At 44.1% G+C, this 72,089-nt stretch overlaps 2 protein-coding genes across 2 annotated transcripts; both read left to right on the top strand.

Moving 5' to 3' along the window:
- The first annotated feature begins 23,511 nt into the window (after window positions 1–23,511).
- Window positions 23,512–58,340, top strand: LOC147603259 (Chaperone DnaJ-domain superfamily protein). Its single transcript, XM_086796679.1, has 6 exons — window positions 23,512–23,609; window positions 32,585–32,677; window positions 57,455–57,485; window positions 57,579–57,605; window positions 57,744–57,864; window positions 57,985–58,340. Exons 1-6 carry the CDS (start codon window positions 23,550–23,552, stop codon window positions 58,037–58,039), a joined length of 387 nt encoding a protein of 128 aa, XP_086652805.1. The 5' UTR covers window positions 23,512–23,549; the 3' UTR covers window positions 58,040–58,340.
- Window positions 28,536–29,661, top strand: LOC147603260 (uncharacterized). The gene has a single exon (XM_086796880.1). The coding sequence runs from the start codon at window positions 28,558–28,560 to the stop codon at window positions 29,458–29,460; it is 903 nt and encodes a 300-aa protein (XP_086653006.1). The 5' UTR covers window positions 28,536–28,557; the 3' UTR covers window positions 29,461–29,661.
- Window positions 58,341–72,089: the final 13,749 nt, after the last annotated feature.

Here is a 72,089-nt window from a genome sequence, read left to right on the forward strand (position 1 = left end):
TCTGGGCCTTCCCCATACCATCGTACCCAAACATGCTCCGATGGGGACCAAACTTTGCAAGCATGGGGGGGGGACCCACCCCCACATGCTTGCAAAGTTTGGTCCCCATCGGAGCATGTTTGGATTGGAAATTAGCGCCCAGTCCGGATTTTTGAAGTCTCTTGGTGCTTACGAGGCCATGGAAAATCCGGGCCTTCCCCATACCATCGTACCCAAACATGCTCCGATGGGGACCAAACTTTGCAAGCATGGGGGGGGGACCCACCCCCACATGCTTGCAAAGTTTGGTCCCCATAAGAGCATGTTTGGATTGGAAATTAGCGCCCACTCCGGATTTTTGAAGTCTCTTGGTGCTTAAGAGGCCATGGAGAATCGGGGCTTTCCCCATACCATGGTACCCAAACATGCTCCGATGGGGACCAAACTTTGCAAGCATGGGGGGGGACCCACCCCCACATGCTTGCAAAGTTTGGTCCCCATCGGAGCATGTTTGGATTGGAAATTAGCGCCCAGTCTGGATTTTTGAAGTCTCTTGGTGCTTAAGAGGCCATGGAGAATCCGGGCCTTCCCCATACCATCGTACCCAAACATGCTCCAATGGGGACCAAACTTTGCAAGCATGGGGGGGGACCCACCCCCACATGCTTACAAAGTTTGGTCCCCATCAGAGCATTTTTGGATTGGAAATTAGCGCCCAGTCCGGATTTTTGAAGTCTCTTGGTGCTTAAGAGGCCATGGAGAATCCGGGCCTTCCCCATACCATCATACCCAAACATGCTCCGATGGGGAACAAACTTTGCAAGCTTGGGGGGGGACCCACCCCCACATGCTTGCAAAGTTTGGTCCCCATCGGAGCATGTTTGGATTGGTAATTAGCGCCCAGTCCGGATTTTTGAAGTCTCTTGGTGCTTAAGAGGCCATGGAGAATCCGGGCCTTCCTCATACCATCGTTCCCAAACATGCTCCGATGGGGACCAAACTTTGCAAGCATGGGGGGGGACCCACCCCCACATGCTTGCAAAGTTTGGTCCCCATCGGAGCATGTTTGGATTGGTAATTAGCGCCTAGTCTGGATTTTTGAAGTCTCTTGGTGCTTAAGAGGCCATGGAAAATCCGGGCTTTCCCCGTACCATGGTACCCAAACATGCTCCGATGGGGACCAAACTTTGCAAGCATGGGGGGGGGACCCACCCCCACATGTTTGCAAAGTTTGGTCCCCATCGGAGCATTTTTGGATTGGTAATTAGCGCCCAGTCCGGATTTTTGAAGTCTCTTGGTGCTTAAGAGGCCATGGAGAATCCGGGCCTTCCCCATACCATCGTACCCAAACATGCTCCGATGGGGACCAAACTTTGCAAGCATATGGGGGTGGGACCTCCCCACATTCTTGCAAATATTGGTCCCCATCGGAGCATGTTTGGATTGGTAATTAGCGCCCAGTGCGGGTTTTTGAAGTCTCTTGGTGCTTAAGAGGCCATGGAAAATTCGGGCCTTCCCCATACCATCGTACCCAAACATGCTCCGATGGGGACCAAACTTTGCAAGCATGTGGGGGTGGGTCCCCCCCCTATTCTTGCAAAGTTTGGTCCCCATCGGAGCATGTTTGGGTACGATGGTATGGGGAAGGCCCGGATTCTCCATGGCCTCTTAAGCACCAAGAGACTTCAAAAACCCGGACTGGGCGCTAATTATACCAATCCAAAAATGCTCCGATGGGGACCAAACTTTGCAAGCATGTGGGGGTGGGTCCCCCCCCATGCTTGTGAAGTTTGGTCCCCATCGGAGCATGTTTGGGTACGATGGTATGGGGAAGGCCCGGATTCTCCATGGCTTCTTAAGCACCAAGAGACTTCAAAAATCCGGACTGGGCGCTAATTTCCAATCCAAACATGCTCCGATGGGGACCAAACTTTGCAAGCATGTGGGGGTGGGTCCCCCCCCCATGCTTGCAAAGTTTGGTCCCCATCGGAGCATGTTTGGGTATGATGGTATGGGGAAGGCCCGGATTCTCCATGGCCTCTTAAGCACCAAGAGACTTCAAAAATCCGGACTAGGCGCTAATTACCAATCCAAACATGCTCCGATGGGGACCAAACTTTGCAAGCATGTGGGGGTGGGCCCCCCCCATGCTTGCAAAGTCTGGTCCCCATCGGAGCATGTTTGGGTACCATGGTATGGGGAAAGCCCGGATTTTCCATGGCCTCTTAAGCACCAAGAGACTTCAAAAATCCGGACTGGGCGCTAATTACCAATCCAAACATGCTCCGATGGGGACCAAACTTTGCAAGCATGTGAGGGTGGGTCCCCTCCCATGCTTGCAAAGTTTGGTCCCCATCGGAGCATGTTTGGGTACGATGGTATGGGGAAGGCCCGGATTCTCCATGGCCTCTTAAGCACCAAGAGACTTCAAAAATCCGGACTGGGCACTAATTACCAATCCAAACATGCTCCGATGGGGACCAAACTTTGCAAGCATGTGGGGGTGGGTCCCCCCCCCATGCTTGCAAAGTTTGGTCCCCATCGGAGCATGTTTGGGTATGATGGTATGGGGAAGGCCCGGATTCTCCATGGCCTCTTAAGCACCAAGAGACTTCAAAAATCCGAACTGGGCGCTAATTACCAATCCAAACATGCTCCGATGGGGACCAAACTTTGCAAGCATGTGGGGGTGGGTCCCCCCCCCATGCTTGCAAAGTTTGGTCCCCATCGGAGCATGTTTGGGTACGATGGTATGGGGAAGGCCCGGATTCTCCATGGCCTCTTAAGCACCAAGAGACTTCAAAAATCCGGACTGGGCGCTAATTTCCAATCCAAACATGCTCCGATGGGGACCAGACTTTGCATGCATGTGGGGGTGGGTCCCCCCCCATGCTTGCAAAGTTTGGTCCCCGTCGGAGCATGTTTGGGTACCATGGTATGGGGAAAGCCCGGATTCTCCATGGCCTCTTTAGCACCAAGAGACTTCAAAAATCCGGACTGGGCACTAATTACCAATCCAAACATGCTCCGATGGGGACCAAACTTTGCAAGCATGTGGGGGTGGGTCCCCCCCCCATGATGCTTGCAAAGTTTGGTCCCCATCGGAGCATGTTTGGGTACGATGGTATGGGGAAGGCCCGGATTTTCCATGGCCTCTTAAGCACCAAGAGACTTCAAAAATCTGGACTGGGCGCTAATTTCCAATCCAAACATACTCCGATGGGGACCAAACTTTGCAAGCATGTGGGGGTGGGTCCCCCCCCATGCTTGCAAAGTTTGGTCCCCATCGGAGCATGTTTGGGTACGATGGTATGGGAAAGGCCCGGATTCTCCATGGCCTCTTAAGCACCAAGAGACTTCAAAAATCCGGACTTGAGTTCAAATGAAAGGATTTTTTAATTCAAATTTTTAAGGTAAATTTATAGAAATGCATTTACATAAGGGATTTTTAAAATCGATTTTGAAAAAAAAAACCCATAAGTCCATAAAGAAAAAGGGGTCATTTTATTCAAGAAAACTTTACAGGTAAGGGGTTTTTTAAATACCCCTTGAACGCACATGATACATATGGTTTCTCAGTAGTGCATCCCCCAAGAGAGAAGGAAACAACAACTAAGATTGCACATATCTACAAGTTATTCAATGCTCCGATCAAGGGAAATAAAAGGCTAACATTGCATTAGTTCTCTGCAAATGAGTTACCAAGTGCAAAAGTAATACAAAAGAGATAAATATTTCATTTGTTTTGGCTTCAAGGAATTCTACCAAATGGAAGTGGATAAGGTATTTGTGAATTTCAATTGCCAATCTTTCATCTAGAGAGTTTAGTTGATGCTGGAAAGCAAACCAAATAAAATTACACTTTCTCTATGTTGGATATCAATGCTCCACTCTCGTATTATATTACCAAGGTAGCATCAGCTAGCTCATGTTTATATGTCCCTCATTTTATGAGTAGCCATACTTGATCAGCCCAAGTGCACTCAGCATCCTCGGATTTACATGGGAAGGCAACCTAGAAGGCTAGATAGTTGAGAGATGACTTGGGGAACATTGCCAAATAGGTTGCATGCTACACTGGACCATTATCTTGTTAATGGTCCACACATGGAGTTACTGTAGGTAAACTTTACTCTTGGACACCTTGTCCTAACATTACAGGGCCTGGCCCAAGATCAACCAGGATGGTCATGGGAGGTGGGGAAACTATGTGACAGCTTCTAATTCATCTTAGTCTACATCGTGGATGGTCACATCGACTATGACTGCTCACGACCTACACGATCAAAAGCGGGCGAGGCAAATGGACACACGAGACTCCTTGTCCAAGAGAGATGGTGGGCAAGGGAGGCCTAGACTCCCTCTTCTCCCAAGTTCTCATCGAAAAGGGCAGGGCAGCCCTCTGTAGTAGGACATGGGGCCTAGGGGCATAGCAGATTTGTAAACAACTTATACGGAACAAGAAGACAATTATCGTGTATGGAATACTCTTAAACTTGAGACAAGTCTCGGGGGGCTCACCTGAAAATATGTAAGTATACCACGCGAGTTCAAATGAAGGGGTTTTTTAATTCAAAATTTTAAGGTAAATTTACAGAAATACATTTACAGAAGGGATTTTTAAAATCGATTTTAAAAAAAACCGTAAGTCCATAAAGAAAAAGGGGTCATTTTATTCAAGAAAACTTTACAAGTAAGGGGTTTTTTAAATACTCCTTGAACACACATGATACATTGGGTTTCTCATCAACTTAGTGCATCCCCTAAGAGACAAGGAAACAATAACTAAGATTGCACATATCTACAAGTTATTCAATGCTCTAATCAAGGCAAATAAAAGGCTTACATTGCATTAGTTCTCTACAAATGAGTTACCAAGTGCTTTTCACGAGGTAATGTGTGTCACCACCAATATTCATGAAGTAATGCAAAAGAGATAAATATTTCATTTGTTTGGCTTCAAGGAATTCTACCAAATGGAAGTGGATAAGGTATTTGTAAATTTCAATTACCAATCTTTTCATCTAGAGAGTTTAGTTAATGATGGAAAGCAAACCAAATAAAATTACACTTTCTCTATATTGGATATCGATGCTTCACTCTTTTATTATATTACCAAGGTAGCATTAGCTACCTCATGTTTATACGGCCCTCATTATGAGTAACCATAGTTGAGCAGCCCAAGTGCACTCAGCATCCCCAGATTTACATGGCAGATTTACATGGGAAGGCAACCTAGGAGGCCAGATAGTTGAGAGATGACTTGGGGAACATTGCCAAATAGGTTGCATGCTACACTGGACCATTATCTTGTTAATGGTCCACACATGGAGTAGGTAAACTTTACTCTTGGACACCTTGTCCCCCTGACATTACAAGGCCTGGCCGCCCAAGATGAGTCAGAATGGTCGTGGGAGGTGGGGAAACTATGTGACAGCTTCTAATTCATCTTCATGTGCAAAGTCTACATCATGGGTGATCACATCAACTATGACTGCTCACGACCTACATGATCATCGCCATCCGCCCTCCTATGCACGATGCCAATATACTCGGCCAATGCCCTTCTCCACACAGTTCATCAATCATCACTGTGAGTTTACTGCCTAGCTTCTACTAGCATATAGCCTCCATCTTAGAACTTCTAGATAAGCTAGTGAAGCTCCCTTCACAAGAGATCATGAGTGGGGCTTTGCCATCTATTGTATCACTTTAATAATACCATATTCTTGTCTATCTCTGTTATTGTGAAATTTGTATTTTATAGTTTTATGATGTGAATAATTCTACTTCTTGTTAGTATTCTCCTTTATACACCACATATTGTGTCCTCTATAGTGAGCATACATAGTGACCTGTGAAGAATGGCCCTACCCTTGGAGTCTTCATACATAGTGAACTGTGAAAGAATGGCTTGCCACATTAAAGCCTTCACAACTAATAGGTCTATACCACCCTAAAAAACAAGTACTTATATGCTTCCTCGGGTTAATCCCAGCGGTAGTACCCTTGCTTCCCAAAAGGGAGGTACATGATTCGAATCTACCCACTACAATAGTGGAAAGTGATGGCATACTATTCAAGTACCCTCCCTTACATTAGAAGAAAAAAAAGAAAAACATACATGAACATACGTGAGTTCCTCGCTTATTTGGATTCTTGATGTTTTCCACTAAATGGGTAGGAGGACTTGCACTTGGCTTTGGCACACCCATTGGCACCCACCAATGAAAGGGTTCCTATTGGTAATTACTCAAGTAGTTCAACCCTACGTTTTATAGTAACTAGAAAAATCGACAAGGAAAACATAACCAAAACAATGAGAAATGACCATAATTAAAAATTAAATGGACTAAGTTAAGATTATAAGCTTCCCTTCATTTTGTTAGTCCATTCATTGGCTCATCAACTCAGTAAATTTGAGGCCTTCTTGGAGAATGTGCAAGAGCTTTTTAATAGGCCTCCCTATGCATGAGTGTATGGGGAACCTAGTGCATTACTTTTATCTAACTAAACTTAGATCCATTCGTGAACTTGGTGAACTCCCAACAACTCCCAATTCTTATAAAAAAGAAGAGCGCAATTGAGTTCCAAGCAATACCTTTTTTTGAACCTTAGTAGCAAGTGTTTATCAGTGCAAGTGTTTGAGCACAAAACCAGTGCAGGTGTTTGAGCACAAAACCAATGTCGATGTTTATTAGTGCAGAGCCTTTAAGTGTGTTTGTCAGTAGAGTAGATAGAGAGCCAAAATAAGGCCAACTCTTTTGATTTTGGTTAGTGGCCGTATGAGCACTGCAAGCAAATCGTTGTGAGTAGTCCAATCATGTGACTCTCGAGTTATGTATTGCAGGATTGCACTGGTCAGATCATTGAGCAGTTTGATTGTGTAATCTTGGATATTGAGCAGAGTTGAGTCTGATGATCGTAGGCCAATCTAGATCAGATGATTACAGATCACAAAGGAACGATTGTAAAACACACAGTGCAGGCAGTTGATTTACAAAATCCTAAAATTATTTGCAAGTGAGTGATTGCATTAATTGGGATACATGCCAAATGCCCTATCTTGTTGATGCCCAAATAGTGCAAATGGTGAATGCCTTTTGTGTGGGCTTATTCCTATGGCCGGCTTATTATTAGAGGCCTAGATTGAGAAAATGAGTCTTGATGGGGATTTCTTTTGCTAGATTTTTAGAGCATCTAGTGAGCTTTTAAGGAAGGCCTCATGTTTTCCTTCCAAATATTTTAGTAGGATACCTCAATTCAAGAAACATTATTTAACACCATGGCAACTTCGAAGCAAATATATTTTTGCATATTGAAAAAACATGGCAATGGCAAATGGATATCTAGATCTACATAAACAAAAACCTAAATAACAAAGCTTATGTTATCCAAAAAATTATTAATACCATGGTACATTTGAAGCAAATATATTATTTTCATATTGAAAAAACATGGCAATGGTAAGTAGATAGATGTACATAATCAAAAACATAATAACAAGGCTTATGGTATCCAAACAATTATTCAACTACTACTATAAGTGTCACAATATTAGCTCTACATTATCCAAAAAACTATGCAATAATAAGTGTTAAAAATTTATCCAAGCATATGCATGTGTCATAAGAGTAGGTCTTCTCTTTTCCACTGAGCACAAAATCAGAGATAGGCCCCTGGACAACACGATAAAGTCATGACCCAAGAGCCAATATATCACGGATAGGTCTCTGGATGGAGAGAGCTTGTCTCACATTATGATTGGGTATCTTTGGCTAGTTTATAAACATGTTTTCATTCTGATGAAGCCCCAACACTCACATAAATAGGTAGTAAATGTGTCTACATGCCACATAATACTTTTTCCCTTGTACACATTTTTGAAAATCTGAGCATATACACCAAGGTTGAGACTGTATATTCACTTCATAAGACTTCCTATCTGATCCATTTGCTTCTATCTCAAATATCTCATACTCATACTGATTATTAGCAACCTTTTCAATCAGTACTACTCAGTCCATTGTTAATGCAAAATCTATTCTCTTTTCTGCTCCTTTTGAAATGCCTATTTGCCATTTCATTTGAACTCCACTTCTCCCACTGCGTCCGTTCCCATCTTGTTGAGTTCACTCACAAGAGTCTTGGATGTAACACTAGAAATACCTTCCCCCCTGCCTTCTCCTATGATGTTTGATGTTTCCATCCCGAGATGTTTTGACATTTCACAAGCTATGCCATTTGTAGTGGCCAACCTAAATCCAGCATGCACCAATGTATTTGCCTCATCCTGAGTCAATTTTGCTCCCTTCGTAATGGGCTAAATAGAAGTCGAAATTGGTCTGGGTGAGATATTTCTATTTGGGTGTGCCAAGAGTGTACTAAATCATCAAGCAAAACCACATGAATTGTGGCCTCTTACCTCTTGATCATCCTGGGTGATTTCTCTCTTAAAAGAAACATGGACATGGCACACCTGTAGTAGAGAACAATTGTGGATAATTTTATTTCACTTTGTCCTCCTTGTTCTTCTTCAATGATCCACCCAAGGCAATTGTCCTTACTATTTAAAGGTTTCCTTCTAATTGCCCCATTTGTGTTTGTTAATGTGAATGGACTGCTCCATAACACACCTTCCATCCAACATACATTGGAGTTATGCTGCAGGTGTGTCATGTTAAAGTGTTGTATCTTGCTCTATGAAAAAGATTCTCCTTGGTCGGGCCCATGGTTGTCTATTTTTATTTTCATAATTATACTCGAGACGATGGGAACTATTATACTCCACATTAACCAGTCACATCACTCTACGAACTAGAGTATAATTCCAAGTGATACTATTTATCCTCAATTTTTTTATAACATTAATGGATTACATGCAGCTTATGAAAATGAGAGATGAAGGGACATAAGAGTTAGGTGTAAGTTTTTGGATGTGGTCCATCGGTCAAGAGGGAGAGGTATTACTAAATCACACTCAGTGGAGTAAATTGGTAAATCAGAACTCATTGCACGGGCACCAATCATAAGGATTCATGTTCCTTTCACTCTTGGATATATGAACATATAGTAATTGTATATGTAGCATTATGAGGACTCATGCACCTTCCTTTCTTAGGCATGAGATCTATATGTTCCAAAAGTTTAGATTGGACAAACAAAGAGAGTATAATGGTAGCTCTCCCATTTTCCAAAAGTTTGGATTGGCAAACAAAGAGAGTGTAATGGTAGCTCTCCCTCCATAGACTCCATGAATAATTGAAAGAGATTTGATTCTAGAGATAAGAAGTGCACCTATCAAGCCTTAGTATAACAACTCGGCTTGCATGATGGCCCAATTGGCCTTCAATGTATGTGTTTAGTTGCTTGAGACACTAAACCAATTGATGATTGTCTTGTAGAGGTGACTCCCTAAGCTTGTTTTGCCTTGTGTATCCAAGGAGGAAGTTTCATGAGGCCTTAATGGCCAAACTAGCACAAGTACTTAGAGATGAAGAATATGAAAAACAAAATATGCTTGCTTTAAAAGGTATGTATAGCAATATCTCGGCAATATTAGCTTCCGATTATGTATGTGAATAACTCTAAGAGGTTGGATAAGATTCTATATGATTGGCTTGCAGAGATTCATCAATATACAAAACCGCTACTATTGTGCTAATCCGAATAATGGCCCCAGTTTCTTTCGAGTCTTGTTTTTGACATTGATTGGATTAATAACAAGGTGGTAAAGAAGGACAACTTGCAATGGATAACGACTTCAACAATAAGTCCTACAAGGTATATATGTCTTATACTTTCACATAGGTTCTTATCCTGGTTTTCACCTTTGTTTGTTGTAGTGCAGGTTAAAAAACTTTGAGTTGCATCATGTAGGAAAAAGGAGATCTTACAAATCTTATCAGGGCCTAAAGAAGTGGGAGGTAGTTGGGGAATGCCAACAGATAATATGCCTTTCCGCACTCACATGAAGAAGGAGACATATTGGTACCATGCTTGTACGATGGATTTAGAGATTATCCGAGATCTAGACATTGGTGGCTCATTGGTGGTGAGGCATTGCTAAAGGGTGCTGAGGCATATTTCAAGGACATGAGGATGCGTCATTTTCACAAATCCTTTGCATACTTAGAGGCTACAATGAGAATGGTGAGCCTATGGACGAGGCTATGGACAAACAGGAAAAATTTGAAGAAACCACTTGTTGCCATTTGGTGTACAGGTAAAGCTTAAGTGTAAGATAGATGCATTATGTCACTTTTACTCTTACAATTGGTTTATGAGATGATTGTGTGTCTTTTGGGGTTTCAAAAGTTTCTCTCACATCTCATTGAGAGTGGGCAACTCATACATCACCCAAATGAGACAAATGAATGATTGTCATGCAAGAGTCCATCTTGCATGATCTTTGTACATGGAAGGATGAGGGCTTGTTAGATTGGGAGCGTGTGTGCCCATGGTGGATTGAGTACCCATCTTGGAGACCCTCAGAGCTAGAGAGACTACGAATTGATATTGGAGCCGCCTCCCTCTCATTTATTATATCTAGGGTCCTTGTCGGTGAAGGCAATGATAGAAAGGAACAAAAAGCTTATAACAAATGTTTTAAAGGTGGAAAGAAATATTAGGCCGCCACACAAAGTCCAAATGAATGTGGCACAATAGCTTATTATGCCATACTTGGTTAGGGAAAATAATGTCAAACAAATAGAGGTCACAAATTTCCTTGAGGAATTTGTGCCGCTAATTAAAATTAAAGGTATCCATAGCTATGTTTAAATTTATTGAGTTATACATGTTTGAGATTGATTTTTTAAGGATCCATTGAGGCCTACAAAGAAGAGTCAATTAAGGGTGGAAAAGCCTCTCCTTAATGGCCCAAATCAAATATTGCTAAAGACCAAAATCCCTCAAGCAATCTAAAACTTATAAAAATAAGCCACCTCAAACACACATGCATGAATAACCTTTAAAAACCCCTCTTTTCATCAAATATTTCAATTTTTGCAAAATAAAATAGAGTTACGATCTAAAAACTTACTTGAGTACCAAAATATTTCAAAACATACAAGACTTTAAAAACATTATGCATACAAATATAGTATTTTTAATTATAACTTCATGTCTACATTAAAAGAATAAAAAATGATATTATTTAAAGTACTTTCAAAGATAAACGTAAAGACCACTAGAAAAAACCTTAGATCTGCATGTCATTGATGTGGTTAATATGGATGCTCGTGACATTGTGGATGTTGATGAGGATTATTACTATGGTCGCAAGGATGGGCTTCTGAGTTTTTCCTTCGACCCAGGTGACCCGCGCGGTATTGTGATAGAGGATGTAAACAAGGATCTACTTGGATATGTAATTGATCCAAGTGGTTACACATTTAGTTTATGGGAGCATTATGCACTACAACACATCGAGAGCATAGCATCATTTATGGAAGGAAAATATTGGGGGTTTTCAAGATGCTCAACAGCGATCTATCGCTGCTCTGTAGCACTTTTTCGCTGCTAGGTAGTGCTTTTTCGTTGCTCAGCAACGCAATATCGCTACCCAGCAACGTTTTTTCATCATGGAGCAGCGAAACAGCACTGTTTAGCAGCGTCTATGGCAGCAAAAAAATGCTGATATACTGTAAAAATATCATGATTTTTTGCCGCTTCTTTTTTCGCAGCATAGTTTTATCTTTTGAATACAATAAACTTGTACTCTGAGTTTTTTTTTTAAAACAGGTTTTTGCCTTGTCTGTCACGTTTACCTCTCCTACCCTATCCTCGTCAAGCTTAAGCAGGGTATGTCTACTATTTTCCTTCATTTCCTATGCAAACAAGCTTTCCATTAAAGCTTTCTTGTGAGTATTTCCCTTCTCTTTCTTCTCTTTTAAGTTTTTCTTTTCTTCTGTTTTCCTTCTCATTGAAGCTTGACCCTAACCCTAGCTTCTACATAGAAACCCTAATAAAGAGATTTGATGGAGCATTCTCCATCAGAGCTCTCTATTATGTTTTCTATTTAGAAGGTAGGATTAGGGTTAAGCTATAATGAGAAAGGAAAAAGAAAGATTCAATAAGTTAGGGCAAAATCTTTCATTAAGATTTCTATTAAGATTAGGGTTTTGTATATGCTTTCTATTAGGGTTAAGATTAGGGTTACTAATACTTTTTTTCTTTATTTGGTTTGATTTTATAGATTATCCACATATACAAGCCCCATAAGGCAAGAGATCTCTCTCTTTTATATTTACTCTCTTATGCTTTTTCATGTTATAGGGTTTGTAAGTTTTAGGATTTGTTATTTTTTCTCCCCTACATGGATAGCATAGCTCCTCTCTAGAGGTGGCCATATGCCTTAGCCTCATGTATGAGGCTAGTGCATAAAGCTTATCCATAAGCCTCATACATAAGGGTAGTGCATAAACCTCATACATAAGACTTATGCATTACCAAATGTATAAGCCTCATGCATGAGGCTTATACATAAGGTTATGCATGACACTTTTGCATAAAGCCTCATGTATAAAGCTTATGCATTAGCTGATAAGCCTCTATGTATAGCCTTATACATAAGCTTATGCATGAGGCTTATGTATTAGCCATATTCCTAAGCATCATGTATAAAGCCATATGCATAAGCCATGTATAAAGCCATATGCACAAGTCTTATGTATAAAGCTTATGCATATGGCTAATGCATAAGCCGGATACATAAGCTTCATGCATGAAGTTTTATGCATAAGCCTCACGCATAAGCTGCATACATGAGGCTTATGTATAAGGTCATGCATAAGCTGCATACATGAGGCTTATGTATTGAGCTTATCCATATGGCTAATACATAAGCCTCATGTATGCGGCAGCTTATGCATAGCTTTATGTAGCCTCGTGCAAGCTATGAATTCTATGCATGAGCCTTATGCATTAGGCGAGTGCTACCTAGGCATGCACATAGCTACCGAAATGCACCGGAAGCTCCCATTACATGCCGAGTGCTACCTATGCATGTCGGTAGCTTCCTATGCATGTCGGGTGCTACCGATGCATGCCAGGTACTACCTACGCATACCGGTAGTCGGTAGCAACCAACGCATGTCGGTAGCTTCCAACGCATGTCGGTTAGCTTTCAACGCATGTCGGTAGCTTCCTATGCATGCCGGTAGCAACCAACGCATGCCGGTAGCTTCCTATGGAGTTCCTATGCATAAGAGTTTTAAGTATTTATGTTTTTTTGGATAGACGACAAATAACTTGAGGCATGATATTACACGTGAAGGAGGAGTTGATATCCCGACAATATTTGTAAGTATATATTAGCCTCACATTGTATCTTATCTTTTAGTTAAAGAAGGTTATCTTAAATAACAACTTTCTAAAATGTTCACTTGTTTGTAAAACTGTAGCTTAAAGCAGTGGACCACCTCCTACGATGCAAGAGGAATATGATTTTGCATTACAACGGGGTTTGCAAGCTCTATTTGATAGGGTGCAAGATGAAGGATGGATTGTTATTACTGGAGGAGATACTTGGCAAGCATGGCAAGTAAGTACACTCCTAAACCCTAAACCTCTTTGTTTTTGCAAAACTGATTCTCACTTGTGTTAGTTTTATTGTGTTTTAGGATCATATAACTTGAAACGGTGATGCAAACGTAGCTATCGATAGCAATGGAAATGTGAGAAGCGAAGGGGCTAGAGCCACGAGGAATAAAACTTCAATTACATAGCATGAGATCTAGATAGCCCCTAGCTCCATAGGTTTTTATTACGCTTTATCTTGTATATGAGTTTTTTGGAAACATAAACTTATGTAATCTGCTAAGTATTATGTCTTTTCTTTTTGGTATTTGTAAGTTTTACATTACACTTGTCCATGATGATGTGAAGTTATGTTAGTTTTACTATGTCTACATCAGAAAAAAAAGAGCTGGGGCAAACTAGGGAGTCCTGTGTGCAGACTCCCCAATTGCCCCAGCTTTTTTTTATTCTGCAGTACATTCGTTGTTGCTGAGAGCAGTGAAATAGCGCTGCTAGTTTCGCTGCTGAGCAGCGAACCCGTTGTTGCAGCGAAAATAGCAGATATAGGTCCGACGTCTCTACACCTTTCTAGTTATAAAAGCGCTGCTATTTTTGCTACTAAACCCTCATTTTGTTGTAGTGATGCACATAGAGAGTATCCAGTTGAACCAAGAGGATACATGGATTGCTACATTTTTGTGATGCTAATTGATCCAAGTGGTTACACATTTAGTTTATGGGAGTATTATGCACATTTGAACCAAAAGGATACATGGATTGCTACATTTTGTGATGGTGATGCCCAATTTCCATTTGATCTCGACGAAGACTACAATTTTTATGATGGTGATTCTCAATTTCTATTTGATCATGGAGGCTATATGATCCATGCAAGGTTCCTTGGTAAATTTGGGAGCCAAAAAAACTATGAGGATTTTGAGAAAATCGTTTTAAAGTTTCCTAAGTAGTATGTCCATACATGGGACATATGTTTGAGATCAAGTGAGAGAACTATATGTAGTTTTCAGCCATGTAATATTCCCATGCTCTCATGGACAAGTTTCTCTCTGATATGGGCATGCAATTTGGATACCATTCATGGAGATTTGAGCTCTGTCGGAGATGCATTACTCTATGGGCTGATTTGAGGCTTCATAATCTTGTGCAAGAAGTCCTACACTCAAGAAGATCTTCGTGGATCCATCGTATAGGTTCCATGTGGCAAGGCGGGTGCCACATGGCATGCACACCTACCACGTGGTACCTCCCCTCTTCCCATTAATTTTTCTTAATATTAAAAATATATTTTTATTTTTTAAATTTATTTAATATATTACTTTATTTTAAAGATAACATTATACATGAGAAATATACATAAAAAGAAAAAAGTATGAAATTTTAAAGAATAAAACATTTAATATTTATAAATATTTAAAAACTAAAATAATTAATTTTAAAAGAGTACATTTTTTAATTTACTTATAAAAATAGTATTTTATAAATTTCATGTTAATTTACTTGAAAAAACAATTTTTTAAAATTTAATATTTTTTTAAAATTTAATATTTTTTAAAAATTTAATATTTTTTAAAAATTTAATATTTTTTTAAAATTTAATATTTTTTTAAAATTTAATATTTTTTAAAATTTAATATTTTTTAAAATTTAATATTTTTTTAAAATTTAATATTTTATGAAAATATTATTTATGTAGGAAAAACCTTTGAATAAAATTTGAAAAAACACCTTATGGAAGAAAACATGTACATTTTTTATTATGGGTTTCCATAGGCCTACAAACTATGATGTTATCCTAAGTAGGCCATTTACGAGACATTTGATGGTCCATGACTGGGGAACTGATAACATTTATGGATATCCATAAGCCTACAAACTATGATGTTATCCTAAGTAGGCCATTTACGAGACAGTTGTTGATGGTCCATGACTGGGGAACTGATAACATTTATGGATATCCATAAGCCTACAAACTATGATGTTATCCTAGGTCATGAGACAGCTAATGATCTATGACTAGGGAACCAATAATAGATATGTGAGAAAGAATGAGCAAATGATAAAAGTGAACTTGGATAATCATAATGCTCACCCAGTCCTACATTTCTAGAATCTAAACACATCTTAGTCAAGGTCCACTAAAATAAGTGTCTATTTAATGTGTAAGGGGGGCAAGAGCTCGGATCATCTCGAACATCAAATCTTTGTTGAAAATGAAATTCTTATAAATGAAGGCATAATGTGAATCTTAAAGCAGACATTAAGAGCAAAGAAAGAAACATGGTTGGCACTATGGTTGTCTTTGTGGTTGATTTTGCATAGAACTACACATTCACATCTTTTCAAGAGATACAATCCGAGTATTACTTCTCGAAGCAGGTAATGGTTATATTTTATATTATTTGTTTCATATTTGAGATATATTACCTCTTCATCACTTATTATCTTGAGAGTCTTGTGATACTCACAATAGTTTCCCCCAAGTATTCCTTGAAAATGTCCCTAAGCTTCTCATGTACTTACATAGGTGGTCTTCCCTTCAAAACTGGGAAAGTATCACAACCAAGGAACATGTACTCACAATTCCTCCTTTAGGGCAAGCAACTAGCATCCATAGCTCACCTCCTAAGCACAATATTGTTGCACAACGATTAATGTTGTCAAGGAGAAGCATGATATACATAGGGAGTTTGGCTGATGGTCCACTGTTAGTAGCAGATTCATGGGAAACATACTCCTTCTATAGCATCGAAGATTCTGGCTCGTTGGAGCAAAGAAGGGAACCTTGAACTGGAGGTCTAAAAAGCTCTGCACGTAGATGCCCAAGCCTTCACCTAGTCTTGCCTTTGCCACTGATCATTAAAGGCTGCGCCACTGTAGAACACGAGGTCAAAATGGAGGCAAGGTCTATGTGAGAAGATGCTACAAGAGAGACACTGTGAGTCAACATCAACTCCAATTGGATAACCCAAGTGACGTGTAATGCATCCCCTTCATATGACCTGCCCATTCCATCCCAAACCAAGCAAATCGCTCTCGGGTAGTAAAGCTTCTTAGAAATAAGGATGATTGGCCAGTGGGTGAGTAAAAGTGTACTCATCACTGAGCAGTTGTTTCCTTTGACTGTAGTACACAAGGATGATTGGCCAATTGAAGACTATACTTCTTTAGGAATAAACCACACAGGTGTGATTCTGAGAATCACGATGGTTAAACTTTTATGAAATTGTAGAAGAATGGTTTCTTCAATTGGAAATATGATGAGAAAACACTGTGTGGCCATGTGGATACACATTTGAGTGAGTTTTAGCCTCCATGATTTTGCAGGTGTTAGAAATCACGAGGCCGGGATTGTTGAAGAATAATGGTGATGAAAAACTTGTGTTTACACCGGATGATGATTGATATACATTGAGAACAAGGGGAAACACATGTTAGAGATGGTTCTAATGGAATTTGAGATAGCCAAGTTAACATGACAAAAATCGCAAGCGTGATTCTTGGAAGAATTGATTGCAAAAATATTAAATACTAGGTATCAAATAAAATAAAAAATTTCTCAAGACACAAGATTGGGTCCAATTTTTCCCCACACAAGAGTAAGCCCATGCTTCCTCTTGGTATACTTAAATATATTTCTTGAGATAACTTGTGGGGCTCAAAATAGTGTCCTTCGGCTTCTTCAAAAATAGCTTGCTTTATTGGGCATGGAAGCTAAACTACTTCAAAAATAGATGTGAACCTAAAACGATATAAATGTGTACATATCTTGTAAAATCAAATATGCACAAGGGAGCTTTCATATGTATGGCGCCCAAAATGAATTAATGACGCTTTTTGTCACAAAATCAAATAAAACACTCAAAAATAATTATCTCAAAATATTACAGACCAGCACCAGCTTGCTTCCATTATCCAATGCAATGATATGCACTTACATCAACTATGCCAATCAATTAATAAATTGATTAAAAATACAAATAACCATATGAAACTCATAACATCAAGACGATGCACCCAATACTCCCACACATGTACGGATTCACCCATGTACATGTAAAGTAAGTCACGATCACCCAGATTTAGAAAGGCATTCCAATCTAAACCCATCTAGGAGAATTCATAAAAATGGAAAATGTGGGAATATATATTTCTTGAATTAACTCGAATTCATAATAGAAAAAGGTTTCATTAATTAACTTTGGTTCATAAATAATGGGAAATGTGGGAATATATATTCGATGAATCAACTCCTGATAACATTGTTTTGTTTCGGACACTCTTTTGAACAAGTGGTGTAACACGGATTGCTCACATAGGGGTTTCAAAGTGTTGGCAGTTGCTGGAAATGGGGTGTTCTAGACTAGACAATCGACTTTCTTATGTGGTCCACGATAGTAAAAGCACTGGAGTGATGGTCTTATCACGTCCTTAACAATTTTTACCCTTTTTGGGTCTCTTTTTGGGCCAAGGGAACCAGACTTTGTAATGTGAGCTCTTAGATTTGCAGGGTTTGAGGGTTTTATGTCTTGAGTTAATTCATTTGTGCCATATTTCGTTGAGTTGAATGTGCGACCCCATTCCACTAAGGTTGATGTACAAGTTGTGTTTGTGATTTATTTGGTTCAACTACACGTGTTTGGACAAAGTGTGGTCTCATGGCCTTGTTTGCGATGATTACAATATAAAAGCATTGGCCCCATATGAAAGAGAGTTCAAATTTTATTCATCTCGGATTTCTCTCCCTATCAAAGTGGTGTAAAGCTGTTGAATGGTGAGTTTCAAAGTCAATTTGTTTACAACCCCTTATTCGGTTGAGGGATTCCCCACCGCTTCTAGGTCATCATCCAACATGTTTTCATCTAATCGGATAGCCTACTTGCAACATTGTTCAAAGGTCTCAGGATTTGATACAAGGATTAAATTGTGCAAGCCATTTTTCTTTAGTCTCATCATAAAACATCATTTCAATTGAGCGTCATTCAATTTTTTCTATGGTTCACACTGTGAATCTAGAGTTTTTATCCAGAAGATAAAATCTCATATGGTTTTATCAATTAAGTAAAGTTCATGTGATGCACACCACTACTAGTGACCTTGCCTCGAGAACCTGTAGATGAAAGCTACCTTCAAAGTTCTAAAATTCACTTTGATTTGAGCCGCAGTGTGGTAAACCATCGATTGGATTTTCCCATTAAGCATAAGATGAAAGCATGAACCTTAGACGGGCAGTCAATAGTGTCAATGATTAGAGTGCAAGCAAGAAGAGTGTGAGCCTAAGAAATTTCATTGATAGCTAGAGATGTAGGGTATGGTGTTTGAATGTGTTTGTGTTCAGCAGAAATACTTGGACATGAGAGGAAGAGAGCACCTTATCCAACTCCACTTGTTAGATTTTCATTAAGGGTTCACATTACAATGTGTGACTCAACATATCCTCAAATTCAAAAGCACGCACGCGCGCACACACACACACTACATTGGTTGCCCACACACGCTTTGCCAGGTACACACACATTACAATGTCCTACTTACATAGAGACGGAGAGGGTCCAACACCACCTCTCAATGCCAACATGTGGCACACCATGATGAGCATCGCACACTCATCTTCATTGCATACAAGACTACACTACATGTGTAGAGCACATGTGTTAAGGCCCAATACTTCATACATACATGCTCCTCTTCTTGCTAGAGGATTCTATCCTTGTTATCCTATGAAGTGCTTGCATAATTCTTCACATATCGGGGCATCTTGCAATCTAGTGAAAGATGACCAATCTCTCCACAAGTGTTACTCTTCCTTATAGTGATGGATCTTTCAAGAAGCAATGAGCTTCATTTTGTGACCCTTCTTCTTGCAATAGGTACACTTGATCAAAATTGAGACCTTCTTCTTCTTACCATGACCCATGGATAGGGCTTGCCCCTATCCGATGATGATGATGTGTCTCCCCTCTTTGCCTTGATGCTTCTTTTCTCCTTATCAAGCAAGGCACTAATGATGCTGTCCAGTGTAGGATCAGGAAGATGCTTCAATGTCATGACTAGGTTCTCATATGGCTCGGGCATGCTTTTCACAGAAGCACTGCAATTACATCCTCCTCTTCCACCTTCTCATCAATGGAGGCCATCTAAGTGGTGATGCTATGTAGCTCATTGATGAAATCGCTGAGCTTCTACTCCTCGAAAAATTGTAGGCTGAACAACTTGACCTTGAGAGAAATTTGAGAGTGCTTGGCTCTTGCTCCATTCATCTGCTCTGGACAACTCATCCCATGCTGCCTTCGAGGACATAGACCCTACGACCAACGAATAAGCTTGGGGTGCAAATTTAGGGCTATAACAGCCATTGCCTTTGCATCCACTTCATCCATATCACTAATTTCAACCTGCTTCGTGCCTTTCACATGAGGCCACAATCCTTGTACATCAACAAGTACTTGATGTGCGTCTGCCATGTGAGGAAACCGTGATGGTGAGGAAACACTCACCATCAAACGGTTTAATGCTACTTAGTGAGAGCTCCTTCGCCATGACTTATGACACTTGAATTGAAGCTCCTACTGATTGAGCTTATAGAGAGAGGCTAGAGGGAGAGCTCCTTCGTCATGACTTATGACACTTGAATTGAAGCTCCTACTAATTGAGCTTATAGAGAGAGGATAGAGGGAGAGATAGACAACTGTACCTCTTTTATTGATAAAACTAAAAAATCACAAGGCTACAAAATACCTTGTTGACATGCTGTCCTTTGTGAGTTTATGCTTGTTGCAACTTCTACTTACAGCTTTGCTACTAATGCTATTTGTTATGGTTTATGTAGCTTCTTTGTTGCACCACCGACTGCTTTTAACTACACCAGTTGTTCCACTTTGCAGATGTTCATTTCTGCTTTTCTCTTCTTCTCGCTAGGCCTCTTTTGCTAGCTCATGAGACTCCAGGTACACTGGCCGTGGTGTGCTCTCCAAGCTTGAGACTTGCAACTCTTGAGACTGAGCTCTCTTCCACAGTGATTTCTCACACCTCCTTGTTGTTGGCTCTAATACCATGACAATAAGCAAGAAGAGTGTGAGCCTAAGAGCTTTCATTAATAGCTAGAGATGCAGGCTATCACATTCGACTTTGTTTGTGTTGAGCAACAATACTTGGATGTGAGAGGAAGAGAGTACCTTATCCAACTCCACTTCTTAGATTTTCATTAAGGGTTCACGCTACAATGTGTAATTCATCATTTTATACATAGAGTTAGGGTTCTCATCCCCAAATTCAAACACACACACACACACACACACTACATTGGTTGCCCGCACATGCTTTGCCAAGCGCGCACACACACACACACACACACACACACTATAATGTCCTGCTTACATAGATGGAGAGGTTCCAACAAATAGCTCCAAAAGCATCCAAACTTTGTTCAAACACTTGCATGAACTCATATGGGTCCATGGAACCATCAAATTTATTCATATATTTAGATATTTCCCAGGCAACAGGGTTTAGGGGCATCCCTTGAGCTATGTGCATCTCCTTCTTAGCCAAGAATATCTTTCAACCCATGTGAGACTCCCTTTCCTAAACTATTCAACATGGAAAGTTTTTGTTCACATCAAAGGATAACGAGGGTTGAGAAGTGATTAAGTTAGAATTAGTGTTATATAAGGGACTTGGGATTGGTGGCATTGGAGTTACTATAGGCTTGGTGAAACCTAATGGAGCACTCATCTGTACATTATTGGTCCAATGCAGGTATAAAGTAAGAGTGTGATGTGTCATGGGCCTCAATGTGTGGCATAGATCTCAATGTCTGCCTTCAAGGTGTAAATTAAACATCTGCATGTGTAGGGGTAAGCTTTGACCTCCTAGACTAGCCATTCTTTCCTCTTTTGATTCTAGCTTCCTTTTCTCTTAGGTTTCTAGCATATGGGACCCCTTAGTCTAAAAGTCATGTATGACTTTGAGATACCTCCAAGTGACAAAGTTCAAACTTAAACTTGCATTAATATTTCATAGAAAATGAAATTACAAGATTCAAGTAATTTAGAAGTGAGCGGTCAGTTTGGACCCCTAGATGACAAAAACTAAACTTCTGGGAAGCTTTTAAATAGGTTAGGATTCTTGAGCCAAAGTGCAAGCTCCTAGCTTCTCAAAAGCTTCTTCCCACTTCCTTTTACTATTTGAGGCTCCATCTACCTTGTTTTGACCTTGTTCTTGCATCGTGATTTTACAGGATTGAGTTTTCACGTGGCTGTGATTCAGCAGGTTTGCTCGTACACGTGATTCTGGTATGTGATTCTGGTCGTACGCCATGAGATTGCAGGTTTGCTTGTACATTGATTCTGGTCATATGCATTGAGATTGCAGAATCATGCTGATTTTTTTTTTGTGATGACTTCAAAATCACGTTGCTCGTACACACCGTGGTTCTAGTCGTACACCGTGATTTGTTTGCACTCTGTGACTACTACATAGTCATGTCGATTTTGGCCATGATTGTGGAATCACGTTGATTTTTGTTGTGGACTGCAAAATCATGCAAATCAAGATAAGACAAGCTTTACTATTTTTGGCCTCATAATCATGAAATCACGGGTGTGATCACTTTTGTGATTTTGCAGGTTTTACCCAAAAACGTGATTTTTGTAGAAAATTTGAAATTTGATTTTTGGGAAGTTTTTGATATTGTCCAAGATGGGTTTCCTAAGTATGAGGATCATGAATATGTGTGGAATGGGGAGCCCAATCTACCCTTTAAACTCTAATTTTTTGTGAATTTTATCTCTAATAAAAAAACTAGTGTATTAGTGAAAATTAGCAAAAATCAAGAGTTTTGTTTTGTTTTTTTTTTAACGATTTTTAACTGCAGCAAAAAGCATATAGGCTCTATGTTAACACATAAAAGAGAGCAAAAAGAAAGCAAAAACCACACCATTTCCACACAAATCTCCATTAACTTCCACTCTCGTTCGTGGCACTTCACTATTCAAGAGTGTGAGCAATGTGTAAACCATAGATTAGAGAAAAACAAATGTTTAAGCCAAGGGATTGCTCCATGGCGGTGCCAAAAATGTTAAGAGATAGCTTTGCGGGAACCACTTATCTCTACTCACCTGAATGTGACGTGAGAATCTTTCCAATGGCAGAGCTTGTAACCCTTGAGGTCTCCAAGCTCAACATTGCCATGGGTAGCTTACCATTTGCCTTCTCCTGTGAGTGTCGTCACACCGTTGCGTTGCACTACTCCCTTCTCTCATCTCAGATCACTCACACACTCACTGGCATGCATTAGAGACAAGATTTTTCAAGAGGAAAAACTCAATTACACAATGGGAGAGTGTGCTTGCATTATGACAGAAATTGCCTTATATATATAGCCATAAGTGTTCACACACACTTAAATTATGGCCAGGTAGGCGCCCCAAGCTTCTATTTGGCCTAATGCTTGGACATTGTTTCATCTCATATTACATTGATGCATTACCACACTAGGGAGAACATCCTAGCGCACTACCATATGCTTTTGGAGTGGGAAACACCATTAAACCGTCGGACCTTTATGAGCGCCCATCCAAGTTTGACATTTGGACACTATTGCTCCATCCTTAACATTTGGTATAGATTACTCATACTTCTGCATATAATTGGGTGCAACAAACCTTGTTAACCCTATAATGGGTTAACATCCTAGGTTCTTAACCTCTGCAGTCTATAGCTAGTCCTGTTCTAACACTATGGGTAAGTAACCTAGAACACACATGTATGTATGCACATGCATACACTTACACTCACAAGCGTGCGGGGAGAGAGAGAGATTGTTTCAGTATGTGCGTGTAAGCATGTGTGTGCGTGGTGTGTGGGGTGAATACATGCATGTATGTGTGTGTGTATGGGTATGGTGTAGAGAGAAGGCATGAACTTTGTTTTTAAAATTTCAACGAAATTTTAAGGTAAAAAATAGCCAAAAAAAAAACTAATGGCCTGACATGTTGTCGACTCCCGACTTTATTTACACATTTCAAAAAATGCGGGTTTCCGTCGCCAGGAATGTGCTAGGCGTATCGTATGACGCTTCCCTTTCGCAGGTTGCCGTTCTCTCTCCCTCTCGCTCTGCGTATTTTGTTCCAAATTTGTAAGAAGCCATTACCTGTAAGCTCGAGGATGCGTTTTTGAATTAGGGGTAATGTTAGGGTATGCATAGGATTCGTCCCAAACCATAAATTACAATGAGTAAATCTCCATTGCATTTTTAGGGGTAATCAAGCAATTTCCTGAACATGCACATGGCAATGGTGGCTCACCACTTCCTGCCTGCAATCCTGAAGAAAACGAGAGAACAAGGGCTGTAGCAAGGCAACATGCACACGTGCAGTAAGTAGGATTTCACATTAACAAGCCAAGACAAAACCACCGCTGGGGGGTTAGTGGAGCATTTCAGGCTGGATCGTGGAGTTGTTGGCAAAACATATTGCTGCTCCAACATGGCACCTTCTCATAACGGGGACTGGGGCCTTTTGGCCTGGTCCAACTTGAGGCGTGAGAATGGATTTCTAACCTTTGTGGCACGACCTCAAGCCAGCTAAGATGATCCTGGAAGCTTGCTGTATATGTGGTCGCAATTCTCCATCAAAATGCAATGTGCCACCTGTATCAGTCTGTAGATGCATCTGTCATGGCTTCATGAGGACATGTACAGGGTACGCATAGGCATAGTAGGGTAGAAAGACCATGGATTACAGGATAGTGTCTGTCATATCAGATTAGTGTTGCATGTCAATGAGGGACCAAGCAATGCCTAGACTATTTGAATGATGAAGCTGGAAACCAAAGAGCAATGGGTCACCATTGAAAACGCGGGGCATAAGCTGTAACAAATAAAGGTGGAGCAAAAATGGATAGATTTGGGTCTGTTTTAAACTAGTTTTACGCAGCTTCAGCATGTGTAGACCAGCTGGACAAGAGGCCTAGGGTTAGGCACCTTCAAGGCAGAGTATGGACATGCTAAGTGACTTTTATCACACTTGTAGTAGGGGGTTGCTGGAACATAAAGATAGACCTTGTGAAAGTCTGCAAATGGTCAAGAAGAGGAAGGGTTCTAGGTCCAAACCCTCTTCTTCAAACTCTAATTACAACATGTAGAATGCTCTCAGGAACTTGGAATAGGAATGGCACAATACAAATCAGGGAGTATATCTCCGAGCACATCTAATGATTCCAAACTCCAGGAGGATCTGGCTATGGTAGGCGAGAAGGATATTGAGCTGCAGGCTGATTTGGAGAGGGTGCACTGGTTACTTAACTGGATGAAGCTCCTCTCTTTAAATGCAAGAGGCCTTAACTGTAAGGTCACAACATCATGCTTGTGGAAGAAGATATCTAGGGAAAAGCTTGATATAGTTATATTTCAGGAGCATAAACTCCATGAGAAAGCAAGGTGCATGGAATCTTTTTCAAGTTACAGAATGTATTATGGTGGCAGTCAAGGGAGTAATTCTGGGGTGCGCTCCATTTTTTAAGCCCACCTGTGTATTTAATATTCCCTCTGCAGATGTCATGCCTTATTTCCTTACCCAAACCAAGTTGTTAGAGAAGGATATGCGATGGGCAAACTTTTTGTCCATATTTCGCTTTGAGATTCTTCACACGCCAGGGAAGAAGAATGTGGTAGCAGATGCTCGATTATGCAGACCAAAATTTAGTTTGTGACCATTGCCTATCATTAGGATTTGACGGCTATGAGAGATCTAAATGAGAGTGATGAGGATTTTAAGGATATATGGGCCAAGATATAGATTTGTGAATCGACTTCTCATTATGTTATCAAGGAAGAGTATCTTATGATGGATAATCATCTGTGTTACACGGGATTTGAGGCTCAAGGTTATGGAGGAGTCTCATGCATCTACAATGTACATATGCAGGACCCTGTGAAATCTTGGCTCTACTACTCAGGCGTTGGAGAAGTTCTTCTATTGGTTTGATTTGTGGAAGGACGTATAAACATATGTTAGGGTGTGTGTCCGCCGAAGGCCGAGTTTGGATATATAAAATCCATGGCAATGCTCTTCCATGGTCTATTTGGAATAGGTAAAGACTAAAGTAACCCTGGTGTCTTTTGACGGTCAAACTTCACCTTTTGACATACGATGCATTGCCTAACAAAAGCATCAACATCTCTTCTCAAGGTCGGCCAATAAAAGAAAGTCTCAACCGCCTTTACCGTGGCGTCAATACCTCTATGACCTGCATACGGTGGAGCATAACTTTCAATCATAACCTTGAGTCGTAACTGCCTGGCAACACAAAGTCGACCATGCATCGACAAAAAGCCATCCTTGAGAGTATAATGATCATGCCGCTGACCCTTAGACATCTGATCATAGAGCCTTCCAAAATCCTCATCCTGGGCATATTGCTCTTTCATCTCATCAAGCTCATGATGATAAGCAACAACACTGGACAACAAAAGCCTTTCGGAGATCCGGTAATACCAATACGGGATCCGAAGTAAGCTTTTCTTTAAGCTTTTTAAAGGCAGCCCATTGAAATGGAGTTTCCTTCTTAGTTAAAGCATGAAGGAGCGAAGCAATCTCAGCAAAATACCGTATGTACCGCCTGTAATAGGAACACAATCCCAAAAAGCTGCGTACATCATGCACGGTCCTCAAGTCTGGCCAATTGAGAATTGCTTCCACTTTCGAAGGATCCATACGGACTCTATGTTTAGACACGATATGCCCCAAGAAGTGTATCTCTTCCAAGAACCCACTCTTCTTGCCATTAATGACCAACCTATGCTTCCGGAGTTCTTCAAACACAATGACCAAATGCTTCCTATGCTCTTCCTCTGTGCGTGAATGCACAATCATATCATCAAAGAATGTGCCCACAACCGCTCTATGAGGCTGGAAAATCCTGTCCATCATTCTGCTAAATGTGGCAGGAGCATTTGTTAAACCAAAGGGCATAACCAAGAACTCATATAGCCCAAAAGTGGTCCGAAATGCTGTCTTATGTACATCCTCGGGTCTAATGCGTATCTGATGATACCCGCTTTTCAAGTCTATCCGACTAAAGACTTTGGAGCCCTGTAAGCAGTCCAATATGTCATCGATCCTCGGAATAGGAAATCGATTCTTGATGGTGTTGTTTAGCACCTTGTAATCTATACACATGCGCCAAGAACCATCTTGATGTTGTTGTTTAGCACCTTGTAATCTATACACATGCGCCAAGAACCATCTTTCTTTTGCACTAAGAGCACAGGTGAGCAAAAGGGTGATGAGCTAGGTTGGATCAACCCCTTTTTTAACAACTCCTATACCTGGCTCATAATTTCCTCTTGTTGGGTTGCACTAACACGGTACGGCGGTCTATTTGGTGGGGTACTTCCCGGAATTAGATCAATAGCATGATCTTCTGGTCTTTCCGGAGGAAGTTCTCCTGGCAATGACTCGGAAAAACAATCTTGGAACTCACGTAAGAAATCAGTCTTGTCTTTATCTAACATAGACAAATTAGATTTAGACTCATCATCTTTTGCATCCTTTACAAAAACCAAGTACGCGGAAAGATGCTTTTTCATTACTAATGAAATGGCCGAAGCTGATACAATAGGAACAGATTTCCCATCTCCTCTGCGCGGATCCCCAATTGGCCAGCCAAATCCGGTGAGATAAAGTTGGCTCTAGCACCTGTGTCAAGGAAAATCAAGGCATTTTGATCTCTCACTTTGCCCCATGCTTTGCACAACTCAGTCTCTTCACCACCTGGCTGTTCCCCAACAAGATCAAGAACTAATCTTACAGAAGGCTTTGGTTTCTTAGACTCTGACTCCCCTTTAGTGTCAGAGTCCTTTTGGGATTTACGCTTGGGACAATTAAAAGACATATGTCCCTCCTCTATACAGAAAAAGCACTTCCAAGCATCCATCAAAGCCTGTCTCTCCTCAGGAGTTCTTTTGGGCATTGGTAACTTCTTATACCGCTCCTCTGTAGACCCTTTTGCATCACGCGAAGCATGGGTTAACTTTTCAGATTTCTTGCTTGAGCTTTTACTTCCTTTAAATCCAGATGAGACTCCAGTGAGTAACGCATTTGCCGTCATAGCATTCTCTATCATCTGCGACATATTTGTTACTCGAGTCTTTATGCAATAGTCACGCACTTCCTTGGGCAGCCCACAACAATACTTCTCCATAGGATAGCTAGTCCCAGGGAATTACATGATGTCAAGCTCCATGGGCCATACATGTACACCATGTCAGGCCCCACAAACCACACATGTACTATCATGTTAGGCTATTGCCGATGATCTTTCAAGTGTAACAAGCAACCTTTTTTAAGGACCTCACTGCTTGGTAGCAACGCTGCTAACCAAATGAGGGGTGTGGCTAGCACTTTTCTAGCTTCGGATCTTTAGCCTTCAGGCAGGCGTTGATCTTAAACTTAACGACTTGGCTACACAAAATGAAAATGTATCTACTTCTTTCACCAAAGTCAACATTCCTGAGGTACGCATCTCTAACCCTTCTTCTAATTTTATTGCTAGACATGCTCATACTTCTTATAGAGAAAGGTTTAACTTTTTGGCTAGATCTAATTTAAACTCTTTGCATGATTTTGGAGAGGGTCCTATTCGTTGGGCGAAATTCAAGTCTATATTAGTCAGTACTCACTTTACTAATAATACCTTTAAGGCTCTTAAACGTTTAAGACGTTTAAGAAAGAAACATCTTTTAACAGACCGTCCTTTAAGCCCCGTTCACACCTCTCAGGTTATTTATGTTATTATAATTTCCATGATAGTTTCTTAATGTATGTCGGCCAAACCTTTAGAACAGCTTTTACAAGATTTCAAGAACATGTTAGGGAAGCTAGAAGAGTTCATAATAGAAGCACTTCACTTGAGAGTGTGAACTCCTCTTGGAGCCTGGCTGAAAAGTCGTCTCCTTTATACCTTCAAACCTTCGACTTCACGACCTTATACACCAAACTAGACTTAAAAGACTTACGTGTAAGGATTAGATCCCTTATGACGAAAGTTTTTGCCTATAGATTAGCAAAGGATAGATGCAAGGCTTTATTAGTAGAAAAGTCAGCTTTGCATTTTGATTTTTGTTGGTTAAAAAGTAAAAATCAAGATGTAGATAAGAGAAAGAAAAGATTCACCAAAATTGTAGACAAAGATGACATTTGTACTTGGTTAGATTTTCTCCTAGATAACCTTTATATATCCTTAGGCGACTCTTTATTTAAGCAAGCAATTGGTATTCCCATGGGTACCAATTGTGCCGTCTTTCTTGCTAATTTTTATCTTTTTACTTATGAGTTTGATTTTATGGAACGCCTTATTTTTGCTAACACTTGTCCTGTCTTTCTTCACAAACTTTGTAATGTGAGACGTTTTGTAGATGACCTCGTCATTCCCAACATTCCTTCCTTTCAGAGTTTTTTGTATATCAATCCAAATTCCTTAGGTGGAGGGATCTATCCCAAGGAATTTTGCGAACTTAAGTGCACCTCGAATAGCGATAGTTGTGCTTGTTTAGACCTTAAAATCACTCAATCATCTTCAGGCTTCATAGTAGATATTTATGACAAACGCTTACAACCTGAATATGCTAGCTTAAAGATCATTCGGATGCCACACTTTTCTTCCAATATTTCTGATACAGCTAAGTATGGTGTTATCTGCTCTCAACTTTTTAGATTCTCTTGTCTTTGCTCTACTAAATTTGCCTTTATCTCTCAATCATGCCATCTTATTTTGCTGCTTATCGAAAAAGGTTATAGTTTCAATAAGATTTTGAAAAAGGTTCGTTCTTTCATGAATCGTAGTAAGTTTATCTTTGGTATTTCAGCTTTTGGAATGTTTAAAATGATAAGGAGTAAGTTTTATAGAAGTGGGGAGCTGAAAAGCCCACTTAATTCATAATTCAATGCTCTTTTTTGTAAAAGTGGCTTGTTCTAGCTTAGAGTAGGGTTTGTTGTTTTAACTTAGAGTAGGCCTTGTTTAGTCTTTTCTTTCTTGCTCTAGCTTAATACAGACTTAGTTTGGTTCTTTCCTATGTTTTGTAATTGTTTGTTGTTATACCTTAGAGCAAACTTTGAGTGCTAGTCTCTATCATGGCTGAGTATGCCCGTCACCTCCGGAGAGTGATAGAAACTTAGTTCGTTGGTTTTATAAAGTATGTTCTTTTAGACTAACCTTATACAAACCTGCACCTACTCTTGGGCACTGATGACGTGAGTAGGGATGTCATAGCTTGTTGTCCACGCTATGCATGATAGAGTTGATGAACCTACACTTCATGTTTGGACCGACATTGGAGTTAATGGTTGCACTTTTGAGTCGAAGTCTTTTTTAAAGTTTAGCTTAATGTTTGGTTCTAGCTCTTAGTGCTTTAGGTCTAGAGTTTACAGTTCTCTGTTTTGCTCTTTTTTTTTTTTTTTTTGGGTTTGTTTGTTTTTGTTTTTGTTTTTTTGGTTAATGTCTTAATTAAAAGTCTTCGTTTGATATTATCTTTTGATTTCCTCTCCTTTATTTATTTTTGATCTCTCAAATGCTTTGTTTTTGTCTTTGTCCTTCTTCACTATTATTTCTTTCTAAAATCTCTCAATTCATAAGTTCAGATTTTTCATGTTAGGTTACACCAGCCATACATGTACTGTCATGTCAGGCTCCATATGCCACACAAACACACCATGTGAGGCTACACCAGCCATACATGTATGTCATGTCAGGCTCCACATGCCACACATGAACAGTAGAAAAATAGAAGCTGTAAGGAATTTTGTGACATTCGGAATTCCCCCCGGCTTCTAAGCAGTTGACCGCAACTAAAAAGCTTCCAAGTAGGCCTTCAGAAGTTCCGGATAATCCGCAAAATAATCCTCATCCATCCATTTTGCATCCATAGCCCAATAGTTTTTAAACTTCACAAGATACCTGCACACTAGCTTGCCACCTGCATGCTTGCGCTCTTTATGAAAAACTATCTGCTCAGGTTGCAATACCTCCTCAAGTTCATCCACTTCTGGTGGATCTTCCAAAACTGGTTCCATAGGAGGTGGTCCCACATAAGGCCTCATCAAATTGACATCATGCCAGATACACAGAGCCACTGACATCAATCCAGAGGGAGACTCACAACGTGGACTGGCACTGTTTCATGTGCAGGACAATGCACACCTGACCTTGGACGCATGTGCAGGTCAATGCACACCTGACCTTGGACGACTGGAGTGGGACTCTGGTTGACTCGTCCCGGATTGGGCTCACATGGGGTCCTACACCTTCTGTACAGATATGTCTACGTGGCATCCAAGTGAGGGATGCACGTGACAAACAGACCCTTGTGTTGAGTGAGGGCTTTTGGATCCTATGGATCATGAGACCATTGGCATGGATGACCTTTTGAAAGCTCTGTGGGGAATTGGAATCTTGTACTCAAAGGGAATCACTCCTCCTAGATTATATTTGGTACTAATAAATCCTTAAGGGGGGGGGGGGGGGGTTGGCGTGGGGTGTCAACCCAGAGCATTATGCCGGCCCCTAGTGTTGTGTCTTGTCTCTTTGTGTTGCTATTTGTTTGCTAATTCTTGTGTTGTTAAGTGAATTCCATTATATACACGCCTCCCGCCATCACAAAACTGGATCACCAGTTAGAGGAGTTTCTCCAGTGTCAGGGTTTATTTGACCAAGTGTATCCTTGTTTGGAGTTCTGAAGGACGGGTAATGGGGCACTCAACAGACTATCAAGAGTTATTTTTTCATGTTGTGCATTCAGTATATCCTCAAGTGTTTGAACAGGGTCACAATTTTCTCCAAGGTAGATCTTAAGAGTTCGGATTGCCTTTGATTGCCTACGTGCATCGAGTATATCCTCAGGTGTTTGAACGGGGCCAAAATTTTCTCCAAGGTAGATCTTAAGAGTGGATACCACTAGGTTCGGATTGCCTCTGAGGATATTCGAAAGATGGCTTTTTATATGGAATGGGCTCACGTGATCATGCCTTTTGGTTCCACCAACACTATGGCCACATTGAACGAATGATGATGGACATTTTTCAAGAGTTGATCCATCATTGTGTCTTCATATTTTTGGATGACCTCTTGATATTTTCCTCATCAGTGGAGCAACATGAGATAGATGTTGGCAACTCTTACAAGGACAATGAACTCTATATCAATGAGAAGAAGTTGACTTCTTTTTATTGGAAGTGCATTATTAGGATACATTGTTGGCGTCGAGGAGGGCATTGGCCTGGACCCCATGAAATGCTCATTTGTTTAGTAGTAGTGAGAGCGAGAGAGCCCCTATTGTCCCGGACGCGTCACACGTGGGCTATGTGGACTCCACCTATTCTGCTCCTGAATCTGCCCTTAAGCCTGTTAATACTGAGATCCATGTCCATGTTGGCACTCACCTATGGCAAGCACATGACACAGGGGCCCTTTTGCGCTGGTTGGCTGGTGGTGAGTAGGTTGGCATACATGATTAGCTATTGTTACCCCCAAAAGGCCACGCCCACTAGCTGGCCTGGACGGCCCCCATTTGGTTGGCTTGCTTGTGCTAGTTGCTTTGTCCCCAGTGTTATCTGCCTTAGGTAGCTTGTTTGTGATGGAGGAGCCTGCCTATGTGGTGGAGCCCACAGGTGGTGCCCTGAATTGATGATATACAGGAGGGTAAGGAGCGTATGGTTTTCTCAACCTCTACGCCCTTTACACTACTAAAGACAGGAACACATGCCCTCCATATTCTCTCTCCACACACACACACACACACACACACACACACACACACACAGACTCCACCCCCAAATTACGTAGTCCCCCTTTAACAGCTGCCAGTCACGATGGGCTTCCTGTGTGCTCTTAAATTTTTTCTTAGTAGAGGGTTTGTAATGAGATCTGCCCAATGTGCCTTCCTTTTTACTAATCGAAGGGATGGAAGGTCTTTTTTTTTGGGGGGGGTTTTCCAAACATGACATATAGGTGTTCTCTTTTATTCGCCTTTTTAGAAAAAAGCACCTGATGTGGAAAATTTTCAAAGCAGGTCAAAGCTGCATATAAGAAAAAAGCATTGGAAAAACATCCTGATCGATTGCCACCAAGTCTTAAAAACCATGCTGAAGCAGAGTTCCGACTGGTAAGTGGTCAAGTTAAAGTAAACAAATCTAGTGCAATTGATGGTATACCCTCCTTGCTGGATGAATATTTTTTTCATTTATTTGCTGAATGCATTTCTATATGATTCAAAAATTTTCAAAGTTTTTTGTCTACTGATGGTATACCCTCCTTGCTGGATGAATATTTTTTCATTTATTTTCTGAATGCATTTCTATATTGATTCAAAAATTTTCAACGTTTTTTGTCTACGTAATCTCCCCCTCTTTCATGCGATGATTTGCATAGGTATGTGCACGTTACATGCATGCATTCTACAAATGTTGCACTGTTGTCTGTTTGTGCATTGGTGTATGGCTCTAGATGTGGTGGTATCCATAAGGGAGAGGGGAACAAAGTCCCTCTTGCTTGCTTGTTGAGCTACACCTACAGCCTAGTGCCTCCCTCTTCCATTTCTATGTCAAAAACTAGCCTCGTTTGTTTGTTGCTACTTGTAGGCAGTTTTGTGGGCAGGCAGACCACCTTTCCCTATTACTCCCGCTCCTCTTCTTGCCATATCTCCACTTATCCTTCCTTCGTTGGTTAGCCAATGTCCTTTTGTCTGTCCCTTCTTCGTATGGATGGTTGGGAAGTGCATGCAAGCATACAACCACAACATAGCTCGCTTGTTCATTAGGTTTTGCTACCCCATTGGTGGTTTGCCCGGATAATCATATTAGACAAAGATCCGAAGTTCACGTCCCATTTTTGGAAAGAGTTGTTTGATAACTTTGGGACTAGTTGCAGCTGTCTAGTGCATTCCATCCATAGACAGATGGCCAAACAGAGATATATAATCAATTGGCCTTTGACATTCTTAAATCATACTGCCATGACCAGCAGTCCAAATGGGAATAGTATCTTTTGTTGGTATAGGCAATCCTAAATGATACTCATCTAGTATTGACCAGACGCTGTATGAGGCAGCCTTTGGTTGTTGGTTCTCATCTCTTTTGATGACGAGACATGTATCACCATCCTAGAGGTCAACAAGACTACCGAAAAATTTTCGAAAATCATTGAGTCAGTTAAGGAGCACCGTGCCAAAGCTTAGGAAGCTTACACCCGGCAAGCTAACAATTCGAGGAGAGATGTCAACTTTAAGGAAGGGGATTAGGTATATCTCTAGATCATGAAGCAACGGCTGAAGCAAGTGGGCAAGTGTTGTCCCAAGCTTTCATTCTGTAGTTTCGGCCCTTTTCCAGTCATTCTAAAGTTAAGTGATGTCTCTTTGAAGTTAAAGTTGCCGGAAAGTTGGACTATGCACAATGTCTTTCATGTTTCTTGGTTGAAGCCATATGTAGGTCCAGCATTGCAGGATGTATTAGGAGAACAACAACTAGATATGATCGACAAGGCAGAAGTCATAGAGCTAGAACAAATTTTCCTCCATAGATGGAAGCATGGTTCGAGTCGAAAAATCAAACAGCTCTATACGAAGTTCAAGGACCGAGGAACCCATGAAGCGGTATGGCTGGATGAAGAGTTATGTCAAGAGTATCCCTAGTATTGGTGGACTACTTGGAAGCCTTGAACATGCTGCCAAGCTAAGCAGGAGGGACTGTCACGTGCACCCTGGACTAGGGTACAGAGTGACACACTGGCATCATCATCAATGTAACATTTGTAAACGGAAGGGCAACTGTACACGGAAAATCTAATCAATCATGAAATCTGAAAATACACATAAGCATGCCAGATAAAACAAGATGACAAATCTGCACAATACACCACACTAGGGGCCAGAAGATGGGCTGACATCCCCCATCCCCCCCCCCCCCCCCCTCCCCCCCCCTTTATGGTTAGATTACCAAAAAGGAGTCTGCTTCCAATACAACTTTGCAGGTGCCCAGGGTTCACCACTGGCTGCACTTGTTTCTTCCAATACAATATGAAAACAAGAAAACATAACATAAACTGAATTTGCTGACAATTCTCAGCACAAGTGAGCATTCCCGGCATCAAGCACATGCAGGACAACTATGGACAGCCCATAGCACTCCCACATCAGCCCGGGACAACTCAACATCATCGTCTTCTTCCTGTCTAGCTCATAGAGCAAGCCGACCAGCCCTCAAAGGTTGTTTTCAGCAATCAACTAGCCCTTAGTAGCCTCAGAAGAACTCGACCAGTAGTTGTACACAAGCGTGCAAACCCCCGTTCAGAAAGAAAACTATCCAGATGCCCACGACTAGCTCTTCCTCCCTGTTTTTATCCTATGTCCAGTCTTTGTTCAAGCTGGAAATCAGCCGGCCAGCAGTGGAGAACATGCAGGAGGAGTCGGACAGCACTTCCCATGCACCTGTTAGGTTTTTGTCGCGGTAGAAGTCTGTAAACAGCCTGTAGAAGCAGTTGGCCAGCTCCCATGCACCCAGAAAAGCAGGCGCCTCACATAAAACTGGAGTCTTACTCCAAATTAGAGCTCCTCCGCTAGTTTAGCTCCCACGTGTGCTTTTTAGGTCCAGAAGGGGCGCCTACTTGAAGGAGGCCCAAATAATGTGGAGTACCCAGCTTTTGGTCGCCACGTGTATTAAATAAGTCCTGCTCAATGTGTACTCACTTATAAGTTGTCTGGCCACTTATAAGTGAGTGTGAACCTGCATCAATAATTATTAGCATGTGAACTCATAAAGCTGTAAAATTGGGAATACTTACCACCTGCAAAACTCATGTAGACCACCTGTCAGTCCCAAACAGGTGTGCACATACACGTCCACAAGGTGCCCAGGCGTCCTTGGCCCCATGGACAACGCAGGCAAAAATCTCAGGCATTGTCCAGGTAAACAAGACAAGTCATCCAAAGATAAAATCAAAGTCATGTACACACATGAGTGCAGCTAAATTGGAAGAAACACCCATCTGCTTAGTTGTATGCGATAAAATGTCCAGGGCTCGTGATCCTTCCAGAACCTTCCCAGAACATAAATACAAAAGATCTCCAAGATAGCTAGTCCCAGAGAATTTTATAATGTTAGGCTCCATTGGCCATACATGTACACCATGTCAGGCCCCACAAACCACACATGTACTATCATGTCAGGCTACACCAGCCATACATGTAGTGTCATGTCAGGCTCCATATGCCACACAGACACACCATGCCACACCAGCCATACATGTATGTCATGTCAGGCTTCACATGCCACACATGAACAGTAGAAAAATAGAAGCTGTAAGGAATTTTTGTGACATTCCCCCCGGCATCTAAGCGGTTGACCGCAACTAAAAAGCTTCCAAGTAGACCTTCAAAAGTTCCGGATATTCCGCAAAATAATCCTTGTCCATCCATTTTGCATCCATAGCCGAATAGTTTTTAAACTTCACAAGATACATGCGCACTAGCTTGCCACCTGCATGCTTGCGAAAAACTATATGCTCAGGTTGCAATACCTCCTCAAGTTCATCCACTTCTGGTGGATCTTCCAAAACTGGTTTCATAGGAGGTGGTCCCACATAAGGCCTCAGCAAGCTAACATGAAAGGCATTGTGTATTTTCCAGTGATCGGGTAATACCAATCTATATGCCACTTCATTTATTTTTTGCATAATTTGGAATGGCCCATAATACCTATTTGAAAGCTTAGGAAACCGGCCTTCCTTACCTGGCCGCTTCCAAAGACGTGCTTTCTCAAACTAAAGTAATACCCAATCACCTTCCTTGAAAACCACCTCTCGCCTGTGTTTGTTAGTTGCCTTTTTCTGCTTAGCTTGAGATCTTTCTATGGCTGTCCGAACTTGTGCAAATGTAGTATCCAAATCACGGACATACTCATCTGCTGCAAAGATTTCATATTTTGTTTGTAAGATAGGTGGAAGCACCACCTTGCCATAGACTATCTCAAATGGAGTCTTATTAGTTGAAGAATGCACTGTGTTATTGTATGCAAACTCAACTAATGGCAAATACTTTTCCCAATCTGACTTCTGCTCAGATACATAACACTTGAGCACATCAAACATAGTTGAATTTGCAATTTCACTCTGACCATCCGTCTGAGGATGATAGACTGATGAAAAACTCAACTGTGCCCATATTATCAAACAAGAGCTAAGAACAACTTTGCCATGTGCTCTGGCTTGATTGTTTTTCTCACAGGAATAAAGTGTGCGTGTTTGCTAAAACGATCTATAATAGTCCATATAGCATCATTTCCATGTGCCGATTTTGGCAAATCCATAATGAAATCCATAGTAATGCTTTCCCATGGTTCTTGTGAAATGGGTAAGGACTGAAGCAAACCAGGTGCCTTGTGTCTGTTGTCAAAGTTGACTTTCTGACACACTATGCACTCTCGCACATAAGCTTCAATATCCCTGCGTAGAGCTGGCCAAAAGAAATATCTTTCCAAAGCCTTTGTAGTAGCCAAAATACCAGGATGACCAGCATATGGTGGAGCATGACACTCTTCCATAACCTTTTGGCGTAATTCACGCACTACACAAATACAATTCTGCATCATTAGAAACCCATCTCTAATCGAATAAGATGGGACAACAGTACCATGATTCAAATCAGCCCAAATAAGCTGAAAATCTATGTCCAAAGCATACATATCTTGCATCCTTGATAAGTCTTGATGGTAGGTGGTAGTTACGGCATGCACTTGTGGCCTGCGTGACAAAGCATCCGCCACCAAATTCTTCTTGCCTAGGGTATGCAAAATCTGAAAATGGAACATGGACAAGAAGTTTGCCCACCTTAGATGCTTTTCTGAGAGTTTAGGCTGTGTAAGAAAGTGCCGCAAACTCTAGTGATCTGTTTTTACTATAAATTCAGCCCCCAAAAGATAATGCTTCCATGTTTGAAGGGCATGAATAACGGCCAACAACTCTTTCTCATAAACCTGCAAATACAATTCCGCATGTTGCAGGCGGCGGCTTTCAAAAGCCACTGCATGTCCCTCTTGGTTCAAAACAGCCCCCAAACAATCTCCACATGCATCACATTCGACCACAAAAGGTCTATGCAAATTTGGGATAGTAAGAACTAGCCCTGATATGATGGCATCCTTCAACTTCTGAAAAGCTGTCTTTTCGGGTTTTGCCTAATGGAATGCTACTCTCTTCTTCGTTAGATCATGTAACAGTGAAGCTAAGAAAGAAAAGTATCGAATAAATCGACGATGATAAGAGCATAAACCAATAGAGCTCCTAACTTGATGCACATTCTGCAATTCTGGCCAATCCTTGATTGCTTGAATCTTTTTGGGATCTATGCGTACTCCATCCTTGAAACAATATGCCCTAAATAGTGAATTTCTGACAAGAAGAATTCACTCTTCTTCCCATTGATGAAAAGCTTATGTTTCCTTAGCTCTTCAAAAACAATGGCAAGATGTTGTTTATGTTCAGCCTCACTCTTTGAAAAATTTGTAATATCATCAAAGAAAGTTTCTGTGAACTTGCGGTGAGGTCTAAAAATTCAGTCCATCATTCTATTGAAAGTAGCGGGAGCATTCGTAAGTCCAAATGGCACAACCAAATACTCACATAAACCAAATGATGTTCAAAAAGCCATTTTGTGCACATCTTGAGGTACCACTTGAATCTGATGGTAACCACTCTTAAGATCAATGCGACTGAAACAAGCAGCTCCCTCAAGTTTATCAAGAATATCATTGATTCGAGGAATCAGAAACCTGTTCTTGATAGTAATCTTGTTAAGGGCCCTATAATCAACTGTTTTGATAGACTGCCCGTGCAAGCGGGATTCGTTGCTAAAAAAATACTGAAGGCAAGAAACGAAGATTAGGACAGTCAGGATCTGCTCTGCGAGCTCCGCCTCTCCCCCTCCCGCTGCTTCTTGCTGTCGCGCCCCCCTCTCCCCCCGCCCTGTCCCCCGCCTTCTCCTCCGTCCTCTCCCCCGCCTCCTTCCTCGCACCCTTCCTCGCCTTCTCTCCCCCGCTTTCTGCCTCGCATCCTCCCCCCGCCATCGCTCCCCCGCCTTCTTCCTCGCATCCTCCCCCGCCTCCTTCCTCGCATCCTCCCCCGCCTTCTCTCTCCTCCTCCGCCTCCTTCCTCGTCTCCTCCCCCGCCATTTCTCCCCCCCCCCCCCCCCCCCCCCCCGCCTCCTTCCTCGCTTCCTTCCCCCGCCATCTCTTCCCCGCCATCTCTACCCCCCACGCTTTCTCCTCCGCCTCGCTTCTCTCCCCCGCCATCTCTTCCCCCCCCCGCCTTCTCCTCGGCTGCGCGGCTCTTCCCCCCCGCCTTCTCCCTCTCCTCCCCTTCCGTTTCGCCCCTCCCCCCACCGCTATCCCCCGCCTCAGCTCCGCCCTGCCCCCCCGCTATCCTCTAACCTTCCGCCTCTCCGTTTCCTCGTAGGGCTGTGTCCCTCCCGTTGGTGACCCCGGTTTCTGGCCTTTTCCCTCTGGAGGACTCCATGGAAGCCGCTCCGACTACCCCTGCCGATTCCGGTCTCCGTCTGGAGTTCATAGCTGCAGATCATCAGCTGTTTGTTTCCACAGTATCCGCTCTTGAGGCCTCCTCCTTGGTCTGCAAGATAGTGGGTAGCCGTCCGATGCGGAGAGAGCTTCGCGACCTTCTGCAAGGCAGCCTCGTTGGCGTGCCTGCCAAGATCGTCAGTGTCGATTTTTTGGGACGTGGCTACTACCAGGTGGATTTCGAGTCCCCCCAGGCAGCTCAGATGGTGCTGGCTTGGAGCCCCATTGCCCTCCGCTCATCCCGGGCGTTCCTGGCGCGATGGACTCACGGTTTCGACCCCGCTTCTGACCCGCTAGCAGGCGCGACAGGTTTTCCCATCACTACCTGCTTTCCTGGACTTTGTAGGGAGTACTTGCCCCTCCTGTCATCCATTGGCAAGGCGTTCGGGCAGGTGGTGGAGACGCCTCAGACAGCGGCTTCAGTTATAGCTCGGGCAGCAGGACTCCCGGCCATTCGTGTTGTGGTTCCGTCACCGGAGTCCCTCCCGAAGACGATCCTCCTCCCTTGTCTTTCTGGAGGACATCTGACACAGCGCGTGGAGTATTTGGGCCTCCCCGGCCAGTGCTACACCTGTCGGGAGATGGGCCATCTCGCACGCGCCTGTCCCCGCAAGGGGGTTCATCCTTCACGCTCTGCCGCCTCTGGACCCCCTGCAGGAGACCCGAGGGGTGGCCATCCACCTCAGAGACCGGACATCCCTGGCTCGTCACAGCAGGCGCCATCATCTGACGAGCAGGCCCCGGCGGAGGATGCCGCGCAGACCCAGGAGGCTGGCGGATGGCAGGAGGTTCGCCGGCGGAAACGCCCGGCCCGCAGGGACCGTCGCAGACGCCGGCAGGCAGCACAGGCTGGCGGACAGGCGACTCCAGCTGGCGTCCAGGCACCTACCCGCACTTATGCTCCAGTCAGGGATAGGCGGCCAGCAGGTCCCACCCCGATGGACGAGGATTCAGACTCAGTGCCCGTTGAGGCCGCCGGTGGAGCCCCCCACGTGGAGACCCCGCTCCCGCCTCCCCCCGCGGGGGGGCCCGCCCCCTCCATGGAGCAGATTCCTGAGGATCCCGGGCCACACTCTGCGACCCCCGGCTCCTCTTCCCCTCACCCGGAGAGCACTCCTTCCACCCCCCCCTCTCCCCCCCCAGCCCCCCCCCTCCCGCCTCCCCCGGCGGCCCCCCCTGACACCTATCCTCTGGCAGATGCCTCTCCATCCTCTCCTCGCTCTCCCCCCTCCTCTCCGCGAGCCCCCATCCCTCCCTCAGCCTCTCCAGGATACTTCGCCAGACCACCCACTGCCCCGGGGCAGCGCAGCTGGGTAGGCCAGAGTTTAGTCCAGCGGCTGTTTCACCGCCACTCCGGGCCGGTGGAGATGGCAATCCTAGCTTCGCCCGCCACCACAGAGTTCTCTCCAGCCTCCCCTGGGGGGCCCCCGCGAGTGATGGGGCTCCCAGTGGATTACGGTTTTTTCAGGTGCCTCCAGCTGGATGCTGGCCCGTTCGAGACACTGGTCGCGCCCTTGCGAGTTTGCGTGGTGTGCCATCCCTCTCGTTCTCCTTCAATAGTGAGCAGCATGGTGGCCTTCTCCTTTCCTCTCAGTGTTGCCCCAGACACAGCATGGGATTGCAAATCTGTAGAGGAAGTTTTGCGTGATCAGATACTGGAGTTTTCTCACCACTTCAGTGACTTGGGGCTCACGGACCTATTGCAAACCCGATTACACTCAGTCCGCATGAGCTTGTTTGGTATAGGAGATTGGCGGGCGGATCCGGTCCACACCTCAGTTGAGGCGGTGCTATTGATTCTCCTCCATGCCGCCCCGAGGGTGCAGCCTACCTTTAGATACATATATACAGAGGATTGGTCTCACGCCTATGCCCTGGACAGGGCGAAGGCGGAGTGGGGCTGGACACAGAGACAAGTCACCCTCTTTTTGGAGAGACTCCGCACCCGGACAGACAGTGACTATTCTCCCTCCAAGCCGGCGCCCAAGACTCACAGAGTGGAGGGCAGATCAACTTGCCATAGCTCATCCATGAGGATCCTCTCATGGAACATCCAGGGTCTCGGTGGACATCGCTGCTACATTGGTCGGGGCAGACTTCGCCAGGAGATCCAGAGGGCTCTCGTTGGAGGACCCATAGATATCCTTTTCATCCAGGAACACCACCTTTCTGCCGGGCGTACCCGCACCTGCGGGAAGATCTTGCCAGGCAGGAGTCACACTTTTTGGTCACCGGCATATGGCTCCCAGGGGAACCAGGGTGGAGTATGCATCTCAGTCAGCGAGCAGCTTCTATCGGAGGTTGTGGATTCTAGCACTCTGGTCCAGGGTCGAGCGCAGTGGATCATCCTTCGGGTTGGGGAAGACCGCATTGGCTTCCTCAACTTCTACGCCCCTAATGGGGCGACCGGGAGAGCCGAGTTCTGGAGCACCATTAGGCAGTCCCTCCCCATGGCAGACCATTGGTGCCTAGGGGGGGATTGCAACATGCTAGAGGATGCAGAGGACAGGATGGGGGGCAGCCAGGAGACCATTCATGGGCCGGAGCTCGCTGCCTGGGAGGAACTAGTGCTGCAGGTGAGAGGCCAGGATCCGTGGACTCTCTCGGAGTTTGGCAGGTTGCAGGGGAGTTTATCTTTCTCGCGCTCGGATAGACGGGCCACAGGAGTTAACCTTTCCCGCATTGACAGGTTTTACATTGATGAGTGGGCTTGTGATAGAGGTGGCACTGTGGGCATACTTGCAGGCTCCTCGTTTTCAGACCACTTTCCAGTGCTTCTCCAGATCGAGAACCCTACGAGAGGAGAGCGAGGCCAGAGCGTCCGGATTCCAAATTGTCTCATAGAGGAGCCCGAGATTGCGACCAGAGTTGAGCAGGTCTGGCAGGAGCTGCAGTTCAGGAGAGGATCGGCAGCCAGCGATCTTGCTAGGGGCTTGCAGGAGATCAGTAGGATGCTCAGACAGGCTGCCCAGGACCGTCTGGAGGCCTTCAGAGAGCAGGAGAGGAGCCTGCGGTGGAGTCTAGCGTCCCTTCAGAGACTCCAGGAGAGGGATCCTACGAGCCCTTGGATCTCAGAGCAGATGGAGTCAGCTCGCACAGAGATCAGATCCATCAAGGAGAGGAGGGTGGAGTTCCGATTCCATGCTCGGGCTTCTTTCTGGACACAGGCTGGAGACAGAGTGACTCGAGATTTCTTTGAGGCGACAGGGCCTCGCTTCAGACGAGAGGGTCTCAGGCGTCTTCGGCAGGCTGATGGCCAGATTGTGGTGGATCCCCCCAGGGTTCGGGCGATAGCCACAGATTTTTACAGGGATCTGCTCTCTGCTGAGCCAGCAGATGACAGGGTGAGAGAGGCTTGGGAGGCAGTCTGGAGCTTCACGAGACCGGTTGTGCCGGCCCATTTGCAGCACTCCCTTCTCTCCCCCTTCTCGGATACGGAACTGGAGGAGGCTCTTCAGGCACTTCCTTGGGGCAAATGCCCAGGAGAGGACGGTCTCTCAGTGGCTTTCTTCCAGAGGTACTGGGGTCTCTTACATTGCGGTTTCAGATTGGCATTCCAGGAGATTATGGAGTCGGGAGACATGCCGGACAGCATGGCAGAGGGGTTGATTCACTTGATCCCCAAAGAGGGAGGAGACAGACTGGAGATTAGACAGTGGAGACCGATCACCTTGCTAGGCACGGCCTACAAGGTCCTAGCTAAGGCGATCAGCAGGCGGCTTCAGCCTCACCTTCCGGACATCATCCACTCCACGCAGACAGGCTTCATCCAGGATAGGAGCATCCTGGATAACATCTTCTCTTTCTGGGAGGCTACGGCTTTGGCTAGATTTCGGCAAGAGGATCTGGTAGTGCTCCTTCTCGACTTCGAGAAGGCATATGATCGGGTGGACTGGGCCTTCTTGGAAGGCACTATGGAGAGGATGGGCTTCCCCCCTCAGTGGATCCGTGGGGTCTCTGCACTCTACACATCGGCTCATAGCCAGGTGCTGATACAGGGCGTGCGCGGAGAGAGGTTCCAGCTCTCGCGCTCGGTGCGGCAGGGGTGCCCCTTGGCGCCCTTTCTTTTTCTTTTTGTGGCGGAGGCCATGAGCACTTTTTTGACGGCACAGGATACAGGTTTGCGGGGCCTCCATCTCCCCATCCGCACCTCGGAGGAGCTCCTAGACTCGGAGTTTGCGGATGACACTGCTGTCTATCTTCAGGGAGGAGAGGAGAACCTCCGCCGCTTCGCCTCAGCCATGGACAGGTTTTGCAGAGCTTCGGGCGCTTTGATCAACTGGCACAAGTCGTGTGGGTTGTGGGTCAGTTCTATGCCCCCCCCGACTTGGAGGCCAGTTGATGGTTTTCAGTGGCTGCCCCCCGGCACTACAGTGCGCTATTTGGGATGCTATGTGGGCATTGACATATCTCCGGAGCAGCAGATAGCCCCCCTTCTTCTGAGCATTCGGAAGAAGCTTCTGTATTGGAGTACCGCTCGTTTATCTCTGGCTGGCCGAGTGGTTGTGGCCAACCAGGTTCTGCTTGCTACCATGTGGTACATCACTTCTTGCTGGGCCTTCTCTCGGGCGTGCATTGGCCAGGTGCAGAGGCTCATCAGGAACTTTCTTTGGTCCGGTGGCGACGGGCGGCCCGCCAGGGCCAAGGTGGCATGGGCTGTGATCACTCAGCCGAGGGAGAGAGGCGGCCTGGGCATTGTTGATCCTATTTGCCAAAGCCGAGCTTTGCTTGGCAAGTTGGTGGTTCGTGGCCTCCTACCAGGCGCTGAGCCGTGGAAGGAGTTTCTTGTTTCCAGGATTCTCAGCCGCACTCCTTCTCTTAGCGGCCCCTGGACCCCCAGCATCAGGTGGATCTTTACAGAGTAGCGATCCAGAGGAGTGGGCCTTGGCTTCGAGGAGCGTTTTGCAGCTAGCCTTCTGAGGGCTGGGCGCATCTGAGGCCGTCACTCTTCCAGACTCCCCCGGGCACCGATGAGGAGCGCCTGAGGAAGCCATTGATCTGGAACCCCTTGATCCGACTTCCCAGTGGTCATATGGTTGGATCCCGGTCTCACGTGTCGTGGGGCCCGTTGAGCTCCGGCCCAGCCCGGTCCCTAGACGACTGGATATGTTTTCAGCAGCTGCCTCTAGAGGCTCCAGGAGACTCAGCGGGATGAGGGGCAGAGTTGATGAGACAGGACATTGAGGCGGCCATCCCCCGGGAGTGGCGGACCCCAGTACAGGACCCTCCACCTCCACAGTGGATGGACGTCTTTACTCGGCATGAGATCCTTCTAGCGGTCTGCGGCACAGCAGAGAGAGTCGCCCCACTCACTTTCGAGGTGGGAGAGGGTGGCCAGCTTCAGAGGACACGACTAGATTTGGATGAGCTCCAGGGTTGTATTTTTCAGAGGGTGCGGGTGGTCGGCTTTCATCAGAGACAGTGGCATGTAGACCCCTCACCGGCCTCGATAGGGGAGGACTGTTCTTGGAGATTATGGGCTTGGGACAGCAGGCCTCTTATTCGCCTTCAGTGGGATCCAGGTGAGTGGTTTTGGCGAGATCCCTACTCGGCCCCTACCAGCCCAGGCATCCCCTTTTTTCAGTACACAGCGCGGTTGGGGCGGCGGATTCAGAGGCACAGGATAGTGGGCACCCCGACGGCGGCCGAGCATTGGCGGCGAGACAGGGGCTCTCCCCTGCGTTTCTTAGGGACTTCTGGCAGCACCTTTGGGCCAGCTTCCGGCCCCGGAAGGTGACGCTTTTTCTCTGGCTTACAGCGCATAGAGGACTGGTTGTGGGGGCCTGGCTAGCTTCTGGCAGACACCCAGCGTCCTGCCCTCGGTGCGGCCAGGCATAGGAGTCGCAGCGGCACTGCTTATGGGATTGCCCACAGGCACAGCAGGTCTGGCAGCGCGCTCTCAGGATGGTTTTTGCAGGCTCGCCAGGTGAGATGATGGTGACGTGGGGTGCGGTGGCTTGGGCCACGGACAGCGGCCCGGCCCTTGGATATGAGGACGTCCCTGGCAGTGCGACCATCCAGGTCTCTGACAGGGCGATGGCGGTGGTTCTGACGCCAGACTTCTCTTCGGCAGTCTCCCAGGAGGGGGACGGGCACAGATGGGAGATGATCAGCAGCATGACGGCTTGGCACATATGGAGCCCGATGCAGGGAGGCCATTGACCGCCAGGTGACTCCACCGGCGGAGGTCATACAGGCCCTCTGGGTGGACATCATTCACACCTTGAGAGGACACTGGGGGAAACTTCAGGGTGACTCGGATCGCATGAGAGGTCGCCGCAAGGCTTTCCTCCGCACTTGGCAGCCTGGCCCCTTCCTCATCGCGAGGGGCGAGGATGTCACTTGGCACTATAGGCCTCCAGTTTGGCTCTTCTCACCTCCCACATGTACTACTAGGTAGCCCCCCCCAGAGAGCGGCCAGCCACATGGGGGTGGAGCTCAGGTGTTCACTGTGTGTTTTTTATCCCTCCTTGTGAGGTGAGCTTTGTAGCCTTATGGCGTTTTCTCATTAACTAATAGAAGGATCGTTTTTTCAACAAAAAAAAAAAAAAGGCCCCTATAATCAACACACATTCTGTATGTCGTTCCATCCTTTTTCTGCACAAGTAAAATTGGAGAACAATAAGGCGAAGAACTTGGCCTTATCAACCCCTTCTCAAGTAAATCATTTACTTCAGTCATGATTTCCTCCTGTTGGACAGCACTCACCCTATAAGGAGGTCGATTAGGAGGGGAGATCCCAGGGATTATATCAATACAATGATCCTTGGGCCTCTCTGGGAATAACTGTCCTGGTAGTGAATCAGCAAAACAATCAGCATATTTACTTAAGAAATCACTCGTATCTTGATCTACGGGAGTTACAGCATCATGCTCAACATTATCACGCACAAAGACCAAGTAAGAACAAGCTGGTTTCTTTATTGCCTTTGAAATAGATATATGGCTTACAACGGGTATGGTACTCCCAGTAGTACCCGCATCAATACAAACTTCCCTACCCCTATGAGTAAACATAACTTTCATTTCTTTGTGCAAAATCTTGGGATCCAAACAATAATGCCGAGGCTTCCCAAGTATCACATCACATCCTGTAAGTGGTGCCACGAGGAAGTCTTCATGATCCAAATATCCTTGTATTTGTATGCGAAGCTTCCTAATGATGGGAGTGACCTTAACTTCCTTGCTCTCAAAGGTAGCATTTGCATGAAAGTCCATGCCCAATTTCTCGGGCTTTAACCCAAGAGCAGCAGCCATCTGTATGGATATGAAGTTATCTGTTGAGGCATTATCAAAAAGGAATAAAGCTGTTTGGTCCATTAACATGTCCCAAGCTTTGGATAAGATTCTGCTCTTTGGTTCATGTGCAGTGTTACCCTGAACATCGGGTATAACATTCACACTCGGTTTGGCATCTTGCACATTATTCTTTTTGAGATACTGGGACATTGAGCATTCATGTGATCTTTGCTCCCACATGTGATTCGCGAAGCACTTCCCCTCTCTCATACAATCAAAGATATGCTGTCTTGACAGCTTAGGATCATCCTTTTTGCCCCCCGGCTTCTTTTCTGAGCCCCCTTTTGCATCCTTGGACTCATGAGACATAAAATTAGGTGGCTGTCCATCCTTTTTCTGCTCATTTCCAGCTCTGAATTTTCCCTTGTATGAGCTGAATTCTTGTCTTTTTGGCGTTTCCTTGCCATGCAACTCCTCAGAAATAGTTGCTATATGAGCTCCTGTAAGGTGTTGTGGGGATACATTGCAAGGCTCTTTTGAATGATTTGTTGCAGCCCTGACTCAAACTTTCTTTTCTTCTCGTCCTCACTAATCGTCATGAAAGGTGTGACTTTGAGAAGAATCCGCCAAAACTTTGAAACATAAGAGGAAACGGATTCGCCTGGCTCTTGTAGTCTGCATATCTCCATCTATTAGTCAGCCAGCATATACTGCAATCAGCAGCAGGTCGTGGAGAGTACAATCGGCTAGCAGCATATTGGGTAGCAATGTAAACATGTGCATCATTATAAATAACAATAGCTAGTAACAATGGATTAACAATAATAATGCATAAACTTGCTTGTGGCCTTACCCTAATCCCGAGGATTAGTGTTAGGTATATAACATAATTTCCCTCCTAAGACCTTTTCTCTTTAGGAAACAAAATCAAGGAATCTCCGCTCTAAACTAGCAACTAGCAACTGTCTCCCAAGTCAAGTCCTCCACCATCCTGTCTATGCACTTGATCTTATACTCAGGATCAACTTATTCCTAAGCTTCCTCTCGTTGAAATCCACTATAAGCTATGGCTCATGTGAAACAAAGGACAAGTTCTCAACCTCTGTCAGTTTCTAGTGTAACTACGTTATTCTTAGCTGCGAGTTTCTCCTTGAGTCTACTCACATGAAAAAACGGATGAACTTTTACATCAGGAGGCAATTCTAATTTATAAGCCACCTTACTAATCCTTTTCAGGATCCGACAAGGTCGACAGACAACTTCCCAACCTTCCCTGTCCGTAACGTCTAGAACTCTTGGGTATCCAATGATAAACAAGCATTCCCTTGGAAAACTCCCTTGGGGAATGCTTCGTATTAGCATAAAACCGTGCTCTATCCTGAGCACTCTTGATAGATTTCAGTGCACTGACGAGCATCTCCTGCATATCTGCTAAGAAGTCTCTAGCCACATCAACCTTTATACCCTTAAGTCCTGCTAGAGTTACCGGAGATCTAGGTTGATAACCGTACATTAGCATAAACAGACTGGAACTAGTAGCTGAATGCTTAGCACTATTGCAAGCAAACTCGACCATTGGGATCTCTCTCTCCCAATGTGATGGTCACTTGGAGACGTTTGCGCGAAGCATATCCTCCAAAACCTGATACACCCTCCCCATCTGCCCATCATACTGAGGATGATTATAGGAACTCATACTCAGCGTAGTTTCTCTTTTTGGAAAACATAGCTGCAAAAAGTGTCCAGAAAACTTGAGAAAACTTAGAGTCCCTGTCGCTCACCTCACAAAAGCATTTGAACAATTTCTCAACAAACTGCTTAGCCAAATCAATTGCTCTCACGGTTGACCTTGTAGGTAAAAACCTTGCCATCTTTGTGAGCTTGTCGACCACCACCCAAATAGCATCATGTTCTCTTCTGATGACGATAAAATCCATGGAAATACTTTCCCACTTCCCAAAAGGGATATCTAGAGGATGTAACAACCCTCTAGCTCTAAGACGCTCGGTGTTATTCACCTGACATTGATGACACTTCACCACATAGTCCTGGACTTCTTCCTTCATTTTAGGCCAGTAAAGCATCCGTTTTACCAAATTATAAGTTTGTACACTCGGATGACGTGCTGTAGGAGAGTCCTGACATTCGTAAAGAATCTTCCTCCTAATCTCAGCACAATCCAGTACACAGACTCTCTCATCCCAGAACAGTAATCCATTCCTGATCAAGTACTGACTACCAGCCACCCTAACAGGTGGTATGGCCCCCAAGTCCATGGAGCTCCTTACCTGAACCTATTGTTGCCAATACCGATTGACATGCCCATAGGTCCGACACAGCCCTCTTAGGGAATCATACGAGTTAGCAATAATCTCAGTGAAACTCAAAAGATTCACCTCTCCAATCCGCCGACTCAAAGCATATGCAACCCAATTCAAACTGTCCTTCCTATTTTGAATCTCCATATCAAAGTCCTACATAAGTTCTACCCACCATGCCTTCCTCCCTCTCAAATTAGGTCTTATCACAAATGTACTTGATCGACTCATGGTCAGTCAAGACAACAAATTTGGATCCATATAAATAATGTCTCCAAATTTTCAATGCATGTATCAGTGCATACAACTCTTTCTCTTGAGTATGCTACTTGAGTTGGCTATCATCAAGCTTCTTGCTTTCAAAAGCCACAGGTTGCCCCTGGAATAAGACAACTCCAATTGCGTAATCACTAGCGTCAGTCTCAACCATGGTTGACCAAGATGCGATAAAGCTAAAATAGGTGCCTTTTTCACCTTAAGCTTGTGAGTCTGGAAAGCCTCATCAAGTCTCTCATTGCAGGTAATAGGACTATTGGACTTGCGTCGCCATCCTTTGAGAAGTTTCGTGAAAGGAACAATCAGATTTGAATAATCCTTCACTAACTTTTTTAGAAAGACAGTGAATCCCAAGAATGCCCAAAGTTGCCTCATTGTCCGAGGAATTGGCCAATCCAACACCTTGTGGATCCGCTCAATATCAATGCTCATACCATCTCGAGAAATCCGACGACCTAGAGTTGTGAGCTGCTTATAGAAGAACTCACACGTAGAGAGTTTAGCATACAATTGTTCCTGTCTCAGAATCCCCAAGACTACCATGAGATACTCAACATGCTTCTAGAGGGTACGACTATAAACTAACATATAATCTAAGAACACTACAACAGATTTCCCTAAATAATCTCAAAAGAGATCATTCATCATTTACTGAAATGTAGCAAGAGCATTTGTGAGCCCAAAAGGTAATACGAGAAACTTGTAATTGCCATATATTGCATACGGAGACCTATCTTAAGAACATCCTCCTCGGATATACGTATCTGGTGATAACCAACACGGAGGTCAATCTTCGTAAAATAGGTAGCACCTTGCAACCTATCTATCAAATCATCCGCTTTGGGAAGAGGATACCTATTCTTTATCGTAACTTTATTCACAAACATCCACCAAGTACGGTCCTTGTGCTTCAAAAGTACTGGAGCTCCCTAGGGAGATTTACTCTTGCGTATCTGTCCCATCTGGAGATCTTCCGACAACTGTCGTCCTCTTCTAGTAGCTGGCTCATCTTGTAAGGTGCTATTGAGACCCTGGAACCAAATCAATCTTATGATCTAATGACCTACTGGGTGGTAAACCACAAGGCAATTCAGTAGGAAAGACATCGACAAAATCTGCCTTAATTTCTTCTAAAGCTTGTGTCTCCACTGGTTGAGCCAGGAGTCTATAACCTCGTGTCCTCTCGGATGAATGAGTATTGTTCAGGATTGCCTGTACCAAAGGAAGATAATGCTCCCACTTCGATTGCTGATCATGGCAATATGACTTGAGAACATCAAATGCCAATCGATTGTATATTTCTGTTTGGTCGTCTATCTGTGGATGGAATGCGTTGGACAACTATAACTTGGTCCCAAAGTTGTTGAATAATGCTCTCCAGAAATGTGAAGTAAACTTGGGATCCCTATCAGATGTAATTGTCCTTGGCAAACCACATATGAGGTACCAAGGGCGAAGAAACAAGCAAGGGATATCTTTTGCTGTGGCTGTTTGTTTGCACGGAATGAGCATGCAAAACTTACTGAACCGGTCAACAATCTAGCTTCTCCTATGTATTGTTGATACCACGATGCGCTCTGACAAGAGAGTCATGGGCATCGTGAAGAAGTGCTTGTCGCTTTTCGCTTAGTATGCATAGGTGGTTCTTGTAGAACAACTAGCCTTCTTGGATGGTATAGTGACCTGGTTTTGACTGAAGGGATCGAGTCTCAAATTCCAAAGAATCCTCATACTATGCCTTCATACTTTCTAAATCCTTTCCATGTATTTCGAGCACAATGGACTCCTGTAGAGTTTAAATGGTACCTTTGCGACTTAGAGCATCGGCAACGTGGTTATTTTTGCTAAGGATGTATTCAATCATATCTCCAAATTGCTGAAAAATCTGATTCCATCTGGCTTGTCTGGCACCCCATTGGGTACTAGGCATGGTTGGCAACCATTTAAGTGCATGATGATCCGTCTCAATTGTGAATTTCCTCCCATAAAGGAAAGGTTTCCAATGTTTAAGAGCCGTCATCACCCCCAATAACTCTTTGTCATATATTGAATAGTTTTCTTTGCGTCATTCAATTTCCAGCTATAATAGGCCACTAGGCATCCTTCCTGCTAGAGGATAGCTCCTATGGCTAAATTACTAGCATTGGTAATCACGTTAAAAGGATCACTCTAGGAAGCCAACTTGAAAATTGGAGATTCGGAGGCAACTTTCTTCATTTGCCCATCACGGACACCTTCTAACGACGCGATGTGTCATCACATCCTTGAGCAAGTCTATAAGAGGTGCTGCAAGGTTGGAAATTTTTTCCATGCGGGAACTGTATGCTTGACAGAGACTTACAAAAGAGTGGATCTCCCGAGCATTCTTGGGAACGTTCCATTCGAGAATTGCCCGTACCTTTTTAGGATCAAGGCTAATCCCGTCTGCACCGATGACACTACTCCAAACTCGCTCTTCTTCACATTGATAAAGAGCTCATTGTCCTGCAATAGTTGCAAGACCTTTTCAACATGTTGCTCATGCTGCTCTGCAGTGGCAGAAAAGATGAGTATATCATCTAAAAAGATGCACACACATTTTCCTATCAACTCCACAAAGACCTAGACATCATCTTGTTGAACATTGTCCATACATTGGTGAGTCCGAGTGGCATCACCACAAACTCGTAGTGGCCGCGTTTAGTCCTAAAGATTGTTTTTGGAATGTCAGCCGTAAAGATCCGAATCCGATGATAGCCACTTTTGAGATCTATCTTTGAAAAGAACTTAGCACCATTGAGTTGCTCAAGGATATACTCAATCGTGGGCATTGGGAACTTGTTTTTAACTGTGAGCTTATCGAGTGCCTTGTAGTCGTGCGGACTTGTCTTTCTTTTGCACAAATAAAATAGGTGCAGCAAAGGGTGAGGATGAGCGCCGGATAAATTTGGCTCGGAGTAACTAGGAAATATGTTACTCCAGTTCGCTCGCCAATGCCTTCGAAAGGCGATAGGGGAACTTACTAGGTGGTTATGTCTTGGGGACCAACTCAATGTGATGATCCTCGAGACGTCTGGTGGGAGTTGGGGTGGGAGATCATTCTTCAACATAATATCTTGATACTGTGCGAGGGGACCTTACATCCTTTGCTTCAAAGGAGTTGATGGTTGATCAACAGAGTGTTGGCTATGGATCAATATCAAAGCACATTCGGCTCCTTTTCTGATGGCTCTGGGTATGGGAGATGAGTAGAATGCCGGGAATGCTCCTATCCCCACGAATGAGGACAGGCTCAGGAACACCATCAACAATCGTGAAAGTGTCCTTCCTGCCTGCCTCCGATTAGGAATGGGTACGTACTCCCTAAACCACTAAATGTCGAGAATCACATCACACCCCAAAAGAGGTGAGACAATGAAGTCCCATTGAAATGTGGCCTTTTGAACCTTGAATTGAAACTACTGAGCCTTATGGAAAATATGAGTGCGAAGACCAAGTGTGAACGTGTCTACGTTCAGATGATGGGGTACAAGTGTACAACACATCTTTTTAGCCAACTGAGGAGAAATGGCATCCTCATTGTGCTGTTACATGCGGAAGCTCTGGGAGTCTTCTTTTAGCCCTAAACACCATCTTGGAGCATGCTGATGCAAAACGCAAGTAGAAGAGAGAGAGAGAGCTGAGTATTTAGTATATTACATAGTACAAAAAGGTATATCAGTTTTGCAGCCCTTGGTTGCCTTCCATGAAAAGGTGTAAAACCCTAACTCTAAGCCTAGATCTATGACTCAGCCAAGCAAGGGCTGAATGCTGAAAACGATGAGCTTTATTGCCTTTTATAGGCTAGGAAAGACATATTGAACTGGCCGACTGCTGGTTGGCCAGCTCCTGGACAGCCAATATTCACCTTGCTGCAGCCGACTAGACATACACCTGTATATGCTGGCCGACAGCTCTCCATGTCCACCAATAGTCAATTGCTCCAAAATCTAGTTCAAATCTGTCTTTATCATGTTGCCCTCTTCAGGATTAGCCTCTGAGTTCAGCCGGTGTATGTCTCGCACATGACATCCCCCTCTGCTAAACTTGATGAAGGGATTCCAATCTGTATTCTTGGATGACTGTCATCATCCCATTCTATTCCTGGAGTCCCCATGTCATCCTTCCTACTCTTGCAACCTGTTCAGTGAAACCCGGCCCGGTCTCCAAATCCACTCTAACTCTGATGAAGATCTATGCATCTGTTCCATCCAATCCCCATTCCATTCCTGCCTTGTCCCTGAACATTGTCTCTGGTCTTCTTTCCTGAGAAATGAGTTTGGCACTCTCACTCGATCCCTTGGAGGATCAACCCCCCTGGAACCGTTTCCTGGTGTGCCCCAAGTGGCACCCGACACACAGGACTACCATCCCCTTGGGCTTTGTGGAACACCACCAACCAACCTCCTGAGTGCTGGGAATTCTTTCCTGTCTTGTGTTCCTTGCCTTGGGTCTCGTACTTGTGCACTTTCCTGTGCCTTGGACCCGTGCACCTTAATCTGGGACTGAATCAGTGCCTAGCTTTGCTGAGCCTGTTGCTCTGATTACCAATGTTACGTGCGGAAGCTCTGGGAGTCTTCTTTCAGCCCTAAACACCATTTGGGAACATGCTGATGCAAAACGCAAGCAGAAGAGAGAGAGAGAGAGAGAGAGAGAGAGAGAGAGAGAGAGCTTAGTATTCAGTATATTACATAGTACAAAAAGGTACATTAGTCTTGCAACCCTTGGCTGCCTTCCATAGAAAGGTGTAAAACCCTAACTCTAAGCCTAGATCTATGACTCAGCCAAGCAAGGGCTGAATGCTGAAAATGATGAGCTTTGTTGCCTTTTATAGGCTAGGAAAGACATATTGAGCTGGCCGACTGCTGCTGGTCAGCCAGCTCCTGGACAACCTCTACAATCCAGACTCCTTCTCCACCATAACATGCCACTCCTTGAACCAAGCAAAATCTTGGTCCTTCTGGGAAAGGAAATAAACCCATGTAAATATGCTACAATCATCAACAAGCGGCATAAAGTACAGAGAATCTCCCAAGGATGGGGTCTGCATAGGGTCACACAAGTCAATGTGTACCAACTCCAAAGGTTTCAAAGCCCGCCTAGTAGGTTGCTTCGGAAAAGATTCCTTGTGTTGCTTACCACGAATGCAAGAACTACAGCGTCTCTACCTCCTGCCAACATCTGGCAAGCCATCGACGAGCTGGTCCCAGAAAGCCTGCCACGGTGCATCCACATTCAAGTGGCCAAAACGGAAGTGCCACAGATCACTGATCTGAGTGCCTGATAGAGAAGAGAGTGTTGAGAGTTTGTAGATACCATTCTCCACTCCGCCTTCCCATACAACCTGGCCTGTTTCTTTGACCCGTAGAGCAACAGAATGCTCCTCAAATTCCACTCGAAAGCCAGTCTTGCAAACCTCATGCACTGACAATAGATGAAAACCAAGTGCTGGGACGTAAAGAACACAAGGGGAATGCTTTTCCCCCCTTTCCATCATGAATAATCTCCATCCTGCTCTAACTGTGAATCGGTATAGTGGAATTGTCGCCAATGAAAATGCGACCTGACTGCCGTTTAAGATCCTATAAAAACTCTCGGGAAGGAGTCGTGTGCCTGGAAGCACCACTATCGAGAATCCACTCCCGAGTATCCCTCGCAGTGAAACCAAGTGCCTCCTTGCTCGAAGAAGATGAAGCATCTATGTCCATAATCTCCAAGTGCACCCAAGCTGGAGTCTTGGTAGCTGAAGCTGAAGAATCAACACTCTTCTTGGTACTCCGCTTAGGACATTTCCTCCAATAGTGGCCTTTCTTGCCACAATTGTTACATGTCCGCTTGGCCTTCAAATTATCACGTTCTGAATCGGGCTTCTTCTCAGAAGACTTCTTCGATGAAGACTTCCCTTTGCCCTTATTGTTATTGTTGTTATGGCCTTTCGACCCCGTTGGCCAGTCAAGGCCTCAGAACCTCTGCCCTGTGGAGGGTTCGTAGAACGCTCTTCCTAGTCCAAGACCATAGGCACAAGCTCCTCCCATGTGATGGTGCTGAGCCTACCACTAGTGATCAAAGAGTAGTAGAAAGCTGAGTACTGAGAGGTTAGATGAGACAGCAAAGTGATGGCCATGTCCTTTGAAGATATCTCCTTCCCAGCTTGAAGAACCTCCTACTGAAGAGCCTGCAACTTATTGATGTGCTCCCGCATCGTCGAAGACTTTGCAGGATTCATCACCCGCATTTGCACTTCCAAGGAGATCCGCTTCATGGGTGATACCTTGTTATACAGAGAAGCCAAATTCCTTTGGCCAGCGTCATATGTTTGATATGATTAATTACCTGTGGTGTGCAATCAAGGAAGATGAAAGATTGCACACGGGCATTGACACGATCCCATAACTGTGCCTGACCCTCCCGTTCTTTCCAAGTAGAGGGTAAAAGTTCCCCGTCCTCCAACCCCGGCCGTGGAAATCAGCCAAGTCATAAGACTCCAAGACAAACTCCATCATTACCTTCCATATACCATAGTTGGTCCCGTCCAACTGTCGATCCACCGGGAATGTGGGGAGAGTAGGGATCTTCACGTGCTTCTCAGCCATCTCAAGGGTTCATGAGGTCTTGTGAAGGCAGGGTGGGTGGGAAAAAAAATGAAGAAGAGGTTGCAAATAATATGCAAGGTGGCTGTCCAACGGTGATGGCCGCCTTCTACCCGATCTCCAAGTCCCGAACAGCCCAAGCAATCTCCAATCAGCACCACAAATCAGCAAACCCTCAAGCTCCCACTGTCTCCAAGCTTCAGGCCACCTGGGGCTCTGATACCATGTCAGAATGCCCAGCGGAAATATGAGACAACTGTTGTAGAGAACAAAACGCAGAAGCAAGCACCTAGGGCTCTGATACCATGTCGGAATGCACAGCGGAAAGATGAGACAACTGCTGTAGAGAACAAAGTGCAGAAGAGAGAGAGAGAAGCTGTATAAACTCTGCTCTATACACAAGATCCGGTACAATATAGGAGGTGGGGGCAAGGGTGGTATTTATAGCACTCCCCTATGCTGGTCGTCCAGCCATAAACCAGCCGACAGCAGCCCTGATGTCCACGACTGGGAAAAACATCCAGTCGGCCAGCAAAATCAAGTCGGCCAGGACAAATACAGGCAACCAGAGCAAGACAGCCCCCACGACCAGAAAAAATAGGGAAAATATGGGGAAAAAAGATAAGAGCTCTTGGGTGGGCACACCCACAACAAAGGCCCTCTATGAGCACTATGGTACAGACAGGAGATGACTGCTAACACGGCTTGCTATTTAATGCCCACAATTGATGAAGATAAGCATTCAATGCTGCACATGCTGGCCGACTAGCATTAGATGCTGACCGATTGGCATAATATGCTGGCTGATTGGGTATTAATGGCTGGAAATGCTGCCGACTGAGATTTAGGGGCTGCCCCATGGGCTAGCCAATGGATTGGCCCATGCACCTAGGCTTACATACTTTAATATGCCTTGTGTTGTGCAACTAATGGACTTACTAATATGCCCTAATCCTCAGATGACCTAAATGCTTGTTCTCCAAGTGGGTTAAGGGAATGACCCTGACGTCTAAGGCTGGGAGGCTGACCTACGTAGCTCATGCTTGACATATCCCGGACTGGGGCTCACAGTGGGGCCACGGCTTACGACATATTCCTAAAAAAGGGTACTAATGGTGTGACATGTTATACTGAATGCTGAGCCAGTGTCTCACATAGCACCACAGTGCAGGGTGCATGTGACAGCTGCTGTGTGTGGCTGGGCGTCAGCATTGCCTCCGGCCTGTTGTCTGCCACCTACCCCCATCCTCATCCTCAGGGGTATCTGTCTCATCAAAGGGAGGAGGTGGCGCTGAGGCAACATGCAAAAAATGCTTGGGCCGTGCACAATGCAACGGGGCTCAACTGAAGCACGCGGTCCGAAGCTGCTGCTGCCCTGTACAATGGCCGACTTCTACTGTGCGCTGCCCATGCTGCCCACGACCAGTACTTGCAGGCTGGCCTGCTGCCACATGGCTGCCATGTGGCACCACTGTGGGTGAGGTGTGTCACAATTGCTCTGATGTATCACGTATCATCTACCATCTTTCCTGGACTCACATTGAGGTATGATCATTAGAATTTTTGGTATAATTGGTTGGCTTGATTTATAGAGATTGCGTAGGGATTATACACGTCTTTTGCGGTTTTAGTGATATGCAATCTAAGGTGCACATGGGGAGCAGTTGAAAGGTGACTTCCTCATAGTAGAGCATTGTCCATGGCCTTCAGGTCAAACCAAACATGCTGGTGCTGCTGCATAAGCTTTTTAATGAAGATCTTTCAAGTTGGTATGAAGTTGGTTCAATTCTTTCTAGATCCAAACTTAAGCCTCATGTTAGGTTAGCAGCAGCATGGGCTTTTGCGAACATCTCATTATTATGGCTATTTCTGTATGCAGATTACGGAAGCATACACCTGTCTCAAGGCTGGTCAGTGATATCTTTTGAAATGCTATTTTCCCTGGCCACACGTGTTTCATTTTAAAACTAGCCATAACTGATTGTGGACACCCTATCTTGCAGAAAAACTATCAGATCGGCCCATTGGAGGTAAGTTGGCATGGACCAGTTTACAAACGTTTCCCCAATAGCCAGTCTCTATGGGTGCACTCTAGTGGGAAACATCAAGATCAAGATGTTCATTTTTTTTCAAGTTTGTGTTTGATGGCTGAATTTGATCGTTTATAGAGAGCAGTATTGGACATGGTTTTGTAAAGGGAGGCAGCCGGTTGCACTATGCTACCTCGGCCTTGCCCTTTTTGTTCATCATTCTTGGAACTCTTGGCCTTGGAGGGGCTCAAGCTACTAGGTGAACTAAGAGTTTTTGTTTTTCAAGTTTTGTAGTGGTATAGCTTTTGAGATTTCAGCTGCTGGTGGACTCTCTCTAAGATTTTCATGATTATGCTTGTATTTGCATACTTTCCTGCAGAGCTTACAAGGAAAATCGACGCCAGTCACCTTCCCAAAATCCATTCCTCCCATGATGATACTCCCATGACAATCCTCCCACGAGGATTTCATGGCCTGTAAGAGTCTGGATGCCAGATTGTGCATTTTGGAAGCACACATGTTGTGCGGATTACCAAAGAGTGCATAGCAAAATGTATTTGCAAGGTTGGCCACTGAAATGGCACTAAATGCATGGCTGATTGAATTTGAGATTTGTAGGTTCTTGTTATCAAAATTGAGGATTAATCAGTAAGACACTTAAGACACAGCCTTTACTCTTATCAAACTGTTGTAAGTATTTGCCAAACACAGTGTCTCTCTCAAGCTTAATCGAAATGTGGCACAATTGTGTAAGGTGTACAAATAACTAGCAATAATGCTATTTTTTTTCTATTTCTATTTCTTTCTTTCAAGGGACGACTTACAACATGTCAGTTTAAGTATGATCCTAAAGTTTATAATTTGTCATTACACGGGTAGCACGACGATGTTTTTTAAGATTTTGGAAGTTGGTTGAGCTTGTGGCAGTATCTCATGAAAATAATCTTGCAAAATAATACATGGATAATCAAAGCATAGGTACACTAAAACAAAACCTCCCACGTCAATGAGGTGATAGCCCAAGTGGTGAAGGTGTTGCCTAGGACCAAGAGGTCTTGGGTTCAAAACCCCACAAGGTGCTTGACAGCATCGCTTATGAAGCGTCTACAAGTGCGCACCTATGGATGGTAACCATAACTACGGGAAGATCTTGGGCCTAGCGCCTACTACAAGTGGGCAGCACTGGACGATGATGGATCGTAACTACGGGAAGATCTTGGGCGTAGACGCACCTATAGATGGTAACCATAACTACGGGAAGATCTTGGGCCTAGTGCCTACCCCAAGTGGGCAGCACTGGACGATGATGGATTGTAACTACGGGAAGATCTTGCGCGTAAGGCGTACCTCTGGATGGTAACCATAACTACGGGAAGATCTTGGGCCTAGCGCCTACTACAAGTGGGCAGCACTGGGCGATGATGGATCGTAACTACGGGAAGATCTTGGGTTTAAGGCTAGTTGAAAAAAAGACCCCTTCAGTCTCGCTTTTGTGAATGAAGAACATTGCTAGCCATCTTTTCCTTTGGCCAAGGAACAGGAGGGCGTTTTTATGAGCGACTCTCTTCTGTATATGGAGAGCGTCAACAGCCATTGCTGCATGATATCGGCTGCTTCTTGCTCTGTTTGGTTAATCTACGTGAAGAACCACTCCCTTTTGCTACACCTAATGAGGATCCTCTAGTCTATACAGGTAGCCTCCAGGTAAGGTTCTCTCTCTCCGCATATTTTCAATAGACTGTTCTATGTGTGACTATGATGTTGGAGCCTCTGTGTGAAAGACAGCTCTCTTTGTTGCTCTCTCTCTCTCTCTCTCTCTCTCTCTCTCTCTCTCAGGACTGTTTTAGGACTTTTTTTAGTCCTTTTTGTCTTTGTTTTGTCTTACTTTTGATGAGACACCATCAGCTGTGTACTATGTTTTGGTCTCATAGGCCACTTTGGCCTTTCACAGACGTTGATGGCACGGAAGCGGTAATGCTGCTTACGCCCTTATAGCATGCCATACTTCCACACACGCATGCAAACACACCAGAACACCAGACCAAAGAGCATGAACAAGACTTATATTTCAAAATAGACCTTTATCGTTACAGAGGTGGATATCCCAAATATCCCAGAACCAGCTTTATCAAGCACCCGCTCGCAATCAGCCCTCTCCAGCTCCTAGTCGCTCCAAATCCCTTCGCTCTTGCTTCTCTGCAGCCGACCTTCTCGTTCTCTGCTCTGCACCTTAGCTGAAGGTCTCTTTGCTACACCACCAGCACACTGCCAGTCCTCAAAGCAAAAACACAGCAACCTCTTTCTTTGTCGCCAACCTGACAACCAGCCCACTATTCCATCATCTCTCTCTTTCTCTTTGCACCAGCTACTCTCACTAGTGCCTTCCACGCTCACCAGCCCAGCAAAACCAGCACTAGGCTCTATTCTCTCCTTCACACGAACACCTAGAACCCACACTTGCCAGCCCTTGCGCAGTCACCTGAGAAGCCCTCGTATGGCTGTAGCTGCACCAACTCTCCACTCCTCTGCACTTCACAAAGCGGCCCACAGAAGGCGTCGCTCACATCAGCCCGTCGGCTCTCCTAGGCGATTCCCACGTGCCAGCCACCAGTCTTCACAGAAGCGCCACCTTGCTCTTCGCCTTGTTTTTACAGCTTCTCTGTATCGTCACCTGCGGCTGCTCCAGTCGCCATACAACGGCCTGTCCACTCCAGAGGTCCACCACTGCAACACTTGCGGTTTCACCTGGGCGGCTCCCTCTCGCCAGCCCTCTTGCGCCTGGCTCCACACGCCAGTCCTCTTGCTGCTTCCTCACTTGGCGAACTCCCTTCGCCCCTCTGCACCTGTGGCTGCAGCAAGCCACTCCAAACACACCCGGGCCTCCACACCTCTGCTTTCAACGAGACCCCCTCACCTCTGCTACAACACCCGGCGGCCTCCTCCCCTTTCCAACTGATTCGACTCACCAGCCCTTCTCCATGCTTCGCCAGCCTTCCAAACTTGCGCTGGCAGCAGCTTCAACCTCCACGTAGCTCTCTCCTCTTATGGCCACGTTATTCTCATTTATTTTATTCATTTGGAAAATGGCCACCATAACATCTCCTTTCACACCAATGCCCATACCTCCATACCTTCTCAAGGTGAAACTTTCCAATGCCATTTAATTCTGAACACATACACACTCCAAGACGACCAAGCAGCTACTATCATCATCAGCCGACCATCATTCCGGACAGGCCTGCTCTTCCAGAATCTCAACTTTTTCTCTGCACATACACCTCCATCAAAGCCCCATGCTTGATTGCCGCATCCACGACGCCCACACTGAGTCAATGGGTGTTCCCATGACCTTATCACAACACGAACACTCATGTACACATGTACAAGTTGAGTCTGAGGTTCCCAAAAAACTACACACATATTTAGCAACCCCCTTTTTTCTGCTGAGACATTTATGTCCAGCAGCTGCGCAAACAGAAACCATTTATCCTCCTGGATCAAACAGAAACCTTGGTGCATCTACCTTCCAATTCTTCAAGCATTTTTCTCCATCAAACAGCCATTGATACACCCTGTCATAATCTTCCACTTTCAGCAACCCCCTTTGCTCTTTATATATGGCTTCCTCAATATATTCCATTGCACTTCCTCCTCCATACCAGCTCACATAACCTTGTGATGGAGATAACCACTCCTCACCTCTACTCCCCTCTGACACATCTGACTCCCATTCACAATCATATACCGAAATAACAAACATCTCATCATCAACTCCCACCTCACAGTCACTCAATTTCCAACCCACATCATTGGCTCCCAACCCTTCCTCTGGGCAACCCGCCAAACTCGAACTATAACCAAACCACTCATCCATATGCTGAGCATCCACATGTGGTGTGTCCTTCATACACTCATTTCCCTTCAGCCCATCAACATCACACACAGCAACTTCATGCAGTGCAGACTCATCATTGTCGCTTTCCTGTAGTTTCTCCAGCTTCAAGACCATTGGCGATCCTCCAAGATTCTCCACATCTTGCACAGGCATCTCTACCAAGTCCAAGCTCCCCAAACTCCCAGGCAAAGCATCTTGGTCCCCTTGACCAACAACAATAGTCTCACATGCATCTTCACCACTCACAACTACTTCATTCTCTTGGGCATGACAAGGAACACACACCTTATGATCAGCATCCGCACATCCAAAATTTATCACACCATTATCCGAAATGGCATCCAGCTCATCACCAATCACACCATCACTCTCTTCCTGCTGCACAACTGGCATGCAAGCACTTGTTTCCTTCTCCAAGGAAGCCAACTCCAACAGATCATCCAATGCACTATCAAGTACACTGTCCAGCTCATCATCCACACTCTCACAGGCTGCTATATCCAACTCATCACCTGGATCATCCATATGTGCTCCATCCATAGCATCTTCATTAGTGACACCTCGATCATCACTCTCCACCTTGACTGGCTGAAGTACTGGCACCTGCAGTCGTTACTCTTTTCTAAATCAAAAAGATCATCCAAGCCATATCCATACTCAAACTCATCAGGCTCCACAGCACTAGCATCACTTTCACAATCCACAGCACCATCAATTATCTCATCCTTCTCCCCCTCACCTCCTGAAAGCTCTTCAGGGCTGATTCCAGAAACCTCATCTTTCTTCATTTCCAACAGGCTAATCTGTCCCATACTCTGCTCTGCAAATGTGACCTCATGAACTTCACAAACATTGGGCTGGATTGCATCCTTCACCTGCATACTAGGGCCACTCACCTTATCACTCATTCCCAAAGATAATTGATATATGCCACCATTAGCTTTGGCTGGTCTCTCACATTGCGGATTGATATGACCCCACTCACCATAATTCCGGCATTGCACATCACACAGATACCCTCTCCCTCTTCCAATATCTGCTAAATTTCTTTCAGAACCAGATGATGCATCAGTCTTCCTTCCCATATCACCTATGCTTCTTTCTCTTCCTGTGGACTCTATCCAATTCACGCTTAAAGATTTCATGAGCTTCACTGCTTCATGAACCTCCCTCTTCAAAGAATCCTCCTGTCTAGGAACAACAGCAGCTTTTCTTCCAGGATGCATACTCTCAATCTCTGGCACCTTCACAAACCTCTTCGGCTCTTCCTGCATTCCCAACTGTCTCAAACGCTTCACCTTCCACTCCTTCTCACGAGCAACTCTGACAGCCTCCTCAAAGCTATCCAGGTTCTTCAGCTCCACCTCCAGTCGTAAGGTTGGCTCCAGACCAGCCACAAACCGCTCTCTCTTTATCATCTGAGGGGGTACTTCAGGAATCAGAGCCACACACCATAGACTCCACAGTCTACCAAACTCTATCAGATACTGATCCACATCCTGACCGTCCTTCTGCTAAATGTTACACAACTCCTTCCACACTTCATTCGGACTCTTCACACGGACAAACTGTGCCAAAAATGCAGCCCTGACTACACGGTACTCAGGATCCTGTTGATGAACATTCCTATGTGCAGTCATAAACATCTATAGCCATGCTTTTGCATCACCCTGCAAACAGTAAGTCAAAATCCGAGAAAGGATCTCCGGGGTTGCCCTGTCTTTCATCAAAGCTGTACTCCATTTTCTCCAAAAACCTGACTGCACTCTCCTGTGGCAATCCCCAATACTCCGGAAAATCTTGAGCCATCTTTCCAAATCTTGCTTCACACAGCCCCTGTCTTCTTTCACAAACCAGAGGAAATCTGCTTCTCTGTGGAGGCACCAAAAAGTGATGGCACGGAAGCGGTAAAGCTGTTTACGCCCTTATAGCATGCCACACTTCCACACACGCATGCAAACACACCAGAACACCAGACCAAAGAGCATGAACAAGACTTATATTTCAAAACATACCTTTATCTTTACAGAGGTGGATATCCCAAATATCCCAGAACCAGCGCAATCAGCCCTCTCTAGCTCCTGGTCGCTCCAAATCCCTTCGCTCTTGCTTCTCTGCAGCCGACCTTCTCGTTCTCTGCTCTGCACCTTAGCTGAAGGTCTCTTTGCTACACCACCAGCACACTGCCAGTCCTCAAAGCAAAAACACAGCAACCTCTTTCTTTGTCGCAACCAGCCCACTATTCCATCATCTCTCTCTTTCTCTTTGCACCAGCTACTCTCACTAGTGCCTTCCACGCTCACCAGCCCAGCAAAACCAGCACTAGGCTCTATTCTCTCCTTCACACGAACACCTAGAACCCACACTTGCCAGCCCTTGCGCAGTCACTTGAGAAGCCCTCGTATGGCTGTAGCTGCACCAACTCTCCACTCCTCTGCACTTCACAAAGCCGCCCACAAAAGGCGTCACTCACATCAGCCCGTCGGCTCTCCTAGGCGATTCCCACGTGCCAGCCACCAGTCTTCACAGAAGCGCCACCTTGCTCTTCGCCTTGTTTTTACAGCTTCTCTGTATCGTCACCTGCGGGCTGCTCCAGTCGCCATACAATGGCCTGTCCACTCCAGAGGTCCACCACTGCAACACTTGCAGTTTCACCTGGGCGGCTCCCTCTCGCCAGCCCTCTTGCGCCTGGCTCCACACGCCAGTCCTCTTGCTGCTTCCTCACTTGGCGAACTCCCTTCGCCCCTCTGCACCTGTGGCTGCAGCAAGCCACTCCAAACACACCCGGGCCTCCACACCTCTGCTTTCAACGAGACCCCCTCACCTCTGCTACAACACCCGGCGGCCTCCTCCCCTTTCCAACTGATTCGACTCACCAGCCCTTCTCCATGCTTCGCCAGCCTTCCAAACTTGCGCTGGCAGCAGCTTCAACCTCCACGTAGCTCTCTCCTCTTATGGCCACGTTATTCTCATTTATTTTATTCATTTGGAAAATGGCCACCATAACATCTCCTTTCACACCAATGCCCATACCTCCATACCTTTTCAAGGTGAAACTTTCCAATGCCATTTAATTCTGAACACATACACACTCCAAGACGACCAAGCAGCTACTATCATCATCAGCCGACCATCATTCCGGACAGGCCTGCTCTTCCAGAATCTCAACTTTTTCTCTGCACATACACCTCCATCAAAGCCCCATGCTTGATTGCCGCATCCACGACGCCCACACTGAGTCAATGGGTGCTCCCATGACCTTATCACAACACGAACAACACTCATGTACACATGTACAAGTTGAGTCTGAGGTTCCCAAAAAACTACACACAACGTTAATATATCTTTCTTTCTCTCTCTCTCTCTCTCTCTCTCTCTCTCTCTCTCTCTCTCTCTCTCTCCTTCCTTGTTGGAGACCTGTGCCCAGTCCATGTGCGGGTGGTTCTCCCTGGTGCGGGTGGTTCTCCCTGCTGTATGGTTACCTGTGCTAAACGATTGAGGACCTTAAATAGAATTAGTGTGGATCTGAGTGAAGAAATGGGCATAGTTGTCAAGCATAATTCCTATTTCCCTAATAATATTTTTTTATTCTTTTAATTATCTACTATTGTGTTCCAGTAGCAGTTATTTAACACGAGTTTGAGCCTACGACAACGTAAGTACAATGTTTCATATTATGCATCATTGTGAAAGAGCATCTATTCTCTTCACTTTCAACAATGAAAGTAATTTTCTAAATGGGGGAAGGGTACGTTCCCCTATGTTTATAATTTAAGGAGAGAATTGTGCCACCTTTCAAAGTTAAGACGTTCGCTTGCCTTGTTCACGTTATTCTCACCTTTCACTACCATCTTCTTGAATAGAGACACAGAAACACACACGTTTGCCCACCTATGCATTCTAGTTGATGGTTTTCCTCATAATTGTAAATCTCATGAAAAAGAGGATCCTAATTTTCCATGAACAATGCACTCATTGTGAAAGTGCATACAGTTGTAGTAGTGGTATATATATGTCAATTTTCAAAGCTCAATAGAGTACCCATAATATAAATTGGTGTTGTCATATGAATTGATATTTGGTTCCAAAAAAAGATACAGTAGAGCACCCATATAAATTTGCTACCTTGATAGAAGCAATTAGATGGCACTTCTCAAAATCTATTCCAAATTCCACATCTATCAAGGTTGTTCTGAATATGCTTCAAAGGTACACAACTTGCTTGGCACTATTGCCATGTGCCTTGCAAGGCCTTCATCAAGCGAAAATGCATAGCTTTGAGGGTATGTTTCAAAGACCCTTTCAAAGAGTACTTTATCATCTTGAGAAACATGTTTAAAGGGAGAAAGTAAGGTTGATATCTTTTATATCCACTCCAAATCCCCTTTAAAAATCGCAAATGGTGATGGGATAGAATGCAACTTTATGTTCTATCCCCAACACATGAAGTGTCTTCACAAGATGAGTCTTCACTTGATGAGGGTTTTATGATATCTTTTTTAAGAGAGAGAGAGAGAGAGAGAGAGAGAGAGAGAGAGAGAGTTTAAGATTTTATATAGATATACATATAATAAATTTAAATTGTATATTTAAGACTAAAATAGATCTAGGCTATTTTGAGAGAGAAAGAGAGAGAGAGAGAGAGAGAGATTTCTTAATGTATTCTACTATATGCCAAAAAGGTAAAAAATGTGATCCATGGAGAGGCTGAATTTTAACAAAAACATGAAACTTAAAAAATCTAAGTAAACAAAAAAACAGGACAAGCTACTGCATGAGAGAGAGATTTAAAACATTTTACTAATCTACATTCAATGCCTATATTCAATCTAATAAATTAATTTTACTCATTTTCATATTAAAATTTATTGTGATATGGGTGGTAATGTTTAGACTTAAATCTATTGAAACATACCCAATACGTCCATTTAACATGTCAAAGTTGTAAAATTTTACACTTCAAAAAATATATTAATTATTATCTTTGAAGAAAGAGTTTAAGCTTCTTTGTAATGTCCTTATGTGTGGGTTTTTACATCATTCCTACTTTGATTTTTTGGTTGAGTCCTGAGTAGGAGTGAGCTATGAATTGTATATAGATTTGGACAATTGTCCAAATCTATATTGAATGGTTGGTCAAATCCAGTGAGAGGAGCATTAGACAAATTCCCAATAACGGTTAGCATTAGGAAAGTCTCCAATAGGGGTGAGGTTTAGCGAGAGGAGCATTTGAAAGTCCCAACAACAAATAGGAGTGATCTATGAGTTATAGTTAGATTTGGACAATTGTCCAAATCTATATTCAATGGTTGGCCAAATCTAGTGATATGAGCACTCGGTGCACTAGAAAAGCATTAGGCAAGTACCTAATAGGAGTGAGATATGAATTGTTTATAGATTCGGATATTGAACAGTTGGTCAAATCTAGTGAGAGGATCATTAGGTGAGTCCCCAATAGGAGTGAGCTATGAATTGTATATAGATTTAGATGTTTGACCAAATCTATATTGAATGGTTGGCCAAATCTAGCGAGAGGAGCATTAAACAAATCCCCAATAAGGGTTAGCCTTAGGTAAGTCTCCACAATAGGGGTAAGTTCTAGTGAGAGGAGAATTTTGGAAGTCCCCAATAAGAGTGAGCTATGAGTTGTAGTTAAATTTGGACAATTGTCCAAATCTATATTGAATGGTTGGGCAAATCTACTAATATAAGCATCAAGCAAGTCCCCAAAGAGGGTTAGCCTTAAGCAAGTCTCTAATAGGGGTGACATGTGTTAACCCATTCCTAGGGTTAACAAGAGCTACCGCCATTATCTTACATCAAGGAGTCAAGGTAGATACACCAAAGGGTTATACATTCAAGATATGAAGCAACGGTGTCCAAAGCTACAATTTGGACGGGCGCCTGTAATGGTGTGACGGAGTATTTATGGCAATTCCCACTTCAAGAGCATGTGGTAGCATGTAGGATGAAGTCCCAAGTGATATACTTCATGGATATATTCTGAGAGTAGTCAATGTAATAGCATTATGTCTCTTATGAGCCTAAAGTGCCCAGTCGGCCACAGTGTGAATACTTATGGCCATGTATATAAGTGAATTTCTCTCATAATACAACATACTCTCCCATTGTGCAATTGAGTCTTGCTCTTGCTAATCCTCTTGTTAATCTCTCTCTCTAATACATGCTAGTGAGTGTGTGTGAGTGATGTGAGGTGAGAGGAGGGACGAGTATCTGTAGTGCAACGTGGCGATGTGACAACGCTCGCGGGATGTGTGGTGGAATTGCTTCTCAAGGAGTTGTAGAGCTTGGAGTCCTCAAGGGTTATGAGCTCACCATTGGAAAGATCCTCTTTCAAGGGGGGTTAGGGTGAGCCCGAACATTTTTGGCGCCATTGTCGAAGCCATCCCTTGGCTTTTTCCATCATTTTTCCTCTAATCTACGCATTACCCATTATCTTAATTAATGGTTTCCCATGAAAAGGATGTGGATTTGATGGTGATTTGGTGTAGAATAGCTCTCTTTTTTGTTTTTGTAAAGAATATTTTTTTGCTTAATTTGTTGCTTTTGTTGTTTTGTTAATGTGGTTTTTAATGTTCTTAGGGATTGCACATAGTTTGTAAGCCCTACATTAAATTTGGAGCCAAGTTGATGCATTTATGTGAGAGGAAAATCATTGGTTTGAAGCCTTCACAAAAACAGAGAAATGATGCTCATTGTGGATGAAGTTAAAGCTAGTTTTTTGCAAAAATTACTCAAGTGATGGATTGAGTACATGCGACCCATATCTATCTTCAAATACCTTTATAAACTTACCAATTCACCTCAGGAGCAGGCGGCGCAGCCTGTAGGGAAGAAACAGAGCAGTTTTCTCACCATTTTGAAAAGTGGAGGCCAAATACTACTTGGTTGATTGATTAAATTCAAAACTTGCTTAGCAATTGTGTGATAAACATACTTGAGGAGGTCGCTATATGATTGGTTGAAGCAATTATGCATTATGGAGCTGATTATGAGCTAATTAAATAGGCTGTCTATTGTGATTAGTGAAACAGAGGGTGATTAATCGGCTAATTACTCTCTCATCTTAAACAATTGGTCTAATTCCTTTTATATGGAGTTAGTAGACATCAATGCTAAGCTAATGAATGCCTGGTCTCTCAATTTAGACAAGAATCAAAGGAATTAGAGCAATTTTACTACTAGTCTTTTCTGGTTTTACTCGTTTTTCTCAAAACAGAGAAGGGGATTTGACAAATTTGGTATGTACACACCTTGGTTGGTGTTGATATGCAACATTGAGCTTGTTTAGGTGTCAATGCAAGTTATCCACACTTGATTGAACCACTACATTACAATTTGAAGCCTTGGAAAGCATGCCAATACAGGGTACCTTGGAAAGCATGCCAAAACAGGGTACCTTGGACTGCGTATGGCAGTTCATTTTGGATGCAATCAATTTGATTTTCTACATCAAAAGTGAAGTTTGTTGAGTAATTTGGAGTATCTGGAACACTTATTAGAGTCTGGTTGAGTTGAGTAAGGCTCGTTTATAGATTAGGACGTGTGCGGAAGGTGCATTTGCATTGAGCAAATATGTCAGACAACCCAGTACAGATTGTGGGTGAAAAGTTGGATAGGAAGAACTTCTAGGCATGGAAGTAGAGGATCAAAAGCTTTCTGAAGGGAAAAGGTTTTTGGAACCTTGTTACAGGTGCGGAGCCAGAGCTGGAACTACCCCGATAACCTACACAAACAGGTTGTAGCTCATAAAGCAATGGTCAGAGAGAGCATACAAAGTTTTGCATTACTTGTCTATATGTATCTCGGATGCTATACTCATACATATACATGATGCTGAGAATCCCAAGGATGCATGGGATACATTGGTAAAGCTGTTTGATACAGACGCTAGTGCTCTCGCAAGTCTCAGTTGAGACAACAGATTCATAATGTGAAACGGAAAGGAAGGAGCATCCATGATTATGTACAAGAGATAAAGAAGTATGCAGATGCATTGGCAACAATCAATGCCCCCATGATTATGTACAAGAGATAAAGAAGTATGCAGATGCATTGGCAACAATCAATGCCCCCATGCCTGATGATTTGGTAGACATTTCCTTGCGTGGTCTTGGCAAGGAGTACAAGTCTTTGATACATCTATCTCGGTTCGAAGTACAGGTTTACCAGATTTTGATGAGTTGGTTTCACTCTTGTTTGTTGAGGAAATCAAACTCAGTTACTCTTTTCATGATGCATCTACTAGCCCCATGATGATAATGGCAGAAATCAGGCTTTCTATTCACAAAGGGGATTTAGAAGCAGGGGGAGATTTGCATCACGTGGCCGTGGTAATGGTCGTGGATGGCAAGACATACCACAACAAAATTTTCAGTCTACATATGGTGCTAAAGGTGGTCGTGGATATACACCTCAGAGAGGCAGAGGTAATCCCGTGGTAGAGGACGTTGGCAAGGCCAACAAACATCTATGCAAAATGTGGAATTCCATTACTGTGGAAAATTTGGTCATATGGCACGTGATTGTTTTTGCAAACAAAATGATTTGAGAGGGGGTAGAGCACAACATGGTGGACATTATACACAACATGGTGGACATTATACACAACATGGTGGTGGAAATTATGCATCAAGCAGTAATGATGGTAGCACAAATCACTTGTTTGCCATGAAACATGTTGTGGGATCTATGATGACAAATGGTGAAAGTGATGACACTTGTTGGTATATGGACTCTGGAGCATCAAACCATATGACTTGTCATGGCGAATGGTTTGAGCATATGAAGCCTATGGATGTGAAAGGCTATGTGGAAACAGGAGATGATACCCAACATGCTATCACACATGTTGGAAGTGTACCATTGGTTATGCACAATGGTGAAACAAAGTCTATGGTAGATGTCTTGTATGTGCCTTCTATTACAAAAAGTTTGGCCTCAGTTGGTCAAATGGTGGAACAGGGTTTACAGGTTCGTTTCAACAAATGAGCATGGTTGCTTCGTTGAGGATTTCAAAAATGGATGTAGAGTCATTGCCAAAGGCAAGAAAGAAGGCAGGTTATTTAAGTTGGATGCTGGGATTCCTGAGTTGAAATCAGCCATGTTCTCTAAAAGCCAAAATGTTGTACAGGACATTGACATATGGCATAAAAGGATTGGACATGTGAACATACAAAGGTTAAAGAACATGCAGGCAAGAGGCATTGTTAGTGGGCTGCCTAGATTCAAGTATGATGGGAATATGCATGTCTGTAATGGTTGCCAGTTTGGAAAGCAAGCGAGGTTGCCATTTCCTGAAGAAGGCAACATGAGTAGCAGGACACTTGAGATAGTTCATAGCGATGTATGGGGTCCTGCACAAAACCCATCCATTAAAGGCAGCTTGTATTATGTGACATTCATTGATGATTTCAGCAGAATGACTTGGATTTACTTTCTCAGAGAGAAAAGTGAAGTGTTGGGAAAGTTTATGGACTTCAAAGCTTTTGTAGAGAAGCAATATAGCTCTTGGATAAAATGTTTGAGGGACAGATGGAGGTGGTGAATACACCTCACATGCTTTTGAGAATTTCTTGAGAAAGCATGGCATAAGAAGGCAGTTAACTTGCAGGTACACACCTCAGTAAAATGGTGTTGCTGAGAGGAAGAATAGAGTCATTTGTGATGTGGCCAGGGTGATGCTCAATGAAAAGAGCATGCCAGACTATTATTGGGTAGAAGCGTGTGCCACAGCGGTGTATGTAGTTAATAAGACACCCACAACAGCCATACATGGAAGTACGCTAGAGATGTGGCTTACAGGTTTTAGGCCAGACATTGGACACCTCAAAGTGTTTGGTTGCATAGCTTATGTACATGTGCCTGATGAGAGAAGGAGGAAGTTGGATTCTAAGGTAGAAAAGTGTGTGTTTGTTGGGTATGCACAGGATCGCAAGGCATATAAATGTTACAATCCAAAAACTAGGCAAGTGGTTATCTCACGAGATGTGGTGTTTGATGAACTTGCTAGTTGGTACAAAGCAAAGGATGAGGGTTTCATTGATTCCGTTGATGCTAATGTGCATGTGAACTTGCCACAAGCAAGTTCTATTTCTATGTCTGGGCAGCCCAGTAGAGTCTGAGAGTAGCACTATACGTCTATGGTCAAGATGCTTGAGACATGAGAGTGTGAGCACTGGGAGTAGTGTTGTGGATAAAGGGAAAAAGAAGGTTGAAGGAATTGGCATTACAGATTATGAGTCATCAAGTTCAGAAAGTTTGGATGAGGAACTGGCATACCAGTTTTATGCACACCAGGTGCAAGAAGGCAGGATAGATATGTGCCTCCATATGCTAGAGGGACAAGTGTTCAGAGTGATCCTCATGCATTGCGGAGATCCCAAAGGGTCAGGTATCCAGTTGATAGGTTGACATATCGTGACTTTGCTATGCATTACGCATATATGACCTCTTTGGTGAAGCATGTGGAACCTATGCTATACAGAAGCTATTGGGAAGCATGTATGGGAGAAGGCAATGGATGTTGAGATGGATGCATTGGTTCATAAAATGAAACATGGGATTTG

Source organism: Cibotium barometz, chromosome 64, assembly GCF_041138505.1.
Source record: "Cibotium barometz isolate CiBa-2024 chromosome 64, ASM4113850v1, whole genome shotgun sequence".
Taxonomy (NCBI): domain Eukaryota; kingdom Viridiplantae; phylum Streptophyta; class Polypodiopsida; order Cyatheales; family Cibotiaceae; genus Cibotium; species Cibotium barometz.

Coding starts and splice junctions, on each gene's coding strand:
- LOC147603259 (XM_086796679.1), top strand. CDS start 23,550: ATGCGGGTTTCCGTCGCCAGGAATGTGCTAGGCGTATCGTATGACGCT. Junction 32,678..57,454: donor CTGAAGCAGAGTTCCGACTG/GTAAGTGGTCAA, acceptor TTCTGTATGCAG/ATTACGGAAGCATACACCTG. Junction 57,865..57,984: donor GGAGGGGCTCAAGCTACTAG/GTGAACTAAGAG, acceptor ACTTTCCTGCAG/AGCTTACAAGGAAAATCGAC.
- LOC147603260 (XM_086796880.1), top strand. CDS start 28,558: ATGACGAAAGTTTTTGCCTATAGATTAGCAAAGGATAGATGCAAGGCT.